This window comes from Coregonus clupeaformis, unplaced genomic scaffold, assembly GCF_020615455.1.
Source record: "Coregonus clupeaformis isolate EN_2021a unplaced genomic scaffold, ASM2061545v1 scaf0883, whole genome shotgun sequence".
NCBI lineage: Eukaryota > Metazoa > Chordata > Actinopteri > Salmoniformes > Salmonidae > Coregonus > Coregonus clupeaformis.
In genome coordinates, this window is record NW_025534337.1 from 90838 (window position 1) to 162926 (window position 72089).

The window sequence follows — 72089 nt, forward strand, 5'->3', positions numbered from 1 at the left end:
CAAGGGCTAACCTATTGTGTGTTGTCTCGTGGTGTGCAGTTATGTCTTTTATTTTGTCAGAATTATGTTGTATATCATTTTACTTGTATTGTATAGTGTGTTGTTAGGCACTGAATGTGTGCATGCAGCACCTGTTCTCTTTGCCTGACCTTCAACTAGCAAGGTGCCCGAGAGCTGTGGCTGCACCAAGAGCTAACATATTGTGTGTTGTCTCTTCGTGTGCAGGTCGAATAAAAATTATCCAACCATCAGAATTCCAGTTGTGGCAGTGTCCTAATTACGTGACCTGCCGACTGGTCAGCTCAAGCCGACCGCCGGAGCTGTGCATGTGGATGAGGTGCACGACCTGCGCATGTGAATTTGTTGATGGCTTACTGTAAGTGAATATATACTGTAAACAGTGAAAGTGAATGTAGCATATTCATTAGATACAGGTATTCGTGCTTATTTGTATGTTTTGGATGAATTTGTTTTTTGCATTTATTTTTTTTGGTATTTGAATGCACTAAATTACATTGTATTTTAGTGCTCTGTTGAGCCATGGAAGATTCTCAAATCCATAAGACATGTTATGCTGGGGATTTTAGTGTGGGTAGAGGGAGGGGTGTCCTTCCATTTACACCAATTGTACAGTCAGCTCCTGGGAGTAGAGCGTTTGCTAGTCCTGAGTTTGCAAGCACTGGGAGGGGTAGGCTGTTTGTTCCACCTGACCAGGGTATCCCACCTCTGTCTTTTGATGTACCATCATCCACAATACTCTGTGATAATGGGACTAATCAAATGTTCTGGTCCTGTCCCCGTCTGGCAGATTAGTTGTCCACTATTTAAAACCCTTTATGAAGCATTTGATATAAAGTTGCAGCCTAGTGCAGAAATTGCTATTTTTGGAGTACCAAACAACAATCCTTCTCTGACCAATAGACAGCTAGATGCCATTGCCTTTGCCTCCCTGTTAGCCCGCAGAAGGATTTTATTGGATTGGAAATCTATCAATCCTCCCTTAGCCTCTCTTTGGCTCAAAGATCTGAAGCTGTTCCTAAAATGAGAAAAAATGAAGTTACCATTCGAGGGTCAACCAACTCATTTTATTCCTCCTGGGACCCGATGATATCCTATTTTGAACAGCTCCAAACACTTCCTCCAGATTAGTACTCTTGGCCCCACCTTGAGATTACTGCTATATAGGCCTATAAAATCACTTAATCACCTGAAATTGTTAGGCTATTACATTTTTGCTTGAAGTAACGTTGTTGTATACTTTTGTTTTGTTTTCTGACATGTAACTCAATTACTTTCCCTTTCTTTTTAAATGTGTTTGGAGGCATTCTGGGGGGGGGGGGAGGTCAAAGGGGGACTAAAAGGGGAGAAATGTACCATGTCTTTACATGTTATCTTTCATTCATTGTGAATACAAAATATATAATTTTAAAGGGAAGGCTTTGAAGCCAGATTTAGTGGATTTTGCTGTTTAGTTTTCCTCAACCTGTGTTTTGTTTCTCTCTCCTCTCCCTGTTAGATGGTGAGGCTGCTTCTCTCCAGAGGAGCCAACATTAATGCCTTTGACAAGAAGGATCGCCGAGCAATCCACTGGGCTGCTTACATGGGTGATGAGTTTACCACATCATTTACATTCTGACTAATGTCCTTTATACCAATGAATGAATGAATGAATGGACTGTGTGTTAGTCTCACAGCTCAGCTGTATGAGCCACGTCTAGTGTGTTATTATGTCAGAATCATGTACTAAGTAGGTTGATTAGATGTTTTCAGTTGTACTAACATGATGTAGGTGTTGCTTATGGTGCTGTGTACCACTGTAAACTAATCTATCTCTCCCTCTCTCTGCCTATCTCTCTGTGTTTGTATCTCTGTTTCTCTCTTAACCCCCTTACTATCTCCCTCCTCTCTCTCTCTCTCTCTCTCTCTCTCTCTCTCTCTCTCTCTCTCTCTCTCTCTCTCTCTCTCTCTCTCTCTCTCTCTCTCTTTTTCTCTCTCTCTCTCTCTCTCATAGGGCACATTGAGGTGGAACTGCTGGCCTCTCATGGATCAGAGGTGTCCTGTAAAGACAAGAAGGCTCTACACTCTCTCTCCACTCTGCAGCCTCCAGTGGTGATCAGTGTGGTCAAGTACCTCCTGGACCTTGGTGTGGATGTGAGTCAACACGCATTCAAATGTGTAGGGGGTTTTCATAATAGTAATGAAGAGAGAGAGGTTAGAGCCAGTGATTTGGACCAGGGGGTTTTCATAACCAAGTGATAAAGAGAGAGAGGTTGGACCAGGGGGTTTTCAGAACCAAGTAATGAAGAGAGAGAGGTTGGACCAGGGGGTTTTTCAGAACCAAGTAATGAAGAGAGAGAGGTTGGACCAGGGGGTTTTCAGAACCAAGTAATGAAGAGAGAGAGGTTGGACCAGGGGGTTTTCAGAACCAAGTAATGAAGAGAGAGAGGTTGGACCAGGGGGTTTTCAGAACCAAGTAATGAAGAGAGAGAGGTTGGACCAGGGGGTTTTCATAACCAAGTAATGAAGAGAGAGAGGTTGGACCAGGGGGTTTTCAGAACCAAGTAATGAAGAGAGAGAGGTTGGACCAGGGGGTTTTTCAGAACCAAGTAATGAAGAGAGAGAGGTTGGACCAGGGGGTTTTCATAACCAAGTAATGAAGAGAGAGAGGTTGGACCAGGGGGTTTTCATAACCAAGTAATGAAGAGAGAGAGGTTGGACCAGGGGTTTTTCAGAACCAAGTTATGAAGAGAGAGAGGTTGGACCAGGGGGTGAAGTGACCTGATCAGGAATGTATTGTTTTGTTCTCTCCCCCCCTCTCTCTCTCTCTCTCTCCACTCTTTTCCCAATGTTACTTGCAATGTGGTTGAACATGAAGCTTCATGAGGCCTCTAGGGTCAAGTGGTTGACGTGTGTGTGTGTCTGTGTGTGTGTATGTGTGTGTGTGTGTGTGTGTCTGTGTGTGTGTCTGTGTGTGTCTGTGTGTGTCTGTGTGTGTGTGTGTGTGTGTGTGTGTTCTGTAGGTGCTGAGATCGACTGTGAAGAAAAGAATGGAAACACACCTCTGCACATCTCTGCTCGCTACGGCCATGAGTTACTCATCAATACACTCATCACGAACGCAGCTGACACAGCCAAGTGAGAACACACACAGTTTCCAGCAAAAATGCAACATGCATCTGCAATTCTGTCATTGACCGAATTCCCGCTTGGAGACTATGCTCAACACATTGTGGTGTGTGGGGGGTTGATAGACAGGGCATTGCAGCATGCTGATGTGTTGATCTGCTGTGGGGTTTAATGAGGACTGTGATGTGGTGCTGTTTCCAATCTTAGCTGAATCAACTGTAAGTCGCTCTGGATAAGAGTGTCTGCTTAAAGTCTAAAATGTAAAAATGTGTTGCAGGCGAGGCGTCCATGGGATGTTCCCCCTCCACCTGTCTGCTCTCAGTGGGTTCTCTGACTGCTGTCGGAAGCTCCTCTCATCAGGCTTTGATATAGACACCCCTGACGACTTTGGAAGGACCTGTTTACATGCTGCAGCAGCTGTTGGGTGAGTGGACTGGTCCAGGCTTTACACCAAGGAATATTTAGTTCATGAACTGGAAAGCCACCAGAAAGAACAAACACATATTCACACTCTTACATTTCACATTGTTTAGCAGTATTAAAAAAATCGTATAGATCATTAGTGCGGTATCATTTCTGTATAATGTGGTTCCATGCCATGGTGGTATTGACTTGCGCTCTGGTCTAAATTGTCTTTATATCTTCTTGAAAGAGAAGAGAAACCTGCAAACTGCTCTTGCTAGTATCACTTTTGTATTATTGCTTTTATTAGCATTATAAAAACAGTGATACTAGCAAGAGCAGTGTACGGGTTTCTCTTTTCTTTAAGGTTCTCATTGTTACCATCCACCTGATAGCTCAGAGTGGGGCTTTCTGAACTTGATATTTGTTAAATAAGCTGAGGAGGTATATTTGAATCCACCTGATAGCTCAGATGTGAAAGGGCCTTTCTGAACTTGATATTGTTAATCCACCTGATAGCTCAGATGTACGAGGGCCTTTCTGAACTTGATATCTTGTTACCAGGAACCTGGACTGTCTGAATCTGCTGCTCAACACAGGGGCAGACTTCAACAGAAAGGACAGCTTCGGAAGGTCTGTCTGTGGCATCAAATAACTTTCATATGTGATCTTTATGATAATGGGGAATATAGTATAGGGGCATATAGGAATTATTATGGGAAATATTGGGCGGCAGGTAGCCTAGCGGTTAAGAGCGTTGGGTCAGTAACCGAAAGGTTGCTGGTTCAAACCCTAGCTGACTAGGTGAAAAATGTGTCTATGTGCACTGCAGCAAGGCACTTAACCCTAATTGCACCTGTAAGTCGCACTGGATAAGAGTGTCTGCTAAATGACGTAAATGTAAAAGTAAATGTTTTACAGCTCCAATAAGCTGTTTCTGTTGTTGATGTTGAATGGTTTCTGTGCGTTCTTCTAGGAGTCCTCTGCATTATGCGGCAGCCAATTGTAACTACCAGTGTCTGTTTGCCTTGGTGGGGTCTGGGGCCAGTGTGAACGATCTGGATAAAAGGGGTTGCACCCCGCTCCACTACGCTGCTGCCTCCGACACAGACGGAAAGTACGTCTCACACCTCTCTTACTGTTGTGTGTGTTGTGGTGCCATGACCTTTCACATTTCACTGTAGTCTGGAGAGTATGTTGTGGTGCCATGACCTTTCACATTTCACTGTAGTCTGGAGAGTATGTTGTGGTGCCATGACCTTTCACATTTCACTGTAGTCTGGAGAGTATGTTGTGGTGCCATGACCTTTCACATTTCACTGTAGTCTGGAGAGTATGTTGTGGTGCCATGAACTTTCACATTTCACTGTAGTCTGGAGAGTATGTTGTGGTGCCATGACCTTTCACATTTCACTGTAGTCTGGAGAGTATGTTGTGGTGCCATGACCTTTCACATTTCACTGTAGTCTAGAGTATGTTGTGGTGCCATGACCTTTCACATTTCACTGTAGTCTGGAGAGTATGTTGTGGTGCCATGAACTTTCACATTTCACTGTAGTCTGGAGAGTATGTTGTGGTGCCATGACCTTTCACATTTCACTGTAGTCTGGAGAGTATGTTGTGGTGCCATGACCTTTCACATTTCACTGTAGTCTGGAGAGTATGTTGTGGTGCCATGACCTTTCACATTTCACTGTAGTCTGGAGAGTATGTTGTGGTGCCATGACCTTTCACATTTCACTGTAGTCTGGAGAGTATGTTGTGGTGCCATGACCTTTCACATTTCACTGTAGTCTGGAGAGTATGTTGTGGTGCCATGACCTTTCACATTTCACTGTAGTCTGGAGAGTATGTTGTGGTGCCATGACCTTTCACATTTCACTGTAGTCTGGAGAGTATGTTGTGGTGCCATGACCTTTCACATTTCACTGTAGTCTGGAGAGTATGTTGTGGTGCCATGACCTTTCACATTTCACTGTAGTCTGGAGAGTATGTTGTGGTGCCATGACCTTTCACATTTCACTGTAGTCTAGAGTATGTTGTTGGCCGTGTTTGAATACATACTAGTGTTAAATCTGCAGTGTGAAAGCTTGGCCACGTCTCCTTTGGGAAAGTGTCTCTGCTTGCTTATCTGTCTGTCTTGATGTTGGTATAATGATTAGTGAACTCTTGACCTCTGACCTCTAGGTGTCTGGAATATTTGCTGCGAAACGACGCTAACCCAGGGATCAGGGACAATCAGGGCTACAACGCAGTCCATTACGCGTCTGCGTACGGACACCGCCTCTGTCTGGAGCTGGTGAGTCAGAACCACAGGGGACTAGACGCCCTGCATTCACAGACCATTTTGTCTGCGTCCCAAATGGATGTAGGGCCCATAGGGCTCTGGTCAAAAGTAATGCACTATATAGGGAATAGGGTGCCATTTGGGACAGACGTTGATATTCAGTAGGTTTTAAGGTGTGGTTGCATGTTTGTCGTGGCCGCATCGTCACTCTTGATGTTCTTTTTCCAGATTGCAAGTGAAACACCTTTAGATGTGGTAAGTACCAGTTGGTTACTTTTCCTCACACTAGCTTGTTTAAGATACGAATGCAACACCCCAGTATGTCTGCAGGGGCTGGACACTGAGATTTACAACATGAAACATGCTACTAGACTAACCTTCAAAGTAAATATGTTACAAGTCTAAACTGGCCCGTCCTTGTCTTTCCCCAGCTAATGGAAACCTCAGGGACAGACATCCTGAACGACTCTGATGTCAGAGCTCCCATCAGCCCCCTACACTTAGCTGTGAGTAAAGCCTACCTGCTCCTGTAGGGGTCTCGCCACATGACAAATGGCACCCTATTCCTATTTAGTGCACTACTTTTGACCAGAACCTTATGGGCCCAGATCAAAAGTACTGCACTACATGGGAAATAGGTTGCTATCTGGGATGCAGGCATGGTGTTGTTTTTCCACGAAAAGTTGATTGTCCAGACACTCACACACCATGTTCCTATCTGTTCCTGATTAGTGTAAAATACATGCATATTTTGACACGGTGATGATGAGGATGATTTCCTTATTTTGCCATTTGAGTTAATCAACCTCCAACAGAGGAGTAGTAGTGTGTTTGTTTCTAAATCTCACGCTTGGCAGGGACCTTCGATGTTGATGCTGGGCGGGAGAAAAAATGGGCACCCGATTTGAGAGACACTGGTCTACTTTAGAGGTCTAGGACTGTTTCTGTTCAGGCATACCACTGGTCTACTATAGGACATTGATTATATTAGGAGTGTATATCTGTTCAGGCATACCACTGGTCTACTATAGGACATTGATTATATTAGGAGTGTATATCTGTTCAGGCACACCACTGGTCTACTATAGGACATTGATTATATTAGGAGTGTATATCTGTTCAGGCATACCACTGGTCTACTATAGGACATTGATTATATTAGGAGTGTATATCTGTTCAGGCATACCACTGGTCTACTATAGGACATTGATTATATTAGGAGTGTATATCTGTTCAGGCATACCACTGGACTTTGCTTCAGACTGTGTGTTTGTTTCCATTCAGGCGTACCACGGCCACCACCATGCTATGGAGGTCCTGGTTCAGTCTCTGCTGGATCTAGACGTGAGGAACAGCCAGGGGCGCACCACTCTGGACCTGGCTGCCTTTAAAGGCCATGTGGAGTGTGTTGACGTCCTCATCAACCAGGGAGCCTCCATCCTGGTTAAAGACTTCACCCTGAAGAGGACCCCCATCCACGCTGCAGGTACGCATAGGATATCACGTAAGACCTAGAGATTCTGTCATTCAAAAGTTTTCCTTACCAAGATGGACATTTGTTTGGTCATGTTGCTAGGATGCCAATGTCCACTCTAGGGATATTATATAGCATAGTGTGAAAATGCCCACTACACACTGATCTAAGGTCATTTTTTGTCATTATTGCTGAGGATCTGGGGAGGGTAAGCTGATCCTAGATCAGTGCACAGGGGGACTTCTATCCAGAGCCAGGTACACAGCTAGCAGGTGACAGGCTTCGAGGGCCTCAGCCCCAAAATGTTTTATTATCTGCTGTGTTAACATCATGAGGATGTCATCTACCAATACCACTGTTCTAGAAATCTGTCTGTTCATGTGAAGGTAATAGTCGTCCAGCAATCAGCTCATATCCTCTCTGTTTAGCCTCCTCTAGCTACCAACGGTCAATCATCTCACATTCTTATATCCTCTCTGTTTATCCTCCTCTAGCTACCAACGGTCAATCATCTCACATTCTTATATCTTATATATATTTTGACACTAGGCCTACGTCCCAAATGGCACCCTATGCCCTACTTGGTGCACTACTTTAAACCAGAACCCTATGGGCTCGGGTCAAAAGTAGTGTACCATATAGGGAATAGGTTGCCATTTGGGACTCTGGTTATTACCAGTTTGTAATATGACCTTGTTGTCTTGTGTATCAGAACCCCTCTGATGCTGTCGGTGCTGAGCGGACACACAGACTGTTTGTACTCACTGCTCAACAAGGGAGCCAGCGTAGAAGCCAAAGACAAGTGGGGCAGAACAGCGCTACACAGAGGGGTGAGGAGGAGAGCTGGCTGTATACGCTCACACACAGAAAGAGACGGGGAGGCTCAAATATACATATTATCTTCAGAAAAGTAGTTGTCCATGGGTAGTGGTGTATTCATCCCTGTAGGGGGACCTGCCTCAGACATCATTTGTAATAATTGATGATTCATTATTATATCATTGATTATTAGTTATTCAAATCCATTCTTGTCTCCCCGCCCTTCCTCCCAGGCGGTGACGGGTCATGAGGAGTGTGTGGAGGCCCTGCTGCAGCACAGCGCCAGCTTCCTGGTTCGGGACTGTAAGGGGGCGGACCCCTGTCCACCTGGCGGCGGCATCCGGACACATCGGGGTGCTGGGGGGGGCTCCTACACGCCGCCCAGTCAGTGGAGACCCTCCCCGTCATCACAGACAACCAGGGCTACACGCCACTACACTGGGCCTGCTACAACGGTACGTACTGGACTAACGGAACACTAGATCTTTTCTGATTTTCTCTCTTCAGCACCGTAAACATGTCCCTGAATTAGGCAGGCCATACAACGGTACGTACTGACTAACTGGACTGTAGCTCTGTTCTCTCCTCCATGAAGTGTACACTCATTCACTCCCTCTTGTGGCTTGAAAAGCATTCGATTGGTGTGGACGGAGCCATGTGGGGGAATGAACAAGGCTACAACAGAATTAGGGGTTATGACTCTCAGTGGAGGACCTTACACTGAAACAGGACTTTGTCAGGGATTGACATAGCATATGTTGTAGCTAAAACATCTTTTGTGACTTCACCATTGTCAGATGTGTAGCTTTCTCTGAGAGTATTGTTGTGGTCTGCAGCGACGTCATCTTTTTCCTGTATGAATCAATCTTCCACTAGGCCATGACACGTGTGTAGAGGTGCTGCTGGAACAGGAGGTTTTCCACAAGACCGAGGGCAACTCGTTCAGCCCCCTCCACTGTGCTGTGATCAATGACAACGAGGGGGCTGCAGAGATGCTGATTGACACTCTGGGGCCGGCCATTGTCAACGCCACTGACACCAAGAACCGGTAACTACAGCACATGACAAAGTCCTTTTCTTCTGGAGAATAATGTTGTTTTGGGAATAAAATGACCTCTGGGGTTGGATGAGGGATTGTAGATTACTTTTAATACATCTATTAGTGATTTTATATTTCTATGGTATAAACAGGGTTAATTGAACAAACTTGTTTATAACAGTCCTACATGATGTCGGTGAAATAAGTTTCCTCTCTCTCCAGGACCCCCCTGCATGCGGCGGCTTTCACGGACCACGTGGAGTGTCTTCAGCTGCTGCTAGGCCACAACGCCCAGGTCAACTCCCCCGATGCCTCCGGGAAGACCTCCCCTCATGATGGCTGCTGAGAACGGACAAACCAACGCTGTCGGTACGCAGCCCCCCTCTCCTCCGCTTTGCCTCGCCCAGCCGGCTTAAGTTCAACATGTCTGTTTTACATTTTAATAAGTCGCTTCATTTCCTAATTGAGTTTCTTTATGTTTCTCTGTCTGTGTCAGAGCTGTTGGTGAGCAGTGCCAAAGCAGAGCTCACCCTGCAGGATGCAGTCAAGAACACTGCTCTTCATCTGGCCTGCAGTAAGGTGAGCATCCCCACATGAAGATGACGTTCATCTGAACAGTTGGCTCTCTCTGGTTTAAATTTTGGTCTGACATGTTTGACTCTGGTTTTTAAAGGGGCATGAAACCAGTGCTTTGTTGATATTGGAGAAGATTACAGACAGGAACCTCATCAACTCGACTAACGCAGCCTTACAGACGTACGTATGGTTCAGCTGTATTAATTGGGCCAGAAGAGGTCCTCTGTGCTCAGCTGGTAGAGCACGGCGCTGACGCCAAGGTAGTGGGTTCGATCCCCGGGACCACCCATACACAAAAAAATGTATGCACGCATGACTGTAAGTCGCTTTGGATAAAAGCGTCTGCTAAATGGCATATTATTATTATAATTAGAAGAAGTGCACTATATAGGGAATAGTCTGGCATTTGGGAGGTATCCTCATTTGCTGCTGGCTAATCTGACGGTACTTTCTCCTCAGGCCGTTACACGTTGCAGCCAGAAATGGTCTGACGGTGGTGGTTCAGGAGCTACTAGTGAAGGGTGCTAGCGTGCTCGCAGTCGATGAGAATGGTAAGATCCATAACGCTAACACCGTTTTCTTCTGTACTTCTCTTCTCAATGTGTCCACAAATGTTTCTCTCTAGTCCACTGCTTGGTTATTGTCTTAACTTTGTGTCATGTTTTTCACCAAAAGTGTTGTAGTAAACGGTGATGCTCCTGAAGTGACCCTCTGCTGTTCTGTTTGAACCCCTCAGGTTACACGCCTGCCTTGGCCTGCGCCCCCAACAAAGACGTGGCGGACTGCCTGGCTCTGATCCTGGCCACCATGATGCCCGTGTCCCCCTGCAACCCGGCGCCCAGCCTGTCCTTCAGTGCCATTAACCACTACACCACCAGCCCCTCCAAGAGTGTGACCTTCGACAGCCTGCCCGTGCTGCGCAGCGAGCACAGCTCCTACTGCAGCTTCAACAACATCGGCCACCGCGACCACGATGGAGGCTTCTACAAGGATGAGGAACTCAACGACTCAGACTCAGAGACATACTGAGGGGGGTGGTGGTCGCTGCCCAGGAGGGGAGCCAAGGGCAGGCGGATGGACAGTGAAGTGGGGCAGAGGCCACAAACAAATCCACACATACACACCGTGTCTTAAATCACCATAGCCAGCTTTGGGAGGGCACGAGCCGAGACAGTCCGCACAGGAGCCTTAAGAGTCCTGCAGATGGAGAGAGAGAAATGGAGGGAGGGAGGGAGGGAGAGGGGGAGGCACAACAGGCTGGCTGGCCACACTCATCCTCTCGTACCACCAGGTGTCCTTCCAGCAGATACTGGACTTCAGAGGAACTGCTGCTGCTATACCCCACCTTTACCTTTACCCACAAAGGTCCTAAACGGTAGAAACTGTCCAGCCAACAGACAGACGGACACCTTATGACGGCAATAACCTGTAGTCCAAGGGGATAGTAGCACTTCACTGAGTGAAAAACAGACATGGACCAAAAGATGTGGAAGAAGCCTTTTCAAAACCTGTTTTGACAGTAGAAATGGGATTGAGCGTTTTGGGCTGAGAAAAAACATAAGGAGTGATGTTTCATTTAAGTTTTATGAGAGTGATGGTCATGTTTATCCGCACACTAAGACAGTCAGAACGCACCTAGCCTCTTGTCTGTAATCCATGTGGGAGGAGGGGAAATCATTTATTTTTTATGAACAAACATTTTAATAAAGTCATTCATGTCTTAAGCTCCTGACCCTCTGTGGGAACCAAAAAATCGTAGTATTTGCTCTCATGAGTAATTTCAAAGAATTTCCATCCAATGGCACCCTATTCCCTTTATAGTACACTACTTAAGACCAGGGCCCATAGGGTTCTGGTCAAAAGTAGTGTACTCTATAAAGAATAGGGTGCCATTTAGATTTTGCATTTGTATGTGAGCGACAGGACTTTTTACATTTGCGTTATTAAACCTACCTGTCCTTTGCCCTCTAGAAAATATTTTAGAAAGTAAATGATTAATTCATGTATTCTTTCTTGTGATATTTATGTCATCATTTTGTGCCTTCTTTAGTTACTGAGGGGAGGTTAGGAGAGTAGGGGCAGCTGTATGAGCGAAAACAATGATGCACACTAAGTACTACAACGTTTGTGAAAAGCACTGATACTATTCCGAGGCAGAAAACATGCCTCCCTTGGAGAGGAGAAACACTGTAAACCAATGGTAGGACAGCAGCATTTAGATTTTCTTCTGTTGAAAAAAAAATATATATATTATTTGTCTTGGTCTTATAATCAATGTATTTTGACAGGTTTTGCTTGCTTTAACTTCTTCAAAAAAATGAAGCCACTCAATCCTTTTATGTGATTGCTTGTTCAATCCCTCGTTTTTGTCTCTTTTTGAAAATCATTTTAACTGGAAATATGTACAATACATATGCTATGTTCGTCAAATCAGGATCAGGAGGTTCACAGGTTTTTTCGTGTCCTTTTTTTTCTTTCAAAGGATGAAACTAGCATGTACATATGAAATAGTGACTGAATTCGAAACTCCCATGAATTCTTTCAGTATCTGAAGATTGCTGTATATTTTATGAGTAATAAAATAAAGAAATGAGTTATGTTATTTAATAATGAACTATGGGTTATCTGTTTTATGTGACAACCGCAGTATCAATTTCTAGGTGACAGTGGTGCTAATCCCAAAAGAAAGGCTACATACAACAAGGAACAAGAAGTCTATTGGCAAAGTGATGACATATTGCATGTACCTTGGCCTAACGGTGTGGGTTATGTATTTTATTTTTCATGGCGTCCTCAACATTACAGTTTTAAGGGCAACAATAGCCTAAATTTGTTTACAACTCGCAGGATTTCCATACGTGAGCTTTCAACAACACAGAGAGTTGCATCAGCACGAGATCGAAAGTGCGTCCAATCTGTACAGCATTGTTACGTCATCACTGATAAACGTTGAAACTGATCAGAAACCGCTGGAGCAGTTCAGTCTAATCCTCCCTAGTGCTGGAGGATTGCGTTTGTTTTCGCTCTGGATGCGCGTTCATTTTGGCAAGGAAATGTGCTGATTTTGCAAGGAGATGGAGAATAAAGAGTTCAAGGTAGGCATGTAATTTATTTTTAAATCTTCAATTATATTAATTACTGTGGATTAAATATTGTTTAACAAATGAAATAATGTGCTATTCATGCTGTAATATCAAACTAGAAAGTATATGGCCGGGGAGTCATGAGAGTTGGCTAAAGGTACAGTAGGGTCAAATGGGGGTCAAAGGTTATGACAGCACCTTCATAAATTCGTCCAAAATGGCACCCTATTCCCTATGTAGGCTAGTGTACTACTTTTGACCAGGAGCCATAGAAGGGTTGGCTGACATCACGAAAATGATGCTCGCACATCGATGGCCGGATGTCGTGTGTCTTGTTATGATTCTGAACCTCAGCTAACAACAAGCTGCCATGTGGGAAATCGTAGCACTATGGCATGTTTAAGCTCGTTGTATGGTGTTATTGATACCATGTCTTGTTTTGAGGTGTTTTGACTGATATCATGTCTATGCAATGACAAAAATCCGCTACCTAGCTAACCAACAACAACTGTAACAATGTATTTGAGACGAGTTCATTGTTCAAATGTATTTATGTTTGCATTAAACATTTAGAGACTAAATATAGTTTGCATGTTGTCAACAGTCTAAGTCAAACCCTGTCTATTTTGCCCCATAGTTGCATGCCAGTTTTGTTGCTTAACAACCAACCCCTCTATAGAGTCCCACAGTGGAGGTGTGATAATACCCATAAAATCTAGCGGTCAAACAGGGAAATGGTTCCAATCGTTTTTCCACCATTCATTTTTCCCATAGGCGATTTTAGAAACACATAAAATAAGGGCTGTATTTCGTGTAGGCTTACCCTGGCGTGACGTTTTTGTAACCATGTAAATCTCTCTCGGACAAGTTGATGTATTTGATGTATTTTTCTATTACATGTATGACATTTCATTGAGATGTTTTGTGTTTTAATGATGCAAAATTGAATTACAGCCTAACTCTGCTTTCTGTTGTCGCCATCAGGCTGCAGTGGTGACCTTCACTACCGTGACCCACAAGGATGAAACTTCCCAGACCAGCCTCACCCTCAGCAGGGGAAAGAGAAGCTACCCAGACCTACACACCTTTGTGCAGGACATGAAGGACGAGTAAGTTGCTCTTTGGCTTCCCCATGCATCCCCTAGATATGTTCCCTATCTCAATTGCATACTCCTCGTGTCCTCTCTTCTCAAAACCCATTGGATGAGAAAGCCAGAGGTCCCGCCCTTCTGACCTTCTCATCCAATGGGTTTTGAGAAGGAGGCGAGGAGATTGAGAGTCTCCCATAGTCTCAGGCCAATACAAAGGACTCAACGGACCAAATAACCAATCAGGGATGTCTGGGTGTGGCCTAGTTCCATAGAGGTCCATCCATAACGTAATCTAAAATCATAGAGGTAATGTCCATCCATAACGTAGTCTAAGATAATAGAGGTAATGTCCATCCATAACGTAGTCTAAGATAATAGAGGTAATGTCCATCCATAACGTAATCTAAAATAATAGAGGTAATGTCCATCCATAACGTAATCTAAGATAATAGAGGTAATGTCCATCCATAACGTAATCTAAAATAATAGAGGTAATGTCCATCCATAACGTAATCTAAAATAATAGAGGTAATGTCCATCCATAACGTAATCTAAAATAATAGAGGTAATGTCCATCCATAACGTAGTCTAAGATAATAGAGGTAATGTCTATCCATAACGTAGTCTAAGATAATAGAGGTAATGTCCATCCATAACGTAATCTAGAATAATAGAGGTAATGTCCATCCATAACGTAGTCTAAGATAATAGAGGTAATGTCCATCCATAACGTAATCTAAAATAATAGAGGTAATGTCATGTAGTTCATTGTGTACTGGCATTTATTTACTTTTCAGCCATTGGAATCTGCTGAGTGAGAATATGCGTGCCGGGGTGAGTTATAGTCACCTCTAAAGTAGTTAATGTTGGTAAAATGGACCAAACATTTATTTGTGGAAATCCTGCAGGACCTTTAATCCTGAACCACTGCTTTAATTGACTAGCTTGAGTAAATGGTTCTACGTTTTATATCAGTGCAGCCCCTTTAACAAACTAACTCTGTATGGTCTTTTAACATTGCAGATGAGCAGACATGAGTTTAGTGCCAAGTGCATGGATATTGTAGCATGGGTGATGGAGTCTACATCCACTGTGGTTGTTCCCGCCCTTGACCTCACCATGCAGATAGAGCTCTCTGATTCGCCAAGCTCTTCTGGATCAGGAAGTAATGAGGCAGGAGAGGTGACCTCTCTTGGCAGCAGCGTCAGATTCAGCTGTAGTGGAGGACCCAGCAGGTGCACCAGCGCCAGAACCGCCTGCAGCACACGCACTCCCACGCCTTTCCCCTCCTCTCACAGGTACCTAGCCCTATCCCCTCCTCTCACAGGTAACTAGCTCTATCCCCTCCTCTCACAGGTGCCTAGCCCAATCCCCTCCACTCACAGGTACCTAGCCCTATCCCCTCCTCTCACAGGTACCTAGCCCTATCCATGCCTCTCACAGGTACCTACCCCTATCCCCTCCTCTCACAGGTACCTAGCCCTATCCATGTCTCTCACAGGTACCTAGCCCTATCCATGCCTCTCACAGGTACCTAGCCCTATCCCCTCCTCTCACAGGTACCTAGCCCTATCCATGCCTCTCACAGGTACCTACCCCTATCCCCTCCTCTCACATGTACCTAGCCCTATCCATGCCTCTCACAGGTACCTAGCCCTATCCCCTCCTCTCACAGGTACCTAGCCCTATCCATGCCTCTCACAGGTACCTAGCCCTATCCCCTCCTCTCACAGGTACCTAGCCCTATCCCCTCTACTCACAGGTACCTAGCCCTATCCATGCCTCTCACAGGTACCTAGCCCTATCCACGCCTCTCAAAGGTACCTAGCCCTATACCCTCCTCTCACAGGTACCTAGCCCAATCCCCTCCTCTCACAGGTACCTAGCCCTATCCCCTCCTCTCACAGGTACCTAGCCCTATCCCCTCCTCTCACAGGTATCTAGCCCTATCCCCTCCTCTCACAGGTACCTAGCCCTATCCCCTCCTCTCACAGGTACCTAGCCCTATCCCCTCCTCTCACAGATACCTAGCTCTATCCCCTCCTCTTTTTGCAGGTCTTTCCTGTTATAGGTACAAATATCCATTCCAGATCCACTTAGGGAGAAATACTACTTAGATACTACACAACCACTCTAAAAAGTTTACTCTAAATGTTAATGTTTGGTCTGAGTGTGGTTTGAGATGTTTCACAATGCTTCCTTTGAATAACAAAAACAAGGTTGAGTTTGTGTCCCAAATTCTTGGATCATATTTTTTTATTTTGTTACCATGTACTATTAATTTCTGTTGTGCATTATGCAGGTGTTTGACCTCTTTACTGAGTGAGGACAAAGACCGATATGTCTCCTCACCTGAGGGTGGCGATAGAGAGATGAGACACAGACCACACTCAGCACCACTGAGATCTGTGTTTGGCATCTCTGAGGACTCTGTCTTCGACATGGTCCAGAGCGGCCAGTCGCAGGGTGACATCGTACCGCTGCCCAAACGGAGTAGACAGGAGAAATACAGACCTAGCAAAATGTCAACGGACGGCAAGTTTATGATGGGTATTGTCGAGTTGGTTATAAACCTTCTCAACTCCAGATTGGCTGAGCTAATGCGAAGTGTCAGTCAGGGAACTCTAGTTCTGCTGACTGGAAGTATCTCAGCAAGTCAACAGTTTGCCCAAGAGATGCTAAGCATGGCGACTTCTAAGATGTATTCCCATGCCATAGAGCATATTGCGCTCGGCCACAAGTCTCCCCTTGAGTTAGAGAGGGAGCTTGAGGCCATCTTGGGTCCTCTGGCTGGACAGGTCATAGTCATCATCATAGATAGCATCATCAAGGCTAAAACCAACGGAGGAAATGAGGGGAGAGCGACCAGCCCCTTGACCTATTTTCTAACTGCCATTTCGGCAGAAATACAAAGCCTAGTGGTTCACAGATCGGCTAGCAGACCATCCACCAGACTGTCCAACAACGACCCACTGCTGAACATTTCCAAGTCGAAGGTCTTAAGATCAGTTCTGCTCAAAATGGCAGAGCTCTTTGGCCAAGGTCCAAGTGAAACCTGTCTAGTTCCACTAGTCCAGAGTCAGTCCAACAACTCCATTTGCGACTGGACTGTGAATGCAGGCACCATTCATCCAAGTACATTTCTGTCCGACAACAGAATGACAGAAGTGTCATCCGATGTTGTGGATCTTGTACTTGAGGTTTTTTGGATAACAGGATTTTTGAATAACAGGAACCCGTCAAGGCCACAGAGTGCCTGCTCCCACAACTCAGCTAGTGGAGCAATAGATATGAGAGCTCTTGCTGGGGACTTGGTCAGACAGGTGTCTGTCAAACTCAGCCCGTTTGTCTCTGAGAGTCAACTCTCCACCATGTCCATGACAGATCTGTCATCATCTTTTTCTGACTCCACCTTGAAGCAGTTTTGTTCTCGCTCTGCAGTTGCTCTGGCAACTGCCTGTCAAGCAATCAAAACAGAGCTCGAGAACCAGAGACCTACCAACCTGGCAGCCAGAGACCTACTATCGTCTCTGGTAGAGACCATTGAGGACATGGATATCTCTGACATCCTCCAGGGCCCGTCGGCCATTTTGGAGGAGGCTGCTGTGATAAAGCACCCAGAGATGTCCACCTCGACAATATACAGATCTCTGCTTCTCGACTCATCTCTCGCCTCCTCTAAGATGGTCACTGAGAGCATTATCTTCAACAACCCATGTCCATCACAGAGGAGAATGTGAGTATTCAGAAGGAGCTCCCTGCTGATAAAGTTAACATCCTCCATGGTCAACCAGTGGAGGAGTATATTGTCAAAGCTGAGCAATGCATCATTCAGGTCATTCAGGATGCAGCTGTGACATATACTGCTGCGCTGGATAGAACCGACTCTTGTGGGAAACTGTCGGAAATCCTATCTGTCCATGTTTCCTCAGAGAATATTGAGGAGGCAGCCTCTGATCTCTTTGGTGGAATTATTTCCGACCTGCATGAGGTATGAGGTCAATAAGGCCTCCATGCGTACGAAATCAGGTCGCAAAATGTTTTGGGTGGAAGTGAGTTCAGGTTCCCAGATGATTTATACCAAAACCCTGGACAAACTAAGGAAGCTGTTCACCTCCCACCATGTCACTGAGGGAAAAAATACTCCTGTGCAAATCGAGCTCTCTGCAACTGGACTACTTGTAACTGAGGCCACTGTGGAGGAATCTCCTGTACAGAAGACAGACAGTAAGACCCCTTCTAAGTTCTCAGCATCAGCCCACCAGCTCACCCTCGACACCTGCACTAAAGGGGTAATCAAACAGGTGATCTCGGTGCTGAGGGTGGACACTTCAAAGGAAGACTGCTCTGCTTCCGTTGGGGAGAGCACGTCAAATTCATCCTTCGACTTCAACCAGAAGTTGGACTCGATAATTTCGAAATTGGAGGACCTCACCATTTCGAGTGACGTGACGTCAGCCGAGATTGCCACACTCACGCGATCTCTTAGTGCAGCCAGCAGAACCTCTAACATTTCCATCCAGAGCTTTCACAGTGCTGAGTTCCGAGCTAAGGCCAAACACATTGTGAGTGAGACCATTCTCAGAGCTGCTAGCAAAGCCAGCCATTCTTTGCTACAGAGCATGCCTAGCACCACCTTCTCACACCATGCGGTTTCTACAGCCGAAGATATAGTAAATATTATCATGCAAGACCTTGAAAGTGTATCCCAGTACACTGTGGATGATGCAGACTCCTTCCCACTAGGAGAGAAAAAGCTGGAGTCCCAGCTCAAACCCAGAGTTGTCTTTGACAACTTATTGGATGCTGCTCAAACCATGTACCACAGAGTAAAGGATAGACTGAACATCTTTTTCTCTTTTCAACCAGTGTCAGTCACCACAGCCAAATATGTGCTGGACTCCACCCCTGTGGAGACACTCAGACGCTCTAAGTCCGCTGACACTGCTCTTGTTGAGGACATGAGCCGCCCTCCGTCTGTGAGAACTGAGAAGCCTTTGTCAAAAGTCTGTTTGGCTAAATGGTCTAAAACCCTTCTGTCTTCGAGTGGCTCTTCAACAGACCACCATGTAATTGACACATGCAGTGAGGATTTCTATCTGACATATTAACTTATTTGAAAGTAACCTGTACACAAGACAGTTGTCTTAAATAAACAGTAGAGTTTACAACAAACATTTTACAAAAAGAAATACTCAGGAGAATAGAATATGCCAAGTTAAGTTATTGTCTTTGAAATTAACCCTTCAGAATAAAGGCAGGCGTTATAAGATTTTGAAATGTTGCAGAATCACTCAAAATAACAGCTTTCTTAAATGCACAAACATAAACCCTCTTCTTAAGTAAATCAATGACTTATATTTCAATGAAATAAATAATTATCAATATCGCTAAATCACTTACATTAATGTCTCTTAATATCTTGTTACACACTGTTATGTTACTTGGCTACACACAGCCCTTTGAAGTCCTTTATATTTTCCAATCCTTGTGTCACCTTTTCAGAACACAAACTTAAGTGTCTGACTTACGGACGTCTTCATGAAAAAACGGATGAACTTGTGTGAGTCCTTTAACACTGAACAGTGGCTTATCTGTGAGTCCGTCTTGACGAGCCGTCTTGCAGAGCAGGTCAGGAAACGATCACGCAGACTCGAGTTCGACTATCACTCCCTCCAGGAAATACACGACGCCGCTGTTCTGGTTACTGATGGATTTATTTTTCTACTAAATTCTCCACCGTCATCAATCCACCGTCGAACTGTTTACATACATTTCAACACATGCACAAAACACAAGTTGTCGTTCACTTTACAGAAACCTTGCTCGTAAATATGCGCGACAAATAATTAACATAATGAACATACCTCGCTGGCTGCACACAACTGAGAGGGAAATGGGTCCACTTAGAAACAAGAATACTTGTAAATAAACACGTCGTTAATTTAACTTCTCTTTCAGAGTACTAAACTTTACCGCCGCTACTTTACCGCGATGTCTGGAACTTGTCACCACTAAAAGCGTCCCAACACAACATAGAATGTACAGATAGTTCCTATCACATAAATACAAGCAAAATCAATATTCAAAATACAAGTTGTACAAATAATAATGATATTATGTAAAACCTATTAATAATGACATGAATAACATTTATGGCAGTTAAAGTCAATATTACAGTGACTGACTTCACCATCACTTTCTAGCCATCATTGACATTGAGATGAAGATGGTCAAACGTGAAAATATAAAATACATCGTGATCCTAATGGAATATAACAAAGCAATTCTGTTGTCTTTGCCTGCTTTATCTTTACAATGACAGGGGGTGCACCGTTCCTGGAGGTACTGCAATACCAGGTCGTTGCGTGGAGTGGACGGAGCAAGCCCCTATTCCATCTCACTGTTCCAAAAATAAATTTAATATATGGTCCCCAGATAGGGGACGTATCAGATATTAAACTGATAAGAACAGATTTTTTATTTTATTTTTGGAAAGGTTTTTATTGATATAATTCCTTTTAAAACAGCTCACATTTTTAATTCATTTACACACATAAAAACGGCATCAAGTGCATAAAAACCAGCATTATATTACAATTAAATTAAAAAAGGTACATGTTGTTTATCTAAAACAATAAAACAATCATGCATAAATGTACCCTTTCTTGTAAAAGCCAATCTATAAAAGCCATTTTAAAATGTGTATACATGATTTAACAAAGTAAAACATTTTTAAGACATGGAAAGCCTGTCAAAAAGTCCCTTTGTTAAAAAGCTGTCTTCGGTCCTTTGTACAAGAACGGGGTGAGTCCTTATCAAAAAAGCCTCCTCCTGCTCTTCCTGAATCGACTCCGTACCCATCCGTCGGGGCCAAGAGGAGACTCCTCCCCTAGGCGCATCGCCCTAGGCTCCGCAGTGCTGTCAGGCCGTGGCCGCCGGGACCTTGGGTGTTGTGGGGGACCCTCCGCATGGGGTCGAGGCCCCCTGTCGTTCGTACCACCCCAGGGCTTCCGTGGCTACCAAAGCCACTGCCTGGGGGGTGGTCTCTACCTGTTTTCCTACCATTAGGTTGCGGGAGGACCACAGTGCGTCCTTCAGACACATGAGGGTGGGCCAGAGTTTTGTGAAGGCCTTTGGTGGTATAGGCCTTCGGCCCACCCCATACAGCACGAGCTGGGGCGTTAGGTCCTCCCCTGCTGGCAGACGTGTGATCAGGGGGCCTCCTTCCTTCCACAGGTCCCGTGCGGCTCTGCACTCCCAGAGCAAGTGCCTCACCGACTCTTCTTGGCCGCAGCCTGGTCGGGGGCTCACCTATAGCGAGCCCGCGCACTGGACACACCGGTTCCCGTTCCTGCACAAGAGAGAGAAGAGAGCGGTGCTTAGTTAAAACCGTGACAGGCTCCTTTTCCAGTTTAAAATGTCTTAAAAACGTTTTGAGCTGGACATAGTGTGTGGGGAGCCGGAAAGAGACTGGGGCTCGCAGGTCGACTGGGATCAGCCTCAGAGACCTGAGGTAAGACCCCAGCCAGAACCGTGTGAGGGCCTGGGTCTTGTTGCTGACCGGGGAGGTGGCGAGAGTGAGATGTAACGCTGTATAGCGGCTGCCCAGGAACAAGTAGAGGTCAGGCAAGCCTTTCCCCCCCTTGAGCCTGGGCCTCTTTACCACCTCCCTCCTCAGCCTCTCCCACTTGCTTCCCCACAGAAAATAAAACAACATCCGGTCCAGAGCTAAAAGAGTTGATCTTGGGGGGATAAAAACAGAACTGATTAATAAAAGGACAGGTAAAATCACAGCCCACGGTCCGAAAAATTGGTTCTCTGTCTTATTTCTGTTCAGTCTCGCCCCAGAGGCTCGTCCGTACCAGTCAGTCCTGTCCAGGGTCCTATCAACAGATAAAAGGTCGGTGCATAAAATGTTGACGTCGTCCATGTAAAAACGCACTTGGCGGTCATCCCCCCACTCCCGGGATACCCACCCCACTGATCCGTTGGTCCCTTCTCAAGACCTAAGCCAGTGGTTCGATGCAAGCCACAAACAGGAGGGGAGATAATGGACATCCCTGACGGACGCCGCAGTGTACTCCCACTGCTCTTGACAAATGCCCATTTACAAGGATTCTGCTGGTGATGTCCCCATACAGCAATCCCACCCAAGCTAGAAACCTTTCAGGGAACCCCATTTTTTGCAGTACCTTGAAGAGGTACTGGTGCGAGACCCGATCAAAGGCTTTCTCAAAATCTAAATTTAGGACTATAAGCCGCATGTTTCTGTCTCTCGCATAACAGATGGCATCTCTGATCAGTACTAGGCTGTCCGTGATCTTCCTTCCCGGAATGGCACAGGCTTGATCTGGGTGGATCACCTCCCCTAAAACAGAAGACATTCTGAGTGTTAAAACCTTGGTAAAAAGTTTACAATCAAAGTTTAAAAGGGTAATCGGTCTCCAGTTTCTAAGGTCAGTCCTGTCATTTTTCTTATGTAAAAGGGTCACGATTCCTACTCTAAAACTGTCAGGTAGTCTGTCAAGTTGTTCGAAGTCAGTAAAAACAGTCAGAAGTTCGTCGGCTAAAACATCCCAAAAGGTCAGATAAAACTCCAAAGGCAGGCCGTCCTCCCCCGGTGATTTACCCTTCTTAAAATGTCTCAGTCCTTTGTCAAGTTCGGTCATTGTCAGGTCTTTTACTAGGTCGTTCGTATTGGGTATAGTCCTGTCAATGTATGTTAAAACGTCCTCCATTGTTTCCTTACACACATCTTTAACCCCGAACAATTCCCCATATCAATCCTCGACTACTTCTTTAATTCCCTCTGTGTCTGTTTTTAAAACCCCATCTTTATCTTTTAACCCTGTCATTATCCTATCCTTGCTAACTATCTTCTTAAAAAAGTACCTAGTGCACTTCTCCCCCTCTTCTAATTCCATTTCTTTGCTTCTTAAAATAACCCCCTTGCTCTTCTGTTCTGCTAAAAATGCAATTCCTTTCTTAACGTCTTTGATTTCCTGGTTAAAATCAAAGCCCTGTTGGTTTAGATTAAAATACTGCTCCAGTCGCTTCTGCAGTCCCAACATGCGTCTATCTTTCTCTTTGATTTTTCTCTTTCCTATCTCTCTAAAGAAGATCCTCGTCTTACCCTTCACCATTTCCCACCACTGTGCTCGTGTGTCAAAGAAGTCCTGTAGCGTCTGCCACTGGCTGAACTGCTCCCTGTACTGGCTAACTACTCTATCATCTTCTAAATGGGAGCAGTTCAGTTTCCAGGGCCCTCTTCCTACAGTCACACCCGAAGTTAGTGAGAGGGTGCACGTCAGCATCACGTGATCTGAGAAGAAAGCAGGGGTTATTCTAGCATCAGTTGGCGGGCAGTCACGGGTAAACAGATAGTCAATGCGAGAGGCTCTGGTGCCGTCACCACTGGTCCAGGTGAAGCCCTCCTCTCTTGGATGCAGGGTTTTAAAACAGTCAGTTAGTTTAAAATCCCTGCACAACCCTTGCAATAAAACACTAGACCTATCTACCTTAAAATCTTCTCCCGCTCCTCTCCTGTCTTCTCTACTTAAAACACAGTTAAAATCCCCACCCACCACTAGAGGATCCCTCCCCAGCATGTGGGACTGCAGGTCTTCTAAAAGCGTGCACCGGTCATGTTTGTTATTAAAACCATATACATTTAGCACGTTAAAATCCCTCCCCATAAAAGCACAGTTGGCTAAAAGAGGACGTCCCCCAACCACCACTGTGCTCCCATTCACCACCACCTGTGGGGGTCTTGAATAAAATGGCAACACCATCGTTTTTATTAAAATTGGATCCACTCCAAATGGAGGGCCCGTGCTGCCACTTCTCCTCCCATTTACTGTAAGAGGTTAAAAAGGGTAGACCACACTCCTGTAATAAAAACACATCTGAATTAAAACTTTCTAAAAAGGATAAAACAGATTGTGCTCTTAAATCAGTCTTTATACTCCTAACATTAATGGTGGTGATGTTAAAAGCCATAAAAGAGGTTAGTAAACAGTGCTAAAAGGAAAGAAGGCATTAAAACAGTTTAAAAGGGGTTATTTATTAGAAACTTTCTCTCTCTCCCTGCGGGGTAAGGGGGGGTGGCAGGGAGAGGAGGTAAAAACAGGGTTTAAAAAACGATTCTTGGTTGGGGGAGTTTGATGGAAAGACCCTGGACTCATCCTCCCCCTGGGAGCTCTCCCACTCCAACTTTCCCTTCTTCTCCTTGCCCTGTTCGGGGTCGGAGAGCTCCTCAGCGTTTCTCTTCCGTGGGGGGAGGTGTTCGCCCAGGGTCTCTCCCACCTCTCCTGCACTCTCCCCACTTGACAGTGTCGTTTCCGACACTGTCATCATACTGTCAGACCCACTTGGGGAGCTCTCACTCTCTGTCTCTCCAGAGCCGTCTTTCTCGGCCCTTTCTCCTTCAGGGGTCACTTCAGTCTGGGGCGGGGGGGTTGGGGTGGGGAGGGTTTTTGCCTCCACTCCCACTTCTCCCACCACCGCACCTTCCGCGCCCTCCACCTTCTCTACCACTTCCTCCACTACTGCCACCACTTCCTCAACAACCGCCACCACCTCCTCCACTACCGCCACCACCACCTCCTCCACTACCGCCACCACCACCTCCTCTACCACCTCCTCCACTACCGCCACCTTGGCAACTGCGTTCGTATTACTTATTGTCCTCTCAGGGTTTTGTTTATAGTATGATAGCATCCAATAATAGAGCATCAATCTCCCTTTGGTTCACTGGAACAAATGTTCATGAATAACTGAACGTTTGTCCTTTCTAAAGTCCAGTCCAGTGGCCTGCCTGTTGGTAATGCTGCAATGATGGATCGTATTCCATCTCAGTGGTTGGACTGAAGAGACACACTGACTGCACCCTGTCTGTCTGTCTGTACCCTGTCTTCCAGTACCCTGTTTGTGTCAGTCTGTACCCAGTCTGTCAGTCGGTACCCTCGGTCTTACTTCCATGTGAGGAAGGCTGTCAGTTCATCCCTTGCATGCGTTGAGTGAACCCATGCATAGCATGCAAAGACTGTGCACTGAACCAGGGGAAGGGTTCAAACCACCAGGACCACAAGCCTGTGTCTGACTGACCCCTGAACCTTGACCTGGTGACCTTGCTGCCTGACCAATAGGGAGACACACCAACCTTGGGTGCCGGAGATGTGGCGGCCTGCAATAGTACATCCAGGTCCATATGGAGCAGGTTAACAACCCCTGCTGGGGCCAAACACTGCCACACACACACACACAGGAAAGAGATAAGCACTGGGATTACTGGGATATGTTACTAGGAAGGTCTTGGAGATGACTGGCGAGGTGTTACCGGTTGTAATGGTTGCAGAGATATGGATAGGCAGGTGAAAAGGTAGGTGGAGGATGGATGAAGAGGGTGATGAGGGTGATGAGAAAGGAGAGGATGGATGAAGAGGGTGATGAGGGTGAGGAGAAAGGAGAAGATGGATGAGACTCTGCTTTCCCGTAAGGCGCGAGCTCTACCGACAGCAGCGGTCTGGCACCCAGCGGTGTTCCAGCACCAACACTGACTGAGGAGGAAAGGGTTTTCCCGAACCCTATCTTTGTGGACAGTCCTCCCCTTGGGGACCACCGTTTCCCAGACAGGCCTCCTAACGAGGAACTGTACTTAAAGTGAGTCTGGAAATTAATGTCATAGTTAGATAGTTTGTCTGCTTCCCTCCTTTCCCCATGTCGTCCATTTTTTACATAGCTAGCATAAACGCTAGAGGGCTTAGGAACCCCGTTAAAAGGGAGACTGTTTCTTCCCATTTTGTCGTCCATTTTCTTCTCTGTGTTTTTTTACAAGAAGTACATTTAAAAGATCAAAATTATGTGGAGCGATTTACGTGGGAATGGGTTCAATGAACTAATTACACACATTTCTGTTCTGATGAAAACAGAGTGCATTCGGGGGTCTCTATTGAGGCGCACGAAAACACATTTAATGTGCCTAATAATAAAGTAGTCAATTAAACATTACGGTAAAAATGAATTACCTTTTTATTGTGGCATAAACACAACCAGTCATGATATTTTCATCTGATTTGTCAAACAAATCAATTCAAAATGTAGGCTACTTCTGTGCATGTTCTTCCACTCCAAAATTATTTCAGCATCCAAACTGCATGTATAACCTATTAGCGCCATTTGGTGAATGGAAATAGACATCTGTTACAAAACACCTAAAATGTTGCCTAATGAAGTTCAGCAATTGCCATTGATTGGGACTACGTTAATTGATGTGCCTTGCTGACAAATTTACCCTTTTTGTAGCATGAAAAGTCGTAATGTGCCTACAGTGTATCATGTATGTAGCCTATTGGATAATGGAAAAATCATTTGGGCTTTTTGGGGCTTGGGTTCATTCAATGTCGTTAATGTAGTGCTCATAAAATATATTTAATATATGGCTCATCAGGCTCAGTTAGAATCAGGTTTGAATGTAATCATGCTGATCAAAGCTCTAATCAAATCCAGACATGTATATGCTTTACAATTTTACAATGCTTTTGAATGACACTTTCTGTTTTTCGGGAGAAAAGTGATTTATTCTCGGTTAATACCGGGTTACCTGGGAGGAAATACATTTATTCTCGGTATGGAACATTTGTAAAATACTGGGAAAATATTGAACCCTAATGCGCATACAGATTGATTCACAAGTCACCAACCAAGTAACTTACATATACTGTACCTTCAGTAAGCCTAATTGTAAAAGTAAGCCTCAAAAGTGCCATGTTTGTACAGTTTATTATGTGGAGGACACATTTAGGCAGCCAGGACCATACGCCAGGACCGCTCCGGCCTAGCTCGCAATGCAGTCCAGTGCCATGGACATCGTTGAAGTTTGGCCTCTAGTAATTTAGGAGTGCAACTTTATGAAGGCCTCCTCACAATGTCCTTATCATACAAGGCTCTACAGAAAGATTTTAATAAGAAAAAGACATAGGCTATTTTTATTGTTCACATTATTTGCGAGAGAGTCAAGTGGTTCAACATTCAAATGCAGTTTGATGTACCACACAGGACAGCTTGGAAAAAGCAACGGTTGGTGGAACTCTGCTGCCACCAAGTGGACAATTGCTTCAGTTCCGTTGTGGCAGCAATGCTATCAGAGATATTTGATACAAGATCAAATGTTATGTCAATATTATTATCTCCAAATTGTTTCTCCCCCACCCGTGATATATTATTATCCCAATTGAGCTGTTAATCTGGTTTTAATTTAACAACGCTTTCTCTCATTTCCGATTGGAGGCGGATCACCACGTGATTTTAGAACCTACCAACTTGTTACTTTGTAACAGTCAAACGTGGTTATTCCCTACGTTGATCAACTCCCAATATATGCCACCATTTTCTAAAAGCATTATCTTTTAAATTTGGCGGAAAGCTTACCGAGCTCATTTTGGTGTAACCATATTCGAATTTGACGTGTCGGAGAACGGCGCCTTCCTCCCGAAAGCATTGCGGTATCGCTTCTCGGCCTTTTGGCTAAGATCAAGATCAAGTTGCAGTAACCAAGGAGATCCTGAAGGTGGAGCGATGTCGTCATCGTCCACGTCACAGTCGGCAGCCGCCGGACTGAAGAACACGCTGCGTTTTCAATGGACTGGAAAAGAAAAGTTGATGGAAAGAGTTAATTTTGGAAAGGACGTTCTTTTTGGACCTCTACGGCTGACAGCAGACGATGTGCACTGTCTGCAACAAAACACACCGGAGAAGTTTTATGATGTGTCGTTCTACACCATCACCAGGCTGGAGGAGGTGAGAGGGCTCTTCCGAGCGAACTCGACAGCACCCGCCCTCAGTAGCTTTCAAGTTGAGTCCCTGTGCAGGCACAATCTGAGGGTGCTAACGGTGCACATGTTCAACCCCTGGGTCACTGAAGAAATGCTAGTGTGCTACCTCAGCCGGTATGTGACCATCTTGCCAGGAGTGAGAGACATTAAGGACGCCCTAGGCATCTGGACAGGGAAGAGGCAGTTTCGCGTGCTGCTAAAGGAAGACGAGAGCGGCCATGATGGCTACCTCCATCCTCCCGCGTCTTTTTCTATCGGTGCAGACAGGGGTTACCTCATGTATGCTGGGCAGCCTCGTTTTTGCAGGAAGTGCAGCACGTACGGGCACCTCGCTGATGCCTGCACCCAGACAAGGTGCAGAAACTGTGGGACCCTCGGCCATGTAATGAGGGATTGCACCGTGCCTAAGCGCTGCAGTCTGTGCAGCTCAGAGGAGCACCTGTTCCGTCACTGCCCAAAGGCAGCCCCCTCCTACGCCAGAGCGGTGAGCGGGAAAAGAGCAGATGAGGGAAAAGTTATAGAGCTACGCGCTATTGAGGAGGTCGTGAAGGAGCTAGTGATGGAGAGAGAACTGCGAGAGTCTGAGGAGAGCGGGAGTGAGGCGCCATCATCACCTCATGAGGAGAGCGGAGCGGGGGACAGGAGTTGGAGCAAGCAGATGGAGGAGGCTACGGGAGAGCCCACCGCGCCCTCTGCTCCGGAGAGCTGGACCACGGTGGGAGAGGGGAGGAAGTGCTCGGTCAAGAGGAAGCAGATGAGCCCTGTTTCCTCACTCATCCGCATGGAGGCGACGGAGGAGTCCGCCCCTGGGGGGAATCGCTTCAGTTGTTTTGCAAGCGGGGAGTCTGAGGAGAAAAGCGCGGGGAAACCCGGGCAGCGCAGAGGAGACTCTGCTTTCCCTGTCAGGCGCGAGCTCTACCGACAGCAGCGGTCTCGCACCCAGCGGTGTTCCAGCACCCACACTGACTGAGGAGGAAAGGGTTTTCCCGACCCCTATCTTTGTGGACAGTCCTCCCCCTGGGGACCACCGTTTCCCAGACAGGCCTCCTAACGAGGAACTGTACTTAAAGTGAGTCTGGAAATTAATGTCATATTTAGATAGTTGTCTGCTTCCCTCCTTTCCCCATGTCGTCCCTTTTTTAACATAGCTAGCATAAACGCTAGAGGGCTTAGGAACCCCGTTAAAAGGGCGACTGTTTTTTCCCATTTGTCCTCCATTTGCTTCTCTGTGTGTTTTTTACAAGAAGTACATTTAAAAGATCAAAATGATGTGGAGAGATTTACGAGGGAATGGGTTCAGGGAGAGTCAAGGTGGAGTGTTGGCGGGGTGCATTCTACAGGGGTTGGTGTTCTATGTGGAAATAGGGATTTAAAAATAGTGGGAAGTTTTTCGGCAGTACACGGGAGGGTTTTAATAGTAGATATTGATTGGAGGGGTAAATGTCTTCGGTTAATTAATGTATATGCACCATCGACACCCAAGGAAAGGAGGGAAATGCTGAACAACCTAGACGCTATTTTTATGACAAACAGACAGGTTATTATGGGGGGAGATTTTAATGTGTCATATGACCGAGGTAATCTGGGAGGGCATCTTGTAAAAAACCTAATAGAGAAATATAATTTGGTGGATACTTATAGAGTGGCGCATGCAAATGATCCCGGTTTCACCTGGGGAAACAGCAGGGGCGCGAGGAGCCGCATAGATTATGTGTTTGTTCCGCGTGGACTCGGTGTGTCCTCTGCACGCGTCACTCCGGTTTTTTATTCTGACCACAGTTGCCTGTCTGTGACAGTAGAATTAAAAACAATTGAATTTGGAAAAGGATATTGGAAAATTAATAATGGTATTCTACATGACAAAACATTTGAGACTAGATTTAGGTATTTTTTCCAGGGCTGTGTAACCATGAAATCCTTTTATTCTACTGTCATAGACTGGTGGGAGAGCACAAAATTAAGAATCAAGATTTTTATTCAGAATTATTGCAAAGCTAAAGCACGTAATAAATACAAAGATTTTTATAAGTTGCAGAACGAACTAGAAGATCTGCACATCCAAGGTAATTTGAATGGTGGTGGTTTAGATAAAGACACATTGTGTAACCTGCAGAAAAAAGCAGCAGGCCTTTTTTGAAAAGAAAGCTCGAGATTTCATGTTTAAAAGTCAACAAGATAAATGGGATAATGATGAGAAGTGCTCTGCATATTTTTTTCAAACAAATTAAGTCACGGGGAAAGAGGAGGACCATTTCGGCTTTATTGAATCAAGACGGGAGACGGTTGAGGATGGAGATGGCATGCTTGGTGTCGCTACCCAGCACTTTTTCTCAGCTATTCCAAAAGCAAACAATTAATTATGAGAAGGGGACTACTTTTTTAAAATGTGTGGATGTGCAGATACCTTTAGATATTAGAGACCAATTAGAAGGGGAATTGAATTTAGATGAAATATATATGGCACTGAAGAGCATGAAAGATAACAAAGTACCAGGAGTGGATGGGCTCTCTAAAGAGTTTTACGTAGTTTTTTGGGATTTAATTGGATGTCATCTTTTGGAAGTATTTAGAGTTATTTTTGGTTTGGAGCATATGGGAGGTTCAATGTGCGAGGGGGTAATCTCGCTACTTTACAAAAAAAGGGAGACCCCAAGACACTAGCAAATTGGAGACCTTTAACAATGTTGTGTGTAGACTATAAAGTATTAAGTAAAGCCATAACTAATCGTCTGTCTTCTGCCATGGCATATGTTGTTGGTTTAGACCAAACATGTGGTGTGGTAGGGAGAAAGTTAACCTGGAACTTGCAATTGCACAGAGACGTTCAAGCATATTTAGAGGAAAGGCACCTGCCAGCTATTACTGTAAATTTGGACCAGGAAAAAGCCTTTGACATGGTAAACCATGAGTTTTTGTTTAGAGTTCTGAAAAAATGTGGTTTTGGAAAGAATTTTATGAAATGGGTAAAAATTCTTTATAGTAATGTGGGAAGCAGAGTAAATATTAATGGGAATATTGGAAATGTAATCAAGCAATTACGAGGTGTCAGACAGGGGGACCCTCTCTCTGCGCTATTGTATGTTTTATATATTGAACCTTTCGCATGTGCAATTAGGACAAATTACAACATCAAAGGCATTATATTACCTGGAGGGGATATTCTAAAAATTTCACAATACGCGGACGACACCATTTTATATTTACAAGACGACCTGAGCTTGAAAGAGGTTATCAAAGTCATTGATGAGTTCTCTGTTGCCTCCGGGTCTAGGATTAACAAGAATAAAACAGAAATAAAATATATGGGACAGTGGAAATGGAGATCTGATCAGTTATGTGGTTTGACTGTGTGCACAGGACCAATGGTAGTACTCGGGATATCTTTCGGAAATCAAATTAAAGATGACATGGTTAATTGGAAAGAAAAACTACTTTCGCTTAATAAAAGATTGGGACTGTGGAAAGTGAGGCGACTATCTTTTAGTGGCAAGGTGTTAGTGCTGAAGGCGGACATTCTGCCTTCATTACTCCACCTTGCATATGTGTTTCCCATGCCGGTGTCTCTAAGGAAAATGTTAATACGTGTACTGTTTAATTTCTTTTGGGGGGGATATGAGTACATCCGGAGAGATCGGATGTACCAGCCTATAGAGGCTGGTGGAAGGGATTTCCCTCATATTCCTCTAAAACTAGATGCGTTGTTCTACTCAAACGTTTGTTGTCTTTTGTCGTCTTCTGTACACAAATGTAATATATTAATCAAATTCTGGTTGTCCATACCGTTAAGGTTTATGGTGGAGTGGGATAATAGTAAGCCAAAAGCTGAAATTATCCCATTACATTTTAAGAAAATAGTTGAATGGGCAAGGAAAAACCCTGTCTGCAAAGTAAAAGAAAATGTAATCAACCACAGACTGCTATATGTGAAATTGATAGAAAATTGTTGTCCTAGAGACCGATTACCTATATCACCTTCCACCTGGCTACGGGCACAATTAAAAGGTTTAGACAACAGACTGAAAGATTTTAATTGGCTTGTTTTACACAGACGTCTTCCGGTCCGTTCAACATTATATGATCATAATTTGACCCTGAATAAATTTTGTCCCAGGGACAACTGTTTCGCAATTGAAACAATTCCCCATGTTTTATGGGAATGCTCTTTTGCCCAAATAGTTTGGAAGAAAATTAAAATGGATTTTAATATTTTAAAAAACATTGATTATGAAGGGGTAGCCAAATTTGAACTAAAACATGTGGAAAAGGTGCAATTATTAGAATTAGTGACTCTGGTGTCCCTTATCAAGACCAAACTTTGGGAGGCCAGATGTGGTGCGGTCAATGACACCCTCAAGTGGTCACCGACGGGATTGGTTAAATTTATAAAACAAGAAATTTGGAAAAAAATACAATTCGAAATAGATAAGTGGGGCATCACATCTGTTAAACATAGATGGAAAGGGATATACCCTTCTTTGTAAACGTTTTTATAGCCTATATATAGGCCTATGTATAACTGTATTCTGTCATGTAAATTGAAATGTAGGCTTTGTAAATATTCGATATACACTGAGGTTTATTCAGAGTTCCCTTTAGTATATGTGTATGATTTTATTTCTATAATAGTTTTTATTCCTTTGAAAGATCAGCTTTGGGAGATTGTTAGAGGCAATTGTTTACATGCTTCTCTTGAATGTAGGCCTTTTAGCTGGTCAGGTTCCTCAGAACAGCACTTTTGTTAGGAGTTTTGCTATTTTTATACGGTTAAGGTACTGTTTTTGTAAATCCATGTTATGTACAACGTTATGCACTGAATTTGTACTTGTATTTGAATGTGAAATGAAAATAAACATTATTTTTCCAAAAAAAATCAAAAAAAAAATCTGTTCTTATCAGTTTAATATCTGATACGTCCCCTATCTGGGGACCATATATTAAATTGATTTTTGGAATAGGGAGATGGAATAGGGGCTTGCTCCGTCCACTCCACGCATCGACCTGGTATTGCAGTACCTCCAGGAACGGTGCACCCCCTGTCATTGTGAAAACAAATCATGCAGAGTTAACGCAGTTGCTTAGTTTTAATTAGTTAGGATCGTGATGTTTATTTTGTATTTTCACATTTGAGCAAGTTCATCTCAATGTCAATGATGGCTAGAGAGTGCTGGTCAAGTCAGTCACCGTTATCTTGACTATGATAGCTGATATCAATGGTGCATTAATCTTCTAATCAAAGTTTATTCGTCACCTCCACAGGATACAGGGTGTAAATGGTACAGTGAAATGCTTACTTGCAAGCTCTCCTCAACAGTGCAATACACATGATCAAAAATATACACAAATAGCTAAGTAATAAAGTAGTTTAACAAAAAGAAGACAATTGTTATGATTGGAAATATATACACTGGAAGACTATACAGTATAAACTATTAAATGTGCTAAAGTCATGTACTGGTAACATGAACTGCCTCACATACCGGTAACGTTATCTGATGTATTTGTCTGAAGTCATTATTTGATAGGCCTGCTATTTCACAAGACTCAAATATATGCAGTTGACATGTACAGTGGGGAGAACAAGTATTTGATACACTGCCGATTTTGCAGGTTTTCCTACTTACAAAGCATGTAGAGGTCTGTAATTTATATAATAGTTACACTTCAACTGTGAGAGACGGAATCTAAAACAAAAATTGTGGTGATGGCACCAGAGCCTCTCGCATCGACTATCTGTGGTCAATAAAAACTTGTACTCCAGATACTACACTTCATCTTAGCCAAGAAGCGAAACCGCAATGCTTTCGGGAGATAGGTGCCATTCTCGGACACGTCAAATTCGATGAGGTCAAAACGTAGCTCTGTAAATGTCCGCCAAATATCAAAGATAATGCTTTCAAAAAATCTTGGCATAGATTGGGAGTTGATCAACGTTGGGAATAACCACTTTTGACTGTTACAAAGTAACAAATTGGTAGGTTCGGAAGTCACGTGGTCATCTGACCTCCAATCGGAAATGACAGAAAGCGTTTATAAATTAAATCCAGATGAACAGCTAAATCTGAATAATAATATATGAAATACGGGTGGCGGAATCAATTTAGAGATAATAATATTGACATAACATTTGATCTTATATCACATATCTCTGGTAGCGTTGATGCCACAAGAGAACTGAGGCAATTGTCCACTTGGTGGCGCAAGTGTTCCACCGACCGTCGCATTTTCCAAGCAGTCCTGTGTGATCCATCCAACTATATTTTAATGTTGAACCACTTGACTTCAATACATATTCAACGCAAATAACGTGAACAATAAAAATTGCCTGTCTTTATTTTACATGTCTGTAGAGCCTTGTACGATAAGACCAGGGTGAGGAGGCCTTCATAAAGTTGCCCTCCTAAATTACTAGAGGCCAAACTTCAAAGATGTCCATGGCACTGGACTGCAGTAAGAGCTAGGCCTACAGTGCGGCCTACGGAGCGGTCCTGGTGTATGGTCCTGGCTGCCTAAATGTTTCCTCCACATAATAAACTGTACAAACATGGCACTTTAGAGGGTTACTTTTACAATTAGCCTTACTGAGTCACTACAACAAACTTCCTATCATGGACATGAAATGCCATTAGGCCTAATGAAGATACCGTATATGTAAGTTACTTAGTTGGTGTCTTGTGAATCAACTGGTATGCGCAATAGCGTTTAATATTTCCCCTGTGTTTTACAAATGTTCCATTCCGAGAATAAATCACTTTTCTCCCGGGTAACCCGGTATTTTCCGCCAAAACCGTAAGTGTCCTTCAAAAGCATTATAACGCTTATAAATGTCTCGATTTGATTAGAGCTTTGATCAGCATGAAAATACAAACCTGATGCTACCTGAGCCTAATCAGACATATATTAAATACATTTTATAATACATTTTGCAAATCCAAATCCCAGATAAAGAATAAGACACTATTTCAAAGCATAGTACATGTAATGTTAGCCAAGTACAATGTAATTACTAGTTGTTACACAGGATTTAGCTATTTAAAATGAAGTGTATCTTTGGGAGTACTTGTAATTAATGTGTACAGTACATTACCCATCCTGACAACCTGGCCCTCAATTTAAAGCTTGTGGAAGTGACATCCAAGTGGGAGAATAAATACACTAGCACACCACAGAGTATCTGTATAGGAAAATCATTCAGAGCACACTGTGCTGCCAATCAAAGTGTAAGGTGCGACATTTTGCGGGTGTGGAGAGCTCGTTAGAGGATAGAGAAAGCTTGCATTGAAGAGCTGGGCTCGTGTTATGACCTGCGTTATCTGAATTAGGCCCACAGAATTATACCTACGGAGGAGCGGCTTCTATGGAGGAACCTTGAATGTCTTTGAACTTCAGAGTTGGTTTAACGTTGGACCAGAGCAGATGTTAGCTAGCTAGCTAACAACCTTGTTTGTGCAGTGCAGTGCAGCACTATAATTAAAAACAGGTCGTACCTTTTTGTCGTTAATAAATCCAATGTGAAACGTGGTGACTATAGTATCCTTAACTAGCATTGAAAAAGTTCATCCATTCTTCTCAAATTAAACATATCTCCCTAATTTCTGAATCATGCTTGTAACGTTGTCAGTAGGATACAGTAACCTATGCTTCAGAGGGGAGGAGCAGGTAGTTTCCACACGCACACCCACTGGCAAAGGTTTCCATTCCAGCTGGCAGGCAGAAACTGGAATACGTTTCTAGAGTGAGCTTTGTTGCGATTTTTGTGGGACTGGAGAAAAATACCCGGAAAGTAAAATAAGGTTATTACCTGGATTCCATGCTTTTAAAATAACTGCTGTTCCTGAAAAGTATAGAACACTTTAGTTTCCGGTTCTTTTTAACGTTATTTTTCAGTTCTGTTCCCTGAACCGGTTCCAACCCTAGAGAAATTATTTGGATGTAGGTCATGCTTAGGCTAATAAATTATAAAGGGAAATATATTGCTACAGTTTACACTTTTTTTTGTAATTTAATGAAATGTTGTAATCTGATCTCGGAATGCACGGACCGTTAGTAGTGGGGGAACAGGAAGTTCCGGGCAGGCGGCACCATTCTTCACAATAAAGAAAGCGCCAGAACTGTGCAGTCAAGAAGATAACCTTTGTGTCCGTTTCTATGTATTACTACAGGTATGTAATAGCACGATTAAACTTTCTAATGTCGAAAGAACATGTCATACCATGCTAGGTAACACATTCGTTAAGGTATTATCACATTTGGTAAAGGTTTGATGTGTTATTTTTGTGTCAAACCTAGTGAAGAACGTGATAAAAACTATTTTACAAGTCACATAGCTAGAGACTTTGGGTTTGTCTGAGTGGATGTACATAATTTTCTCAAGGTAATTTCATAAATAATCAATTTATTTGAGATTTCTGAGTTCGTTTAGCATATTATTGGTTTTGTGTAAAATTCCCATGCTGGTAAAATGGCGGCTACTCTCGGTCAGCGTCAACGGACTTCAGTGAGGACAGTGCGGGTGCATCAGATAGTGAAGCAGAGAGACAATTTCACGGTTGCACTACTGTTTTGAAGCAGAATGTAATGATTATAAGTTTTCTAATGTGTAATAATACAAGATCTCACCCCGTGGGGTCAAAATGATCACAAGAACGGTAAGCAAAAATCCCAGAACCACACGGGGGGACCTAGTGAATGACCTGCAGAGAGCTGGGACCAAAGTAACAAAGCCTACCATCAGTAACACACTACGCACCAGGGTCTCAAATCCTGCAGTGCAAGACGTGTCCCCCTGCTTAAGCCAGTACATGTCCAGGCCCGTCTGAAGTTTGCTAGAGTGCATTTGGATGATCCAGAAGAGGATTGGGAGAATGTCATATGGTCAGATGAAACCAAAATAGAACTTTTTGGTAAAAACTCAACTTGTCGTGTTTGGAGGACAAAGAATGGTGAGTCGCATCCCAAGAACACCATACCTACTGTGAAGCATGGGGTGGAAACATCATGCTTTGGGGCTGTTTTTCTGCAAAGGGACCAGGGACGACTGATCCGTGTAAAGGAAATAATGAATGGGGCCATGTATCGTGAGATTTTGAGTGAAAACCTCCTTCCATCAGCAAGGGCATTGAAAATTGAACGACTGGGTCTTTCAGCATGACAATGATCCCAAACACACCACCCGGGCAACGAAGGAGTGGCTTCGTAAGAAGCATTTCAAGGTCCTGGAGTGGCCTAGCCAGTCTCCAGATCTCAACCCCATAGAAAATCTTTGGAGGGAGTTGAAAGTCCGTGTTGCCTAGCAACAGCCCCAAAACATCACTGCTCTAGAGGAGATCTGCATGGAGGAATGGGCCAAAATACCAGCAACAGTGTGTGAAAACCTTGTGAAGACTTACAGAAAACGTTTGACCTGTGTCATTGCCAACAAAGGGTATATAACAAAGTAGAGAAACTTTTTGTTATTGACCAAATACTTATTTTCCACCATAATTTGCAAATAAATTCATTACAAATCCTACAATGTGATTTTCTGGGATTTTTTTTCTAATTTTGTCTGTCATAGTTGCACACCCGTCGCTATGGGCGGAGCAATTGGGGAGCCGGGCCGCCCCCAAAAATGATTGTGCCCCCTCCCACTTGAGGGAATGTATTATTAAATATATGTACTGTAGGCTAATAATAATTGTGCCCTGCCCTCCCATGCATTTCATATGCCCCCTTAAGACTGAGGTCTGGCGACGGGTCTGCATAGTTGACGTGTACCTATGATGAAAATTACAGGCCTCTCTCATCTTTTTAAGTGGGAGAACTTGCACAATTGGTGGCTGACTAAATACTTTTTTTCCCCACTGTACCTTTGAATCTTGAGTACAGACCGACGTCCCCTGTATACAAACCTTACATATAGGACTTAAAGTTGTAAAATAGTGAACTACTCCTTTAATGGAGTGGTAGGTGCTATGAAAGGGATGTTTAAAAAAAATAAATAAACGTTAGTTGTATTTTGTAAAAAAAAACACATCATAGGACAATGGAATGTTGTTGTTCATTGTACTACGATGGTACATTTTGTAAGAGCTGTCCTTCACATCGGAGTGCTAATGCTGGCTCTTTGCGTCTCTTGACCATGTCGCGTGGACCGGGCACAAAGCTCAAGGAGCGCTCTCCACTTCCCTCCTGTAGTTATTTAGCAAGCCTGATAACACATCACTCCCTGACAGACACAAGCAAAAACTCCTGCATAAATGTAGAAGCCTATACACCTAAACACTAGCGATCTGACATGCTGTATTGCATGGAAACTGCAGGCTACTAACAACAGCAGCTACATAGTCTAGCTTACTATGGCCCTGTCCCTCTGTCCAGGGTAAGACACTAACTATTTGATTTAAAACAGTTTGTTCCATTTAATTATACACAAAAAGATGTTGCCCAGATCAAATTAATGTACAAACAGTATTTTTCATTACATTTGAGTCATTTAGCAGATGCTCTTATCCAGAGCAACTTACAGGACCAATTAGGGTTAATTGAGTTGATCAAGGGCACAACAACAGATTTTTCACCTAGTTGGCTCGGGATTCAAACCAGCGACCTTTCAGTTACTGGCCCAACACTCTTAACCGCTAGGCTACCTGCAGCCAGATCAATTAACTTCAATACAGTTATCCAAATACATTCATAATCAATGAATAAAATAATTAATCTAATTTTAAAAGACAATTTAAAAACACAAGTAGTCGATTCATAGCCTTTTTATAATTAATAAAAAGTTGTTTAGTAATATAAAATCATCCACCCAAACTAATGCTGAAAACTGATCATCACACCATCTTTATCTGATATACACTGAGTGTACAAAACATTAGGAACACCTTCCTAATATTGAGTTGCACCCCCCCCTGTCCTCAGAATAGCCTCAATTCGTCAGGGCATGGACTCTCCAAGGTGTTGAGAGCGTTCCACAGGGATGCTGGACCATGTTGACTGCAATGCTTCCCACAGTTGTGTCAGGTTGGCTGGGAGTGGATCTCTACTCCGAATAGCTCGTTCCATCTCTTCCCACAGATGCACAATTGGATTGAGATCTGGTGACTCGGCAGGCCACTGCAGTAAGCTGAATTCACTGTCATGTTGGTGGAACCATTCCTGGACAAGCCTTGTGGCATGGGGCATAATCCTGCTGCAAAAAAATCTATTTGCAGATGGATACACTGCTGCCATGAAGGGATGCACCTGATTGGTAACGATGTTTAGATATCCTGTGGCAGTCAAACGTTGCTCCACTTTTATCAAGGGGCCCAATGTGTGCCATGAAAACACACCCCACACCACCAGCCTGCAATGCTGACACACGGCATGGATGCATGTACTCATGGTTTCCTCCATACCTTAGTCCTCCCATCAGTGTGAAACAGCAGGAACCGGGATTCATCAGACCAGGCAATGTTTTTCAAATTCTCCAGTGTCCAGTGTTTTCATTCCTTAGCCCACTGCAGTTTCTTGTTTTCTGCTGAAAGCTAATGGGGATCCATAATAAATTCACCACAACTACATCAGTAAGGATCATAGCTTTCACCTGGTCAGTCTATGTCATGGAAAGAGCAGGTGTCCTTAATGTTTTGTACACTCAGTGTATGTTGTGTCTACTAGCTCATTCCCACAGAAAACTGCAGATGTGACCTTGAGCAAGGCACTTAACCCTAATTGCTCATGTAAGTCGCTCTGGATAAGAGCGTCTGCTAAATTACTAAAATGTAAATGTAATGTACCACCCAATTAACCATCAGACTCCATTGTGAGACGCCTCAAATAGGATATTCAACCTTAAAGGCAAATCCAAGGTCATCTCAGTATCATTACAGTAGAAGCTAACAAAACACACCAAAACTGACAAGGTGCAACACTGATCAGTAAAGTAAAGAGATGCTAACATTCTATAATGCTCTCTTTGATTATGAATTTTAGGACCCCTTTAGTTATGAAAATATATGTTTAAAAATGAATTTGGCCTTTACTACTATATCCAATAGAAACACATTGAATAACACATTCATAAATGATCCAAAAACAGACTAATGGTGAAAACGGATCATCACATCATCTCTATCTGATACATTCAGTACAATGTAGTATTTTATTAGGATCCCCAGCGGCTACTCTTCCTGGGGTACAAACAGGAAACACAAAAAATACATCAAATACATCATCATGCACTACATTTACAATTTAGTCATGTTGCAGATGCTCCCATCCAGAGAGACCCACAGCTAGTGCATTCATCTTATGATAGCCAGGAGAGACAACATAGTGGCTACTAAAACCTCCCTATGAAGCAGGAACCCAGGGAGAAACATAGAGAGGAACCAGGCTCAAAGGGGTGGCCAGTCCTCTTCTGGCTGTACCAGGTGACATATGTTTACATATCAGTAGGCTGTACAATACAAAAGGGGGGGGAAACTATTCTAAAAGTTGGTAAGAGTCAAAAGCTAAAAAGGGGCAAAAGTCATGCAAATTATGAGCCATATCATCCTCAACAGCAAACACAGGTTCTTAGAAATGTTTTCACATTTATTAAAAACAATAATACCTTATTTACATACACCTTAGCCAAATACATTTAAACTCAGTTTTTCACAATTCCTGACATTTAATCCTAGTAAAAATTCCCTGTCTTAGGTCAGTTAGGATCACCACTTTATTTTAAGAATGTGAAATGTCAGAATAATAGTAGAGACAATGATTTATTTCAGCTTTTATTTATTTAATCACATTCCCAGTGGGTCAGAAGTTTACATACACTCAATTAGTATTTGGTAGCATTGCCTTTAAATTGTTTAACTTGGGTCAAACGTGTCGGGTAGCCTTCCACAAGCTTCCCACAATAAGTTGTGTGAATTTTGGCCCATTCTTCCTGACAGGGCTGGTGTAACTGAGTCAGGTTTGTAGGCCTCCTTGCTCGCACACACTTTTTCAATTCTGCCCACAAATGTTCTATAGGATTGAGGTCAGGGCTTTGTGATGGCGACTCCAATACCTTGACTTTGTTGTCCTTAAGCCATTTTGCCACAACTTGGAAGTATGCTTGGGGTCATTGTCCATTTGGAAGACCCATTTGCGACCAAGCTTTAACTTCCTGACTGATGTCTTGAGATGTTGCTTCAATATATCCACATAATGTTCCTTCCTCATGATGCCATCTATTTTGTGAAGTGCACCAATCCCTCCTGCAGCAAAGCACCCCGACAGCATGATGCTGCCACCCCGTGCTTCACGGTTGGGATGGTGTTCTTCTGCTTGCAAACATAACATTATTTTACTCCAAACATAACAATGGTCATTATGGCCAAACAGTATATTTTTGTTTCATCAGACCAGAGGACATTTCTCAAAAAAGTACGATCTTTGTCCCCATGTGCAATTGCAAACCGTAGTCTGGCTTTTTTATGGCGGTTTTGGAGCAGTGGCTTCTTCCTTGCTGAGCGGCCTTTCAGGTTATGTTGATATAAGACTCATTTTACTGTGGATATAGACACTTTTGTACCCGTTTCCTCCAGCATCTTCACAAGGTCCTTTGCTGTTGTTCTGGGATTGATTTGCACCAAAGTACGTTCATCTCTAGGAGACAGAACGCATCTCCTTCCTGAGCGGTATGACTGCTGCGTGGTCCCATGGTGTTTATACTTGCGTACTATTGTTTGCACAGATGAACGTGGTACCTTCAGGTGTTTGTAAATTGCTCCCAAGGATGAATCAGACTTGTAGAGGTCTACAAAATTTATTCTGAGGTCTTGGCTGATTCCTTTTCATTTTCCCATGATGTCAAGCAAAAAGGCATTGAGTTTGAAGGTAGGCCTTGAAATACATCCACAGGTACACCTCCTATTGACTCAAATTATGTAAATTAGCCTATCAGAAGCTTCTAAAGCCATGACATCATTTTCTGGAATTTTCCAAGCTGTTCAAAGGCACAGTCAACTTAGTGTATGTAAACTTTTGACCCACTGGAATTGTGATACAGTGAATTATAAGTGAAATAATCTGGCTGTAAACAATTGTTGGAAAAATGACTTGTGTCATGCACAAAGTAGATGTCCTAACCGACTTGCCAAAACTATAGTTTGTTAAAAATAAATTTGTGGAGTGGTTGAAAAACAAGTTTTAATGACTCCAACCTAAGTGTATGTAAACTTCCGACTTCAACTGAATATGGACAAGCAATGACAGAGCGGCATATACAGTAGAATATTATAGAATACAGTATATACATATATGGACAACCAATGACAGAGCGACATGGACTAAGATACAGTAGAATATTATAGAATACAGTATATACATATGAGATGTGTAAAATGCTTCACAACATCAGCTGAGCTAAAAGTTCCTGTTGTTATTTTTGTAATGTGCCATAAGGTTTATTTTATTTTATGTTTTTTTGAATCTGGTTTTATTGCTAGTTTGTAGAGAATCTTTTGTACATGTGAGTTACCTGGCAGAGAGTTCCATGTAGTCATACTGATTGAGGTATGGCTTTATTTAATACTGTGTGTTTCCCAGCCTCTGTTCTGGACCTGGGGACTGTGAAGAAACCTCTTGCTGCATGTCTTGTGTTGTACCGATGAGTGTCCGAACTAGCTCATTCCCACAGAAAACTGCAGAGGAAAGCAGTACCACCCAGTCATCTATCAGACCTCACTGAGTGTATTCAACCCTAAGGGCAAATCCAAGGTCATCTCAATATCTTTACAGTAGAAGATAACAAAACACACCAAAACTGACCAGGTGAACACTGATCAGTAAAGTCAAGACAGGCTAACATTCTATAACGCTCCTTTCCTCTGCACAGTTCTCTCACAGAGAGAAACAATAGGATTACAATAGAGTGTTACTCTTTCTTAATGTTATCAAATTCACTGTTACCACTTCCTTTCTGAGGTGAGAATGAAGTGACTTTAATCTTAACTGGTCTGAGACAACTGATGAGGCTTTTCTCCTGTGTGTGTTCTCTGATGACCATTTAGCTCAACTGATGTTTTATAACATTTTCCACAGTCAGAGCAGTATTAAGGCTTCTCTCCTGTGTGTATATGTTTGTGTTGTTTTAAGTTGCCCAGTCGAGAGAAACTCACCCCACAGTCAGAGCAGAAGTAAGGCTTCTCTCCTGTGTGTGTTCTCTGATGAAGTATTAGCTCATATTTTGTTTAAAAAAAACATTGACAGTCAGAGCAGAAATAAGGCTTCTCTCCTGTATGTATAAGTTCATGTATTTTTAAGACCCCCAGTCGAGAGAAACATTTTCCACAGTCAGAGCAGGCGTAAGGCTTCTCTCCTGTGTGTGTTCTCTGATGACATTTTAGCTTAGTTGATGTTGTAAAGCATTTTACACAGTCAGAGCACGAGTAGGGCTTCTCTCCTGTGTGTATACGTTCATGTTGTTTTAAGTCACCCAGTCGAGAGAAACTCTTTCCACAGTAAGAGCAGGAGTAAGGCTTCTCTCCTGTGTGTGTTCTCTGATGAACTTTTAGTTCAGCTGATGATATAAAACATTTTCCACAGTCAGAGCAGGAGTAAGGCTTCTCTCCTGTATGTATAAGTTCATGTATTTTTAAGACCCCCAATCGAGAGAAACATTTTCCACAGTCAGAGCAGGAGTAAGGCTTCTCTCCTGTGTGTATACGTTCATGTCGTTTTAAGTGGCCCAGTCGAGAGAAACTCACCCCACAGTCAGAGCAGAAGTAAGGCTTCTCTCCTGTGTGTGTTCTCTGATGATGTTTTAGCTCAGTTGATGTTGTGAAATTCTTCCCACAGTCAGTGCAGAAATACAGATTCTCTCCTGTGTGTATTTGTAGGTGTATTTTTAACTTTGATAGAATTGGGAAAATCTCCTCACAATGTGGGCAGTGGTGGGACCTCTTAGCTCTGTGATCTTCCTGCTGTTGCTCTCTGGATGTAGAGAATGTCTCAACATGGTCTCCTGTGTGAACAACATCAGAAGAACCAGTCAGTTGGTGTAATATACAGTACCAGTCATAAGTTGACACACCTAATTCAAGGGGTTTTCTTTATTTTTTACTATTTTCTACCTTGTAGAATAATAGTGAAGACATCTAAACTATAAAATAACACATATGGAATCATGTAGTAACCAAAAAAGTGTTAACCAAATCAAAATATGTTATATTTTAGATTCTTCAAAGTAGCCACCCTTTGCCTTGACAGCTTTCCACACTCTTGGCATTCTCTCAATCAACTTCACCTGGAATGCTTTTCCTACAGTCTTGAAGGAGTTCCCACATATGCTGAGAGCACTTGTTGGCTGCTTTTCCTTCACTCTGTGGTCCAACTCATCCCAAATCATCTGAATTGGGTTGAGGTCAGATGATTGTGGAGGCCAGGTCATCTGATGCAGCACTCCATCACTCTCCTTCTTGGTCAAATAGCCATTACATAGCCTGTAGGTGTGTTGGGTCATTGTCCCACTAAGCGCAAACCAGATGGGATGGCGTATCACTGCAGAATGTGGTAGCCATGCTGGTTAAGTGTGCCTTGAATTCTAAAAATATCACAGACAGTGTCACCAGCAAAGCACCCCCCACACCATCACACATCCTCCTCCATGCTTCACTGTGGGAACTACACATGCAGAGTTCATCCGTTCACCTACTCTGTCTCTCACAAAGACACGGCTGTTGGAACCAAAAATCGGACATTTGGACTCATCAGACCAATGGACAGATTTCCACCAGTCTAATGTCCATTGCTCATGTTTCTTTGCCCAAGTAAGTCTCTTCTTATTATTGGTGTCCTTCAGTAGTGGTTTCTTTTCAGCAATTCGACCTTGAAGGCCTGATTCACACGGTCTCCTCTGAAAAGTTGATGTTGAGATGTGTCTGTTACTTGAACTCTGAATAATTTATTTGGGCTGCAAATTCTGAGGCTGGTAACTCTAATGAACTTATCCCCTGCAGCAGAGGTAACTTGGTCTTCCTTTCCTGTGGCGGTCCTCGTGAGAGGCTGTTTCATTATAGCGCTTGATGGTTTTTGCGACAGCCCTTGAATAAACTTGAAAAGTTCTTGAAATTGTACAGATTGACTGACCTTCATGTCTTAAAGTAATAATGGACTGTCGTTTCTCTTTGATTATTTGAGCTGTTCTTGCCATAATATGGACTTGGTCTTTTACCAAATAGGGCTATCTTCTGTATACCACCCCTACCTTGTCACAACACACCTAATTGGCTCAAATGCATTTATAATGAAAGAAATTGCACAAATGAACTTTTGATAAGGCATTCCAGGTGACTACCTCATGAAGATGGTTGAGAGAATACCAAGAGTGTGCAAAGCTGTAATCAAGGCAAAGGGTGGCTACTTAGAAGAATTATAAGTATAAAATATATTTTGATATGTTTAATACTTTTTGGGTTACTAAACGATTCCATATGTGTTGTTGAATAGCTTTGATGTCTTCACTACTATTACACAATGTAGGATGTTTTATTTTATTTATTTTTATTTCACCTTTATTTAACCAGGTAAACCAGTTGAGAACAAGTTCTCATTTAAAACTGCGACCTGGCCAAGATAAAGCAAAGCAGTGCGATAAAAACAACAACAGAGTTACATATGGGGTAAAACAAAACAAAGTCAAAAAAATACAACAGAAATACATATATATACAGTGTGTGCAAATTTAGCAAGTTATGGAGGTAAGGCAATAAAATAGGCTATAGTGCAAAATAATTACAATTAGTATTAACACTGGAATGATAGATGTGCAAGAGATGATGTGCAAATAGAGATACTGGGGTACAAATGAGCAAAATAAATAACAATATAGGGATGAGGTAGTTGGGCGGGCTAATTTCAGATGGGCTGTGTACAGGTGCAGTGATCGGTAAGGTGATCTGACAACTGATGCTTAAAGCTAGTGAGGGAGATAAGTCTCTCCAGCTTCAGAGATTTTTGCAATTTGTTCCAGTCATTGGCAGCAGAGAACTGGAAGGAATTGCGGCCAAAGGAGGTGTTGGCTTTGGGGATGACCAGTGAGATATACCCGCTGGAGCGCAGACTACGGGTGGGTGTTGCTATGGTGACCAATGAGCTAAGATAAGGCGGGGATTTGCCTAGCAGTGATTTATAGATGGCCTGGAGCCAGTGGGTTTGGCGACGAATATGTAGTGAGGACCAGCCAACAAGAGCGTACAGGTCACAGTGGTGGGTATTATATGGGGCTTTGGAGACAAAACGGATGGCACTGTGATAGACTACATCCAATTTGCTGAGTAGAGTGTTGGAGGCTATTTTGTAAATGACATCGTCGAAGTCAAGGATCGGTAGGATAGTCCGTTTACGAGGGCATGTTTGGCAGCATGAGTGAAGGAGGCTTTGTTGCGGAAATAGGAAACCGATTCTAGATTTAACATCGGATTGGAGATTCTTAATGTGAGTCTGGAAGGAGAGTTTACAGTCTAACCAGACACCTAGATATTTGTAGTTGTCCACATATTCTAGGTCAGACCCGTCGAGAGTAGTGATTCTAGTCGGGTGGGCGGGTGCAAGCAGTGTTCGGTTGAAGAGCATGCATTTAGTTTTACTAGTGTTTAAGAGCAGTTGGAGGCTACTGAAGGAGTGTTGTATGGAATTTAAGCTCGTTTGGAGGTTTGTTAACACAGCGTCCAATGAAGGGCCAGATGTATACAAAATGGTGTCGTCTGCGTAGAGGTGGATCTGAGAGTCACCAGCAGCAAGAGCGACGTCATTGATATACACAGAGAAAAGAGTCGGCCCAAGAATTGAACCCTGTGGCACCCCCATAGAGACTGCCATAGGTCCAGATAACAGGCCCTCAGATTTGACACACTGCAAGTTGCAGCGGAGGGTGCAGAGCTGGTGTCCGGGGTAGTGGTAGCCAGGTGGAAAGCATGGCCAGCCGTAGCAAAATGCTTGTTGAAATTCTCGATTATTGTAGATTTATCTGTGGTGACAGTGTTTCCTAGTCTCAGTGCAGTGGGCAGTTGGGAGGAGATGCTCTTATTTTCCATGGACTTTACAGTGTCCAAATTTTTTTTGGAGTTAGTGCTACAGGATGCACATTTCTGTTTGAAAAAGCTAGCCTTTGCTTTCCTAACTGATTGTGTATATTGGTTCCTGACTTCCCTAAAAAGTTGCATATCGCGGGGGCTGTTCGATGCTAATGCAGTACGCCACAGGATGTTTTTGTGCTAGTCAAGGGCAGTCAAGTCTGAGGATAAATAAGCATGCACCATTCAAAAAATTAAGATTGAGAGGAAAGCACTTTTAAAGAACAACCAGGCATCCTCTACTGACTGAATGAGGTCAATATCCATCCAGGATACCCGGGCCAGGTCAATTATGAAGGCCTGCTCGCTGAAGTGTTTTAGGGAGCGTTTGACAGTGATGAGGAGTGGTCGTTTGACCGCGGACCCATTACGGACGCAGGCAATAATCGCTGAGATTCTGGTTGAAGACAGCGGAGGTCTATTTAGAGGGTATATTTGTCAGGATGATATCTATGAGGGTGCCCATGTTTACAGATTTGGGGTTGTACCTGGTAGGTTCTTTGATAATTTGTGTGAGATTAAGGGCATCTAGTTTAGATTGTAGGTTGGCCAGGGTGTTAAGCATATCCCAGTTCGGTCACCAAGCAGTATGAACTCTGAGGATAGGTGGGGGGCGATCAGTTCACATATGGTGTCCAGGGCACAGCTCTGGGCTGAGGGGGGTCTGTAGCAAGCGGCAGCAGTGGGAGACTTATTTCTGGAAAGGTTGATTTTTAGAAGTAGAAGCTCAAACAGTTTGGGCACAGACCTGGATAGTACAATAGAGCTCTGCAGGCTCTCTCTACAGTAGATTGCAACCCCACCCCCTTTGGCAGTTCTATCGAGACAGAAAATGTTGTAGTTGGAGATGGACATTTCTGGTGGCCTTCCTAAGCCAGGATTCAGACACTGCTAGAACATCAGGGTTGGCGGAGTGTGCTAACGCAGTGAATAACTCAAACTTAGGGAGGAGGCTTTGGATGTTAACGTGCAAGAAGCCAAGGCTTTACGGTTACAGAAGTCAACAAATGATAACGCCTGGGGAGTAGGAGTGATACTGGGGGCTACAGGGCCTGGGTTAACCTCTACATCACCAGAGGAACAGAGGAGGAGTAGAATAAGAATACGGCTAAAGGCTTTAAGTACTGGTCTTCTAGTGCGTTAAGTACAGAGGAAAAAAAAGGGGCAGATTTCCGTGCGTTGTAGAATAGATTCAGGGCATTATGTACAGACAAGGATATGGAAGGATATGAGTACAGTGGAGGTAAATCTAAACGTTGGGTAACGATGAAAGAGATAGCATCACTGGAGGCACCGATTGAGTCGGTCTCCGCGTGTATGGGGGGTGGGACAAAGGAACTATCTAATTTCAACAAGCATTTTGCTACAGCTGGCCATGCTTTCCATCTGGCTACCACTACCCCGGCCACCAACTCTGCACCCTCTGCTGCAACTTGCCCATGCCCCCCCCGCTTCTCCTTCACACAAATTCAGACAGCTGATGTTTTGAAAGCGCTGCAAAATCTGGACCCCTACAAATCAGCCGGGCTAGACAATCTGGACCTTTCTTTCTAAAACTAGCCACCGAAATTGTCGCAACCCCTATTACTAGTCTGTTCAACCTCTCTTTCATAACGTCTGAGATCCCCAGAGATTGGAAAGCTGCCGCGTCATCCCCCTCTTCAAAGGGGGTGACACTCTAGATCCAAACTGCTACAGACCTATATCCATCCTGCCCTGCCTTTCGAAAGTATTTGAAAGCCAAGTTAACAAACAGATCACCGACCATTTCGAATACCACCGTACCTTCTCCGCTATGCAATCCGGTTTCCGAGCTGGTCATGGGTGCACTTCAGCCACGCTCAAGGTCCTAAACGATATTATAACCGCGATTGATAATAGACAGTACTGTGCAGCCGTCTTCATCGACCTGGCCAAGGCTTTCGACTCTGTCAACCACCGCATTCTTATTGGCAGACTAAATAGCCTTGGTTTCTCAAATGACTGCCTCGCCTGGTTCACCAACTACTTCTCAGATAGAGTTCAGTGTGTCAAATCTGAGGGCCTGTTATCTGGACCTATGGCAGTCTCTATGGGGGTGCCACAGGGTTCAATTCTTGGGCCGACACTTTTCTCCGTGTATATCAATGATGTCGCTCTTGCTGCTGGTGACTCTCAGATCCACCTCTACGCAGACGACACCATTTTGTATACATCTGGCCATTCATTGGACACTGTGTTAACAAACCTCCAAACGAGCTTCAATGCCATACAACAGTCCTTCAGTAGCCTCCAACTGCTCTTAAACACTAGTAAAACTAAATGCATGCTTTTCAATCGAACGCTGCTGGCACCCGCCCACCCGACTAGAATCACCACTCTGACGGGTCTGACCTAGAGTATGTGGACAACTACAAATACCTAGGTGTCTGGTTAGACTGTAAACTCAACTTCCAGACTCACATAAAGAATCTCCAATCCAAAGTTAAATCTAGAATCGGCTTCCTATTTCGCAACAAAGCCTCCTTCACTCATGCTGCCAAACATGCCCTCGTAAAACTGACTATCCTACCGATCCTTGACTTCGGCGATGTCATTTACAAAATAGCCTCCAACACTCTACTCAGCAAACTGGATGTAGTCTATCACAGTGCCATCCGTTTGTCTCCAAAGCCCCATACACTACCCACCACTGTGACCTGTACGCTCTTGTTGGCTGGTCCTCACTACATGTTCAGTCGTCAAACCCACTGGCTCCAGGCCATCTATAAATCACTGCTAGGCAAATCCCCGCCTTATCTTAGCTCATTGGTCACCATAGCAGCACCCACCCGTAGTCTGCGCTCCAGCAGGTATATCTCACTGGTCATTCCCAAAGCCAACACCTCCTTTGGCCGCCATTCCTTCCAGTTCTCTGCTGCCAATGACTGGAACGAATTGCAAAAATCTCTGAAGCTGGAGACTCTTATCTCCCTCTATAACTTTAAGCATCAGTTGTCAGAGCACCTTACCGATCACTGCACCTGTACACAGCCTATCTGAAATTAGCCCACCCAACTACCTCATCCCTATATTGTTATTTATTTTGCTCATTTGCACCCCAGTATCTCTATTTGCACATAATCTCTTGCACATCTAGCATTCCAGTGTTAATACTATTGTAATTATTTTGCACTATAGCCTATTTATTGCCTTACCTCCATAACTTGCTACATTTGCACACACTGTGTATATATATATATTTTCTGTTGTATTTTTGACTTTATGTTTTTTACCCCATATGTAACTCTGTGTTGTTTTTATTGCACTGCTTTGCTTTATCTTGGCCAGGTCGCAGTTGTAAATGAGAACCTGTTCTCAACTGGCTTACCTGGTTAAATAAAGGTGAAATAAAATAAAATAAAATAAAAAATGCGGAGCTATACGGAGCCTTCCGCATTGTTACAACGCGGCGATGCCGTACAGAGCTCAATCTGGCCACCACCATTACGGCGCCTCCGACCACATTTTCGGATCAAGCATAAATTGGCTCTTACTAACCCATACAGCTAGATAAGGCACGCTAGCTATTATTAGTTACCTACCTTGCCACTGGCCGTTCCTCCGCTAACACCGATCAGAAACGGACGGTGTCTTGGCCGCTCCATCTCGAACGGTCTGATAGCAGTCATATCGGGGCAATTTGTCGAGTAACAGCACGCTTGTTTAGCTTGTTTAGCTAGCTTGCTGCCTTCTTCTTCTTCTTCTATAAAGATTTATGGAAGACTACACCTATTTGTGTATAGGCCCTTTTCACGTGACGTCAGACAACTTCCGTTCTGCCGCGATGCAGGTTATGTTTACATCCGGTGTCGCTTAGGAACGCTTAGCTAGTAGCACATCATTATGGAGTTCACCCAGTCCCTTTCACATCTGCCACCAATACGACTTAACGACGAGAAACGACTTTGCTGACAAGTGGTCCCTTACTTCAAGATCGAAGCTTGATAAAGGCTACAAGTTCTTCGTTGAAGGTTACCTGTTTGATTATGAAGGTACGTGTTTATCTTTATTTAGCTTAAATTAGCCCTATGCTAGCGAAGGTTATGAGCTGACGAAGTTTCTGTTTTGCAGCCTCTTTTTAATATTACTGCTGTTTGTATCGACCGTAAGATAAGAGTCAGTAATGTATTAATGGCTAATGCTGCGCCCTTTCTCCCAATCACTGTATTGAAACAGTCTCAAGTGTAGTTAACGGTGAGGTGACAGTGAGAGGGCGATGTTACAGGTCCATGAAGAAAAATGAGGAGGCTCATCGGCTTCAGGTTTCTCAGATAAACAGTTCTCTAACATTATGATAAGATAGGTTAAGATAGATAAGTTTTCTTTTTGTTGTGTTTTGCTGCGGTTGCAGATTTAATAAGAATGATTCCACAAAGTTCCACTGTGGATCAGTTTGTTTCTCAGTCTGAGCTCTGATTTTGTATCATTAAACTTAATACACAACGAAATTCTTACAAACCGATGTGGGTTGTTGACGGCAATAAAGACTGGGAAAGATTCTGTGATAACTCAAAATGTTCAAATTTTTCGATAAGTGTTGGCACTACTTGTCAAAGGTTTCAGAACAGCCAATTTTTCTTAATTAAAAAAAAGAAATTGGGTTTTGAAAATTGTGTACAGTAGTTTATAATGAAACGCAGAAAAAATGTTTTGTAAGTACAGCACTAATTGTTATGTCTCTATGAACAGGTTACACTAGACTCTGCAGAGGTTCCTGTGGTACTCAATCACATGTCATGTTCCTGCTCTGCTGGGAAAGCACTATGTAATCACATAGTAGCACTTCTTTTCAAAGTGCTCACTATGTTACCATGGGCTTTAAGACAGTGCCATTGCCTCTGTCATGCACCAGCGCACTGCAGACCTGGCACCGGCCTAGGACACAGGTCAGACATTATTTGTTACACTGATGCAGAACTTTGCAGTTTGTATTGACTTTTGACAATGTATTGTTCATCATTATTATATCACAGGGAATTGTACCAGAGGCCACCAATGATATGGCGGTGTGTAAACCAGCGGCTAAGAAAAAAACAAGTGTCAGAGCTGGTGTGAAGTGCACACTGTACCGAGCCTATGATGGTGAGTCTGAATGAGTCCCCCGCCTGTACTAGAGCACAAAGACTTTAGTGCATTTCTAAAATAATACAAACATAAAAGTGATTATTATTTGTTACTTTTTATATAGACTTTCAGTGGATATTTTTTATTTGTATTAGAAGCATGTACGAGACTGGATGAGTGTGGTTGTTCTTTTTTAGTGAAAAAGATAAGGTGGCATTTAATGAAATCTAAACTTGACATATCTCACTTTCATGCCAGGGCCTATTCCGGATCCTCACGTCATGGCCAGTGCTGAGAAACTGAAAGACATCCGTCCCACAACCAGGGATTTGCAAATTGCTGCACGGGCTTGAGGGCCTTAATTTGGTGGACTCTAAATTTGGCCCTGTGCCATTTGGGTCTGTGCTTTCTTACCAGTGCCCTCTAGAATTAAGTAGAGATATTATTAAACACCCTGGTGCCAGTGAGTTTCCTCAGTTGCCTATTGAAGGTTACAACTTTAAATTTCCCATTGATTTTGAGCCCAACTACTATACAACAATGTCATTTGGACAGCCTGATTGTGTCAGAGGAGATGTCTGCTGCTATTGAAGCAGAAACAAGAATGCAGTCAGAATGCCAGCTGTGGAGCCAGGTACGCAAACCCCGACTGACAGCCAGCAGATTCCGTGAAATATGCCATGTTCGTGGGGAGTTGTCTGCCAGGCTTTGGCAACCCGCATTCTGAGAGAGGAACTCCTCAGACAGCTGCTATGAGAAGAGGGTTGGATCTGGAACCTGAGATACTGAGGCAATATTCTGATTTTGTGATGTCTCTCTGAAACAATGCGGGGTCATCATCCACCCTGATTCACCTCACCTGCAGCCAGCCCGGATGCTAAAGTCTTCTGCCCAACAGAAGCACCACCATTTGGTCTTGCTGAGGTTAAGAGTTGCGATGTTGAAAAATGTTACCCAAGTTAAACACCTGATCACAGTTAAAGGCCAGGCCTGCCTTAAGAAGAGCCACAAATACTACTATCAGGTTCAAGGCCAACTCGCCTTAAGCGGACTTCAGTGGTGTGACTTCATTACAGATACCCGCACTGACTTCACAGTTGAGAGAATCTTTAGGGATGAGGAGATTATCCACTCAATGCGACAGAAGCTTGATCATTTCTATTATAACATCTACATGGATTGAACAATTATGAATTAACAATAACGTTAGCAAGTTACAAACCATTGCATATACGTAAACATTATTACTCTTAACTTTACTAATTTAACTTAAACGTACCTTTTGGAATTTCTTCAAGTAGCTAGCTTGCTAGTTAGTGGTCAACAGTTGTATTTTCGTTGAGAAGTCTCAGGTTACGGGCGAACGGAAGTGAAGTTAACCTGCTACGCGGAAAGGCGGAAGTTAGATGACGTCATCGTGAAAAGGGCCTATTGCCGCCACCTCTGTACGGGGTCCTCTTCTTTGATATTATGGCGGTCCGCAAACAAATGCTATTGGTGCATGCCGCCACCTACTGTTTTGGCTGTATATCAGCCCAAATAATTAACAAAATAATACAAAACAAAAATCAATGCGCTCCTTTATTCAGATTCAACTGCCAACGCCCATCCCTGCAGGTTCTGGGGCCTGAGAAAAAAATAGCATCTTCGGACAGTATTCTTTGCACCGTTTGGGCAGTGAAGTCATGGAAACCCAAAAACCTTTCAGCCGCTGATACTATTATGTCCAGTTTCTTGGACTTTTTGTTCGTTGTGCAGTACAATTAATCACATGCGCGATAAACACCATAAAATTCACCTTCTTCACAATCAGCATATCAGTTTCCCTCAACTGTTGAACAACACTCTGAATCGCCCCTGTCTAGCTGCTTTATAAAACAATAATCTGTTCACGTTCATACGTGTAACAACGCGAGAACATGGACAAGCACTTCCTTCAGAATAATAATGTTTGTAAAAACGTCAAAATAAGGGTCCTCATTTTGAAACTCATGAAATAAGTGTGAAAAAAATGCTGTAATGTTGCAATAATACATTAAATTGGCCACCATGCAGTTTTTGTAATGTTCTATTGCCTAGGCCTACTGGTTCTCTGAAGCATCCTGAAGAGTTACCTTGTTGTATAATGTAAACCATTTACAACTGGAATCTATATTGATATTACAATAAGGAGTGTATATTTTTTTCTTATGAATACATTACTTTCTTGTTGTCCAATAATTTTCACTTAGTAAAAATTACTGAATATCAAGGCAAAACTGATTGTGTGGATGAACAAAGGTAATGTTTACATGGTCCTATGTACATCCCAAATGGCACCCTATAAAGTACACTATCGGCCCTGGTCAAAAGTAGTACACTATGTAGGGAATAGGGTGCAATTTTAGGACACAATCAGAGGACACCCACTCATGTATCATGGACAGTAGCTGTGAAGTGATACACATTGTTGCAGTGTGGTTTTTACTATGTTTATGAGCTTACTACTACAAAATATACTGTATTTCAACCATAGAAGTGGGCTAATTGGTTAAGGTAATTGAAAATAGGCCTAATATGGCTCTGGTGATTTGTCTGTCAGGGTGGGTGTGGTCTCCCATGGCATCACATTACATCACAATCATGATGTCATAAATGACTGTGTTCAGATATGTTGACAGCCTAAATGGTTTGCCATAGCGTTACTGTCACATTACGGCAACACTTAAGTTCAATTCAGGGTGAAAAGCGTTGCTATATTTTGGATGGTTCATTTTGAAGTGCTTGGTGGTCAGTAGTTGGGACCACTTGGGATTTAGTGTGAGTAGTCCTACTTTGTGGCACAATTTAATTGAGTTTATTTAAATAATATAATAATATTTTAAAGCCATATTGTATCTTTTTCAGGATTACAGTAATTGAGGGAACCATGGGAAAGTTCTCCTTCCCAAGGCTCATCATAAGAATGGTTAGAATCCCTTTTCTCTCACCACCCTCAGTCGAAACTCCAGTGCTTTAAAATCATCATTTTGACATATAGGCCTATGAGCTTTTCTAAGATTGAAAATAACAAGCTTGTATAAGGATAACCTCATTACTGACTGCATGTGTGTCCTCATTTTAATTTCTAGCCATGGGCAAATCGGACTGCACGGGACGATTTCTGCACAGGAACCAACGAACTCCACAGGCTCAGAACAAACCACCCTCACAACTCCTCCCAACTCCCCAGCCATACTGTAAGTCCCATCTGCAGGCTAACTCTATGATCTCTAAAGTGGTCCAGACTAATCATTTATGGCCAATCAGTGGAAACTTCGGACTAACTACGGCTTGATCTAGTGTCAACATTATACCTTCTTGATATTCTATATCAACGGAAAACGATGGAAGGCACATAATAATCCAATGAGTAAAACAAAATATACCATGTTCTATTCTCAATATCCCTACTGCCCCAAAGGTGTGTAGGCAGGGCAAGGAGAACACCGATTCAACCCCGAAGAAGAGAAAAAGAAGAGGCACAATGAGAAGGGGACCCAGGTTGAACTAGGCATGCGGGAGGATATCCATGACCTTGAGCTCGCCCATTGGAGATTGGCTAAAGAGACATGGAGAACTGAGCGAGGAAACATGAGGGAGATAAAGGCGCTGTATGGAGAAATATTTAGGCTGCACAAGTTGTTGGAGGAGGTAACGAGCAGTTTTCTTAAATCAGACTTCTCAGTAGATATACTGTAGTTGCTTTGAGATGTTCCCAATCCTGATACACGGAAATTAGATCTAAATAGTTTGAATAGTGAAATAAGACAGCAATAAAAAAACTGCACACTGGTAGTATTCTCAGGAAGGTCTGCATTCTGCACTGGTAGTATTCTCAGGAAGGTCTGCATTCTGCACTGGTAGTATTCTCAGGAAGGTCTGCATTCCTAGAAGAGTTGAAAAAGAATAAATCCAAAAGTGTGGAGATTAATAAGCAAACAGTAATAAATTTTATAATATGTACTACCATAACATATATTGTAAGATAGTAATAACATGGACAAAGCTATTAATAATAAAATGTGTCTGTCATCATACAGATTGGGGTAGATAAAGGGGTGATCAAGCAGCGCTCCACCTCCTCCATTCTTTGTCCCGTCTCCCCGACACTGCCAGCTCTCCCCTGGTACAATCTCCACAAGTACCTCACCAAAAGCCAATCGGAGTGTGACCAGCATGCCGCCGCCACCCAGAAGAACCCGGCTAAGAAACACTCAATCTTTCCCCCTCTGGTCACACAGAGCTGCACCTCCCCTGACAAACGGCCTCATTCTCCGTCCAAGACGCCGCACCCACACGCTTCACACAGATTTTCTGTCCCATCCTACCTCCTGGCTCCCGGCCCTCCTGCCCAGCTGAGGCAGACCCATCCGCATGTCCACCCCAGGTCCCCATTGACCGACCAGGCAAAGGTCAAGGATAAGGTCAAGAGGTCAGAGGTTGCATCGTCTGAGGAATTGTCTGAGGAAGTTCAACGGAGAGGCGCAGAAATTGAGAATATGTATAAAGCGCAGCTGAAAGAGAGGATGGCCCAAAAGAGAAAGGAAGAGATTCTGAACAAAAGGATAAACAACTATGACAAGAACGATGACACTGAGGCCTCCTGCTCCTCTGCAGTAGGACAATCCAAGACCCCTGCCACAGCCCCCGAGCGTCCGGCCAGCCCAGAGGCCACCACAGATGCCACGCCAGTAGCCGTCCCAAGAGGACACTCAGGGGGCCACCCAGCAGGACCTAGCAGAGGTTGTGAATGTGCTCAAGAGGCAGTCATCTGACCTATACCTGCCTGACGACGTTTGTGAGGATTCACTCACGTGGAGCTCCATTTACGAGGAGCTGTGCCCACTTGCTCACAGGGTGAACTCAGAAGCTGACTACATCAAGGCGCTCTGCGTCACCACTGAGAAGGCTGTGATGCCTTTGCGCTTGTCTCAGGAGGATGTGTCTCAGAGTATGAGTGAGGACACAAGTGAGGAGGGGAGTAGTACAAGTGAGGAGGGGAGTAGTGAAAGTGAGGAGAGCATGAGTGGACAACAACAGAGATGTCTACACAGGGATCCTTATGGTGAGAGGGAGAGGAAGAAGATTGATAGTCGTACAATGGAAGGGAGATATGCAACCGCAAATGCAATGTCTATGATGGCGAGCCTAGGGAAAGAAGAACTTAACGCCATGAGCTACGCAGAGAGGCTTAAATATTTCAAGGACGAAGCTAAGAAAAATGAAGAGATGTTGAAGATGAAAAGTGGGAAGGAAAAAGAAAGGAAGGCGGAGAAAGACAGGGAAGAAGAGCTCAAAAAGTGGGAAAAGAGACAGAAGAAATCGGTTGAGGAGGAAAGGAAAATGACAGAAAAGATGGAAAAAAAGAAGTTAGAGGAGCAGATGAAAAGGGAGAAGGCAGAGATGAAACTAAAGATCGAACAAGAGAAAAAGAGACAAGAGCAAGAGAAAAAGAGAGAAAAAAAAGAAATGAAGAAGCAGCAGATACAACAGAAGGCCCGCAAAAAAGAAGAGAAAAAGAGGGTGGAGAAAGAAAAAAAGAGGGAGAAAAAAGAGGGCAGAGGAGTTGAAAAAGATTGAGAAACAGAGGATGGAGGAGGAGAAGAACAGGGAAAAGGAGAGAATGAAGGTGCTGGAGATGCAGCAAAAGGCACAAGAGAAAGAAGAGAAAAGGAGGAAGGAGGAGAAGAAAAGGAGATTGAAGATACAGCAGGAACAAGAGAAGGAGGAGAAGAAAAGGCAGAAAAGGATATGGGACGAGGATAAGAAGAGAGCAGAGCTTCAAAGAATAAAAGATGACGAGGCCAGGTTCAAGATGGAGATGGAGAAACTGTATGAGAGAGAAGAGCGGATTGCACAGATTGAAAGAGAAAAGAGGCGTGCGATGTATGAGAAAAAAGGGCAGACACAGAGAGCAAAACAGGTGGTGCCATACCAGGTCACAGCGTTTACATCTGTGTGGACGGAAGAGAGGGAGCAGTGTCCAGAGACCGCTCACGCACAGTCTGCCAAGAGGAGAACAAGGAAGAAGCAGAAGAATGAGGCGGACGAGGCGTTGACAACTTTTGAGTAGATGACGAAAGAAAAGCGAGCAGACAAAGGAAGAAAGAAATGTTGTCAATGCTCTTAGGTATGTTAATAGATGTAAATAAACAAACATTTTTATATTTAAGGCAAAAAACAAACAAAAAAACTGGAAAAGGAGCAAGGGGGGGGGATAATACAGAGCCAGGCACGAGGGTGAAGAGGAGAAAACATGAGAGGAGGAAGGGAGACCAGAGTGGTTTATCAGGAGGGAAATAGGAGATATAGAATTCAAGTTCTGATGGACAGAATCAGGACGGACCATGGGATAAAAGGTCAATGAGATTAGCAGTAAAGAAGAGCTAAGTGGATCAAAAGAAAGTTATGGAAAACGCAAGGGGGGGGAGGGCAATACTCAGAGGCAGAAGAAGACAAGATAAACAGAGACCAAGAGAAAAGAGGTGAAACCGTTTCATAAGAGTAATAGAGAGGAGATGGACATATGGGCAAATTAGCTATCCCAACTGGAACCTAGCTAATGCATTCCGAAGAGGCAGACTTCCAGTCTGAGGTAGATGAAAAGAGCAGCCATGGAAACAGATCTGTAGATGCATCAATTGGAAAGGATGGGAGGGTTGGAGGAGGAGCACATTTGGATGACTACATTAGGTAAGTGTTTATGATCAAAGCCTGTTCTCTGTAGACAACTGTATTAGTGTTGACAGAAGTGCATTTATGCAATGTCTTTCAACCCAAAAACTACAATTCCTGATCTCATGTGATTATTCACCTCATGTAAGTGGGCTTTCGGATGTTTATTTTTTCCTGAAACAGATTGTGGCATATGAGGTCACTTTATCTGATGAAGCATCAATAGGAGAGGATGAAAGGGAGGGAGGGAGAGGAAAAGACAGAAGAACAGATGAGGTAAGTGCTTGGGCTTGTGATAAGAGGATGGGGGCTCCAGAACTCGGCTTCATGATTAAAAATTATAAGACAAATGTATTACTGTGAATCCCATTCATTCAATGACTGTTTGTTGTTTTACAGGAGCACTATGTTCTGCTTCCGTGTGGATTGACAGCATTGCTTTAATGAGCTGCTGGAGGGCACAATGGAGGAAGAGGGAGAGCGTCCATTATAGGCAGTTTGCCATGGCCCTAAATGGGCTTTTGGATGTTCATTTTTCCTGCTTTATATCATACAACTTTACAATAAAAATGAATTGCAAGCATCAGTCTTTTCTGTTTGAGTGTGATCCGTGCAGTAGTTGTAGGATTGGTGTAAACCCAAATAATATTCTGACACTAGTGTTCAGTTGGTATAAAATAGTGTGATAAGAAATGATCAACATGTTATGAAAACAATATAGAGATAGAAATATCAAAAGCAGTGTTGCATTTATTTAGTCATTGCTATTTCTCACTCATAGAGAATGGTGTCCTTGTTGTGATCAGTCCATCGACAAATGCATGTATGCGCATACACACACAGAGAGTTAGTCATGATTTCCCTGAGTCATCAGACTCTGGTGAAGGTTTCTTTGCATCTGCATCGTGAGCAGTCTGTGTTGAATCCTTGCCGGACTTGTCTACAACAATCTCGAAGGCCGCCTCTCCTTCTACCCTCTTCACTTTCTCCCCTTTCGCTGCAAGGATTTCCTCAATGTTCCTGTAGGGGAAAAAAACAAACCATGAATAAGAAAAAAAAAAATATTCAGGAATAATACTCAAGTCTTAAGGAGGCTGCATGCAAACAGAGCGGAGGAGCGTTGTATGTGGTCCGTTCCAAAATCTGAGTCACACAAAAGTACCTAGAACTCCCTGTGAATATTATGCTGGGTTTGCGTGAAGTGTGTAGGGCCCTTTAGTCCATACAAACGTTACAGCCTATTAATACGGTATTCACTTATGATTCACTATGACTGCAGTTCCATTTCTCTTCTGTGCATGTCACTATCAATAGGGGAAATACATTTAAATAATTTAGCAGAGTGATTTACAGTTAGTGAGTGCATACATTTTTTTTTTCTTCTTCATACTGGCCCCCCGTGGGAATCGAACCCACAACCCTGGCGTTGCAAGCGCCATGCTCTACCAACTGAGCTACAGGAGACAATACGTAGACTATTAGCTAAAGACCTGTCCATAAAGTTCCCAGCTGCGCCTGAATCGACCAGCGCCTTACACTGGGGAACTACCGTGTAATCAGGGAAGTTGACGTGGATGGTGAAATGCGCAGCAGAGGGCTCTGAACGAGTGTGGGTTTGCGCTACCTGAGGTGACGCGAGAGTGCCCTGCCTGCATAACATTGTAATTCTGTGCATGCATGTAAAATGTTCACAACTACATTAACTTGGCCACCAACCTCTTTCCCTTCAGGTCAGAGAACCAACCCAAGTTGTCAGCAATAATGTGGTGTTTTTCACATCCTGGGCAGGTCACTAGGACAACACCTTTATGATAGGCTATCTTGGATATCCTCTTTGTTGACCTGGTTGAGCACACCTGCATACAGATCATTGACAGTAAAATAATGATACCGTTTATTAGAAGAGTCAGGGTGAAGAGTCAGTCTGAACTTTATAAACTATCCATATAATCTTATTCATTATCTAAAAGGCAAAACTGATCCATCAGCACTGATCCATCAGCACTGATCCATCAGCACTGATCCATCAGCACTGATCCATCAGCACTGATCCATCAGCACTGATCCATCAGCACTCCTACTCTGAGATGGTTTGTGGATGCGGGCCCTGAGTACCAGGGTTCTGATCACCTCACCAACCAAATCTTTGATTGACAAATCATGCTATGCCTGTCACTGTAGAAACATGATGTGAACAAGAACTGATCTTCCATTTAAAAGTGGGGGCGACTGCTGGGCTCCAGTAGGACCCTCTTCCCTAGGGGGAGGTTGGAGGTGGCGTTATCCAGGTCCCCCTGCTCCGAGATGGCCCGCTTGAAGCCCCGGCTGTGCCCATTCACCACTCCTCCACGGTGCCACTTACAGAGGTCCCCATTCAGGATGTCCTGGATGTGCTGCACGATGAGGTTGATGGCCACTGAGCATGAGAGGCAGATTAATAAGAGAGATGGAGGGAGGGAGGAGTGTGGAGAGAGAGGGGTATGGAGAGGGTATGAGTCTGAAGGCTTCATCAGAGTGCCATAACTTACTCATGTTGTCAACTCCTCGAGGAATAATTACATCTGCATATTTCTTGGTCTGGGGGGGAAAATAACTAATCAATCTAAATTTGGTAGCTAATGCTCTCAAAAGACTGCATTTGTGTCTCCTGAGTGGCGCAGTGGTCTAAGGCACTGCATCGCAGTGCTAGCTGTGTCACTAGAGATCCTGGTTCGAATCCAGGCTCTGTCGTAGCCGGCCGCGACCGGGAGACCCATGGGGTGGCGCACAATTGGCCCAGCGTCGTCCCGGGTAGGGGAGGGAATGGCCGGCAGGGATGTAGCTCAGTTGGTAGAGCATGGCGTTTGCAACGCCAGGGTTGTGGGTTCGATTCCCACGGGGGGTATAAAAAATAATGTATGCACTAACTGTAAGTCGCTCTGGATAAGAGCGTCTGCTAAATGACTAAAATGTAATGTAAATGTAGAACATAATATAAATTAGTCACTGGGTGTTATATGTGTCATTATCTTTTAAATGTCCATAATTAGCCCTATTAATAATGAATGAAAGTGTCCATTATCTGTTAGTTATCATCGGTGTATGGTGAGGGTGTGTGGCTCTGCTGGACATTTACAGGCAAACAGAACTTCTCGAAGGCTGGCTTGACAAACGTGGTGTACTGGTTAAGGATCTGCTCCAGGTCTCTGCCTCTCTTCATGTCCCGCAGAACTGCAGGTCAAAACCAAAACAACAACAACCAGGTCAGGACCAAGACAACAACAACAACCAGGTCAGGACCAAGACAAATGTGACAATTCAGTATATACATCAAATATGCTAGAGAAAAGTGTGTGTATGAGTATGGAAGTGGACGTGCATGTGACAATCCCCTTGTTAGGTGTGTGTGTTTCAGTAGTACCTCTGCGGGACAGCCTGACATCAGTCAGTGTCCACAAAGAGCTTCATGTGAAACATGTCCGTCACTTCCTGAGAGTAGAATACCAGAATGCGCTCAAACAGAACCACATCAGCGGGGTACACCGTGATCCTGTCCTGCAGCCTGGAAAACACACACACATTAAGCACCAAATGTATAGTACACACAGAGGTATTCTATTGACAGACTAACTTTCACGTGAATGCATGGTGTGTGTGTGTGTGTGTGTGTTAATTCATCTGCAAATGCATTGACATTCATGTCTGAGGCTGCACACACCGGGACGATGAACGGCCGAAAGCAGTAGGTGCCGTGCTCTATGATTCAACACAGAATCAGAATGGCTGTCTGCGCTTAGTTTTCACAGTGGCAAATATATTTTAAAAAATATATGGCACACGACACCGGTCTGATTGACGCATGTCTCAGTGGACTAATCCATTGGAGACCGCGGGGATGGCACACCAGTACCACCACTAGTACATTTACCGTTAATTACCATCATTTCTAATTACAATGTTTGTTTATGGTAATTTATGTTAATGATTTTTTTCTGTTAATGCATTCAATGTATTATTATTACAGTCTTACCGTTGTCATTGTCGGAGTGGACGCGTTGTTTGCAGAGCGCACAACCTACGTTTATTTCTGAGTTGTTAATTTATTCATTGTCTTTTGTTTGGAGCGCGCCTGTCAATCTTGAGGAAGGACACGCACCTTGTAACACATAGAAGTAGGCCTAGGCTACCTGGCCTGCGCGCAAATGGAGGCCTATAAATGTGCCCATTTGGGGATCTGATACTATTTCTGATTTTCTTAATTCACCATCACTGTGGAGCTTCTCAAAGTAATGTTTTCTTTGCCTCATACAGCAAGTAAATGAAGTCTGTTTTTACATCCATTGAGAATGACAATAGTTCCTCAACGTAGCCTATTTCAAAAATTATTTCCAGCTCTCTCCCTTTCGATAACCACACAGCATGAAAGGCAAAATAAATGTCATCCTCTGATCCAGTGGAAACGTCACAATATAGGCCTACCTGATTACTTCTTATCCCTCGCGCAAAATAGCCTACAGCTGTTGTCTGTCTGTCCGGAACTCACTGGCACAGGAAACTGAGGGCCCAAAATATTTTATACAATGTTGCAAGTTTGCAGCACGAGCATCAGGCAGGACCAAGTTAATAGTTGATACAATGTTTTAAGTTCCTTGCAGACAGGCCATGCGTAGCCAATGGGATTTATAGTATATTTATTTTTATCAGGATATTTTCTACCTGCAGGCTGCAATGTTTTTATTTGTTGGCTTTATGTAGGCTATTTTTACATAGTTGGCAATGGCAATAGAAGTTACTTTTAGATTTGTATCATTTTCAATGTTGATTAACCACAACATTGATTTTGAGTTTTGAAGACTATTATAAATTAAATGAAACTGTTCTACGAAAATGAAAATCATAACTGGCACGCACGCAGTTCAGTAGAAATGGTACGATAACTTGGCACTCCAAATGGAAAAGGTTACCGACCGCTGGTGTAGCCTATTACCGGCAACTTCAGGAGCGTAACGGCAGAATCTGCGAAGACCAGCAGTAGAGGGAGGAGGGGGGGTCGGGAACAGTTTTTTTTCTCCTTCTGGTTAGGCTATATTGATCTCTGGCTCCCTCTTTAGTCATTTGTGTGTCTTCATTTTTAATCGCAGTGCTTAAAGCATCAGACAAGCTCTGTAGCCTACATATAGTTGATTTTATTCAAACATAGGGTGTTTGGAAAAATACACATTTTAAAAGCGATTGGTCAAAAGAACAGACGACTCTTGGGTCAACCAGGATTTTATTTAGTTGGGAACTGCCCTAGTGTGCAAAACGTTTGGTCTTTTGCCAAACGTTTTGCAACGGAAACCGTTTACTCTAGGGTCCAAACGGAAGCATACAGACTAAACGAAACGGGGAGAGACCTATCTGAATTTGTCCAAAATAAACTTGTTTTCATTGCACAAAGTTTTCAGTTTGGAGTAAATGTTTTTCAACAGACTAATGCAATGAAATCAGACTAATGAACACACCCAGTTCTTTTGGTTTTTCTTTTTCTTTAGGTCAAGGGTCATCTATCTGAGCTCTGGAATGTGGAGGGTGGGCAGTTTTGATCCCGTCTGTCTGAATTCAAGAAGGGGCATTTCTGTTACACTGGGTCTGGATGGAATGTTTCCTTCTCACCTGGAATGCGTGACAAAGTCATATGTCGGCACCTCCACCACACTCCCCTCCACAATATCCTTCAGGGTTTGGTACATCAACTCTTTGTCGAAAGCATCTGTAATAAACATTAAGGTTATTAACTCAATTACACTGTTCAGCCAGAACATTAGCCATTTATAATTCTAGCAAAGATTCATTAAACGCCATGATTAACTAAATCCACATTATCTAAGTGATAAGTGACTGACTAAGAGCTTATGTTATTACAACGATTATACTTATGTTATTACAATTCATACAGGCCTGTAGTACATTTTACATTTACGTTTTAGTCATTTAGCAGACGCTCTTATCAAGAGCGACTTACAGGAGCAATTCAGGGATTCTAACCAGTGACCTTTCGGTCCAATCTTTAGGCCCAACGCTCTTAACCGCTAAGCTACCTGCCACCCCCACCTGGGTGGTCAAAGTTGTAATGGCCCTTGAGTGCCTTGGCCTTCTGGTCAGGTGTCAAGACTCTGTAGAAACTGTCTTGGCTGACGATAGCAACTTTCCTCTGACGATGGTCCACCTTGTTCTGGCCCAGCAACTCCATGATTTTGGCACATACTGTTGACAAAAAAACAGACAGGTTTATTATTTCCTAGATTAGCACAGTTTAGCTAAATCTATCACATAGAAAAGGGGTTATGTGTATTTCAACATTTTGTGAGTTGAGTAAAGTTTCCATGAATTGTGTGTAATATACCATGTTAAAGACCTGTCACACGCAGGAAATGTATTGACATTTGGCATATTTTCAGTTTGATGATGAGGTTGGAGCAGAGAGCAGTAGCTGACACATTTCAAAATAATCTCACAGACAGAAAACAAGACACTAACGTTAGTTTAATTGATGGCTTGGTGGCAAGAGACGTCCCCATTTCATTAGCGATGTCACATCACATCACGAGTTCTCCTATTCCTGCATGACAACTGTTAGAAATTGCATAATTCAAATCTGGTATTGGAATAATAGAAAACATAATCAAGAGATATTGATTCCAAGCTACATTTATTATATGCAAAATGTATGTATGATAAGTATGTTGGTTCGTATACGGGCTCACTGAAATACCACGCAGGGCAGACAGAGAACTAATCCATTGTTACAGGTTCTTCTTCAAATACTCTGACAGAGATAGTTCCCACTCTCTGCTGGCCAATCAGAGTAGAGACTGAGCGTGGTTTAGACTTACTCAGCCAATCCGTTGGCGCACGGGCTGGTCCCAACCCCTTGGCGCTCCACCTGTTGCACACTGTTGCCAGGCATAAGTTTATCATAACAACCTGTGGAGTTAGCACCCAAAAGACACCACTGTACTGTGAGTACATACGTTCAAGGACGGTTCACAGACAACGGTTCACAGACAACAAAGAGGCAGTGTTCGTATCTGTAAGAAATACAAGTCTTATCTGTCCTTCCCCCTAACGTTCCTTACATGAATCACAGCCTGTTATGTGAAACAATTTATATCAGTATAGTACAAACCTATGCTTATCATTAATGCATTCCTTCTAAGCTATTCATCACATACAGATCCAATTATGAGAAAACAAATCCCAACAATCCCCCTTTTCACACCCACTGGGTGTGAACCCAAAATAAGAAAACCCAAAGTGTCACTCATTAAAATACAATATGTTGTTGCTGGAAATGAGAATGTGTTCTCAGTCAACTTACCTGGTAAAATAAAAATATTTTACTTAAACATGAATGTGCACAGTTCAAAATATATCTCCAGTCAATGTTGTTGCTATCGCTTGCCCCCAAAATAAAGCGTACCATCTGGGTTAACTTGGTTGAGTTTATGAAAACCGATCTAATACAAGTGTCTATGTATGAGGATGACTCAACACTATACATGTCAGCTACTACAGAGACTGAAATGACTGCAACACTTAACAAAGAGTTGCAGTTAGTTTCAGAGTGGGTGGCAAGGAATAAGTTAGTCCTCAATATTTCTAAAACTAAAAGCATTGTATTTGGGACACATCATTCACTAAACCCTAAACCTTACTAAATCTTGTAATAAATAATGTGGAAATTAAGCAATTTGAGGTGACTAAACTGCGTGGAGTAACCCTGGATTTTAAACTGTCATGGTCAAAAAATATTAATACAACAGTAGCTAAGATGGGGAGAAATATGTCCATAATAAAGCGCTGCTCTACCTTCTTAACAGCACTATCAACAAGGCATGTCCTACAGGCCCTAGTTTTGTCACACCTGGACTACTGTCACGTTCGTCGTAAGAAGCAGACCAAGGCACAGCGTGATATGCGTACATCTTTTAATGAGTACTTTACAAAATAACAAAACAAAAAATGATACGTGAAGTCCTAGGTTAATACACCAACACAAACCTTACAGAACAAGATCCCACAATTAACTGTGCCAAACAGGCTGCCTAAGTATGGTTCCCAATCAGAGACAACGAGAATCAGCTGCCTCTAATTGGGAACCACCCTGGCCAACATAGATCCACACGATCTAGAACATAAACCTAGAAAACTAAACATAGAAACTAACACCCTGGCTCAACATTAAAGAGTCCCCAGAGCCAGGGCGTGACAGTACCTGCGTGACAGGACTGCGACCGCGCCAACCAAACACCACAGGGGAGGGGCCGGGTGGGCATTCCGCCTCTGAGGCGGATCCGGCTCCGGGCGTGACCACCCCTCTCTCTCTCGCCCTCATGGTCTGGCCCTGCTGACCGGAGCTGGACTGAACACCGGTGGAGCGGATTGCTCTGGCTCCGGCGTGGAGCAGCTGACCGGTGCCGGACCAGGCACAGGTGGAACAGGCACGGACCGTGCCGGACTGACGACGCGCACCACTGGCTTGGTGCGGGAAGCGGGAACGGGCCGGACCGGGCTGACGACGCGCACCACTGGCTTGGGGCGGGGAGCGGGAACGGGCCGGACCGGGCTGACGACGCGCACCACTGGCTTGGTGCGGGGAGCAGGAACGGGCTGGACCGGGCTGACGACGCGCACCCCTGGCTTGGTGCGGGGAGCAGGAACGGGCCGGACCGGGCTGACGACGCGCACCACTGGCTTGGTGTGGGGAGCAGGAACGGGCCGGGCCGGGCTGACGACGCGCACCACTGGCTTGGTGCAGGAACGGGTCGGGCCGGCGACGCGCACCACAGGCTTGGTGCGGGGAGCAGGAACAGGCCGGACCGGGCTGGCGACGCGCACCACTGGCTTGGTGCGGGGAGCAGGAACAGGCCGGGCCGGGCTGGGCTGGCGACGTGCACCACAGGCTTGGTGCGGGGAGCAGGAACAGGCCGTACTGGGCTGATGACGCGCACCACAGGCTTGGTGCGGGGAGCAGGAACAGGCCGGACCGGGCTGGCGACGCGCACCACAGGCTTGGTGCGAGGGACAGGAACAGGCCGGACCGGGCTGGCGACGCGCACCACAGGCTTGGTGCGAGGGACAGGAACAGGCCGGACCGGGCTGACGACGCTCACCACTGGCTTGGTGCGGGGAGCAGGAACGGGCCGGACCGGGCTGACGACACGCACCACAGGCTTGGTGCGGGGAGCAGGAACAGGCCGGACCGGGCTGGCGACGCGCACCACAGGCTTGGTGCGAGGAACAGGAACAGGCCGGACCGTACTGGGAACACACACCACTGGCCTTGTGCGGGGATCAGGAACGGGCCGGACCGGACTGGTAACACACCCCAGTACCTCTCTCCATGCCTCTACACTCTCCTTCCCCCTCATGACCAATGGCCCCCGTAACCTGGTGGCCTCCTCTCCTAGTCCACAAACTCGCCCTGTAGCTGCCTCCAGCAGCCCCGTCGTCCATGCCGTGTGGCCCCCCAAAAAATGTATTGGGGTTGCCTCTCGCCTATCCGACGACGGCACGGTTGGCGCCGTACCTCCTCTCTCGCCAGGGCTTTAACTTTTGCCCATGGCCCTTTGCCCGCGAACATGTCCTCCTAAGACCACCATTCGCCCACCTGGGACATCGCCAACTTCTCCAGTTCCTTTCCCGGTGTCTGCTCCTGAACACGCTGCTTGGTCCTTCTTTGGTGGGATCTTCTGTCACGATCGTCGTAAGAAGCAGACCAAGGCGCAGCGTGATATGCGTACATCTTTTAATGAGTACTTTACAAAACAACAAAACGATACGTGAAGTCCTAGGTTAATACACCAACACAAACCTTACGGAACAAGATCCCACAATTAACTGTGCCAAACAGTCTGCCTAAGTATGGTTCCCAATCAGAGACAACGAGAATCAGCTGCCTCTGATTGGGAACCACCCTGGCCAACATAGATCCACACGATCTAGAACATAAACCTAGAAAACTAAACATAGAAACTAACACCCTGGCTCAACATTAAAGTGTCCCCAGAGCCAGGGCGTGACAACTACTGTACAGTCGTGTGGTCAGGTGCCACAAAAAAGGACTTAAGAAAATTGCAATTGGCTCAGAACAGGGCAGCATGGCTGATTAATAATATGCATGTCGATCTCTCATGGCTCAGAGTGGAGGGGAGATCGACTTCATCACTACTTGTGTTTATGAGAGGTGTTGACATGTTGGGTGCACCGAGCTGTCTGTTTGAGCTACTGGCGCACATATCGGTCACCCATGCATACCTTACAAGACATGCCACCAGAGGTCTCTTCACAGTCTCCAAGTCCAGAACAGACTGATCTCTCATAGTCTGTTCTGGACTTGGGGACTGTGAAGAGACCTCTGGTGGCATGTATTGTGGGGTACTACATAGAGCCATGACTACATGGAACTGTATTCCACATCAAGTAACTGATGCAAGTAGTAAAATAAGATTTTAAAAACAGATTTTTAAAAAAGACCTTATCGAACAGCAGGGACTGTGAAGCAACACAAATATAGGCACAGACACATGCACACACACACACACGATAACATACGCACTATACACAGACGTACACATGGATTTTTGTACTGTAGATATGTGGTAGTGGTGGATTAGGGGCCTGAGGGCACACAGTGTGATGTGAAATCTGTGAATGTATTGTAATGTTTTTAAAATTGTATGAACTGCCTTAATTTTGCTGGACCCCAGGAAGTTTTTTTTTTTTTTTTTCACCTTTATTTAACCAGGTAAGCCAGTTGAGAACAGGTTCTCATTTACAACTGCGACCTGGCCAAGATAAAGCAAGTAGTGCAATAAAAACAACACAGAGTTACATATGGGTAAAAAAAACATAAAGTCAGAAATACAACAGAAAATATATATACAGTGTGTGCAAATGTAGCAAGTTATGGAGGTAAGGCAATAAATAGGCTATAGTGCAGAATAATTACAATAGTATTAACACTGGAATGCTAGATGTGCAAGAGATGATGTGCAAATAGAGATACTGGGGTGCAAAAGAGCAAAATAAATAACAATATAGGGATGAGGTAGTTGGGTGGGCTAATTTCAGATGGGCTGTGTACAGGTGCAGTGATCGGTAAGGTGCTCTGACAACTGATGCTTAAAGTTATTGAGGGAGATAAGAGTCTCCAGCTTCAGAGATTTTTGCAATTCGTTCCAGTCATTGGCAGCAGAGAACTGGAAGGAATGGCGGCCAAAGGAGGTGTTGGCTTTGGGAATGACCAGTGAGATATACCTGCTGGAGCGCAGACTACGGGTGGGTGCTGCTATGGTGACCAATGAGCTAAGATAAGGCGGGGATTTGCCTAGCAGTGATTTATAGATGGCCTGGAGCCAGTGGGTTTGACGACGAACATGTAGTGAGGACCAGCCAACAAGAGCGTACAGGTCACAGTGGTGGGTAGTGTATGGGGCTTTGGAGACAAAACAGATGGCACTGTGATAGACTACATCCAATTTGCTGAGTAGAGTGTTGGAGGCTATTTTGTAAATGACATCGCCGAAGTCAAGGATCGGTAGGATAGTCAGTTTTACGAGGGCATGTTTGGCAGCATGAGTGAAGGAGGCTTTGTTGCGAAATAGGAAGCCGATTCTAGATTTGACTTTGGATTGGAGATTCTTTATGTGAGTCTGGAGGTTGAGTTTACTGTCTAACCAGACACCTAGATATTTGTAGTTGTCCACATACTCTAGGTCAGACCCGTCGAGAGTGGTGATTCTAGTCGGGTGGGCGGGTGCTAGCAGCGTTCGATTGAAAAGCATGCATTTAGTTTTACTAGTGTTTAAGAGCAGTTGAAGGCTACTGAAGGATTGTTGTATGGCATTGAAGCTCGTTTGGAGGTTTGTTAACACAGTGTCCAATGAAGGGCCAGATGTATACAAAATGGTGTCGTCTGCGTAGAGGTGGATCTGAGAGTCACCAGCAGCAAGAGCGACATCATTGATATACACGGAGAAAAGTGTCGGCCCAAGAATTGAACCCTGTGGCACCCCCATAGAGACTGCCATAGGTCCAGACAACAGGCCTTCCGATTTGACACACTGAACTCTATCTGAGAAGTAGTTGGTGAACCAGGCGAGGCAGTCATTTGAGAAACCAAGGCTATTTAGTCTGCCAATAAGAATGCGGTGGTTGACAGAGTCGAAAGCCTTGGCCAGGTCGATGAAGACGGCTGCACAGTACTGTCTATTATCAATCGTGGTTATAATATCGTTTAGGACCTTGAGCGTGGCTGAAGTGCACCCGTGACCAGCTCGGAAACCGGATTGCATAGCGGAGAAGGTACGGTGGTATTCGAAATGGTCGATGATCTGTTTGTTAACTTGGCTTTCGAATACTTTCGAAAGGCAGGGCAGGATGGATATAGGTCTGTAGCAGTTTGGATCTAGAGTGTCACCCCCTTTGAAGAGGGGGATGACCGCGGCAGCTTTCCAATCTCTGGGGATCTCAGACGTTATGAAAGAGAGGTTGAACAAACTAGTAATAGGGGTTGCGACAATTTCGCGGCTAGTTTTAGAAAGAAAGGGTCCAGATTGTCTAGCCCAGCTGATTTGTAGGGGTCCAGATTTTGCAGCACTTTCAAAACATCAGCTGTCTGAATTTGTGTGAAGGAGAAGCGGGGGGGCATGGGCAAGTTGCAGCAGAGGGTGCAGAGTTGGTGGCCGGGTTAGTGGTAGCCAGATGGAAAGCATGGCCAGCTGTAGCAAAATGCTTGTTGAAATTCTCGATTATTGTAGATTTATCGGTGGTGATAGTGTTTCCTAGCCTCAGTGCAGTGGGCAGCTGGGAGGAAGTGCTCTTATTCTCCATGGACTTTACAGTGTCCCAAAACTTTTTGGAGTTAGTGCTACAGGATGCAAATTTCTGTTTGAAAAAGTTAGCCTTTGCTTTCCTGACTGCTTGTGTATATTGGTTCCTAACTTCCCTGAAAAGTTGCATATCGCGGGGGGCTATTTGATGCTAATGCTGTACGCCACAGGATGTTTTTGTGCTGGTCAAGGGCAGTCAAGTCTGAGGAGAACCAGGGGCTATATCGGTTCTTAGTTCTGTATTTTTTGAATGGGGCATGTTTATTTAAGATTGAGAGGAAATTACTTTTAAGGAACAACCAGGCATCCTCTACTGACGGAATGAGATCTATATCCATCCAGGATACCTGGGCCAGGTCAATTAGGAAGGCTTCCTCGCTAGTGTTTTAGGGAGCGTTTGACAGTGATGAGGGGTGGTCGTTTGACCGCGGACCCGTTACGGACGCAGGCAATAAGGCAGTGATCGCTGAGATCCTGGTTGAAGACAGCTGAGGTGTATTTAGAGGGTATGTTAGTCAGGATGATATCTATGAGGGTACCCATGTTTAAGGATTTAGGGTTGTACCTGGTAGGTTCGTTGATAATTTGCGTGAGGTTGAGGGCATCAAGCTTGGATTGTAGGATGGCTGGGGTATTAAGCATGTCC

General features: G+C 44.0%; 2 protein-coding genes, 2 long non-coding RNA genes, 1 other non-coding gene and 3 pseudogenes across 5 annotated transcripts; 5 read left to right on the plus strand and 3 right to left on the minus strand.

The window, feature by feature from the left end:
• Positions 1–338: 338 nt before the first annotated feature.
• On the plus strand, positions 339–2027 carry LOC123481150. The gene is made up of 3 exons (XR_006659175.1): positions 339–376; positions 1517–1604; positions 2012–2027. It is a non-coding gene; the product is annotated as an uncharacterized LOC123481150 (long non-coding RNA).
• Positions 2028–2869: 842 nt separating this feature from the next.
• LOC121562523 lies at positions 2870–12337 on the plus strand (annotated as a pseudogene).
• A 7883-nt stretch (positions 12338–20220) lies between these two features.
• Positions 20221–20401, minus strand: LOC121562529 (annotated as a pseudogene).
• A 12182-nt stretch (positions 20402–32583) lies between these two features.
• Positions 32584–32767, plus strand: LOC121566291. The gene has a single exon (XR_006000848.2). It is a non-coding gene; the product is annotated as a U2 spliceosomal RNA (small nuclear RNA).
• A 22623-nt stretch (positions 32768–55390) lies between these two features.
• Positions 55391–56689, plus strand: LOC123485874. The gene is made up of 2 exons (XM_045216998.1): positions 55391–55565; positions 55955–56689. The coding sequence occupies exons 1-2, from the start codon at positions 55428–55430 to the stop codon at positions 56687–56689; spliced, it is 873 nt and encodes a 290-aa protein (XP_045072933.1). The 5' UTR covers positions 55391–55427.
• A 1444-nt stretch (positions 56690–58133) lies between these two features.
• Positions 58134–59169, plus strand: LOC121562526. The gene is made up of 3 exons (XR_005999554.2): positions 58134–58607; positions 58773–58865; positions 58989–59169. It is a non-coding gene; the product is annotated as an uncharacterized LOC121562526 (long non-coding RNA).
• Positions 59170–59425: 256 nt separating this feature from the next.
• On the minus strand, positions 59426–60588 carry LOC121561108 (DNL-type zinc finger protein). The gene is made up of 2 exons (XM_045217001.1): positions 60306–60588; positions 59426–59609 (listed from the first exon to the last, which is right to left on the minus strand). The coding sequence occupies exons 1-2, from the start codon at positions 60458–60460 to the stop codon at positions 59441–59443; spliced, it is 324 nt and encodes a 107-aa protein (XP_045072936.1). The 5' UTR covers positions 60461–60588; the 3' UTR covers positions 59426–59440.
• Positions 60589–60802: 214 nt separating this feature from the next.
• LOC121562524 overlaps positions 60803–72089 on the minus strand; it is a 17156-nt pseudogene continuing 5869 nt past the window's right edge.

Bases quoted from the DNA above. Each gene is read 5' to 3' on its own strand.
- LOC121561108 (XM_045217001.1), bottom strand. From the start codon at position 60,460: ATGATCTGTATGCAGGTGTGCTCAACCAGGTCAACAAAGAGGATATCC. The intron at 59,610-60,305 runs GTTGGTGGCCAA...TTTCCCCTACAG, and splicing joins TCTGACCTGAAGGGAAAGAG to GAACATTGAGGAAATCCTTG.
- LOC123485874 (XM_045216998.1), top strand. From the start codon at position 55,428: ATGCGGGAGGATATCCATGACCTTGAGCTCGCCCATTGGAGATTGGCT. The intron at 55,566-55,954 runs GTAACGAGCAGT...GTCATCATACAG, and splicing joins TGCACAAGTTGTTGGAGGAG to ATTGGGGTAGATAAAGGGGT.